Source organism: Delphinapterus leucas, chromosome 12 (assembly GCF_059928025.1).
Source record: "Delphinapterus leucas isolate spDelLeu-1000000601 "Yukka" chromosome 12, BTC_Dleu_Yukka2, whole genome shotgun sequence".
Classification (NCBI taxonomy): domain Eukaryota; kingdom Metazoa; phylum Chordata; class Mammalia; order Artiodactyla; family Monodontidae; genus Delphinapterus; species Delphinapterus leucas.
Genome location: NC_143140.1, coordinates 85,357,132 through 85,429,220, shown reverse-complemented (window position 1 = coordinate 85,429,220; position 72,089 = coordinate 85,357,132).

Sequence of the window (72,089 nt, the reverse complement as noted above, 5' to 3'; positions counted from 1 at the left end):
TTCTCTAGTCAAAGGCAAGTTGTAGCATCTAATGGTTCCTGCATGATGTGCCTAAGTGGAATTATTTGGGGATTAATCTCAAGATATTCGTTTTTTTTCTATTGAAATTATGTTCATAGTAACACTGGTGTGAATGGTAATAGAGTTGAATTATTGCCATGATAGCATTCTATTTCCTTGAATTCCTGCTATTCTGGAGACATTGTCAAAATTATCCTCTTAGGCATTTCATTCTTTCGTAAATATTGCAGTTCCCAAACTCAGTTGTACTTACATAACTATTCTTGCAGGGAGAAGGGTAGAATCAAGAAAGAGAGGGAGCTGGGAATCACTGCTGTTATTCTTTATGTCAGCAAGCATTACAGGCATTTTTAGCAGCCTGTTTTGGTCTATTGCTTGTTAAAGCAATATAAAAAACTATGTAATTATATTCCACGAATAATTGATATAAAGAATGAATCACAATCATACCTTGTATTTTTTTCTCTCTCCTTTCAAGCCTTGCTCTTTTTACAGTAGCTGCATGTTGGTTCTAGGCTGAGTGCCAGTTGTATCAATTAAACAGTAACTAATTCAAGTACATTTGCAATCTGTGTTTGAAATGCCAGCCCATACAGTAGTTACCAGTTAAGCATGAGGCAGATTAATGGATGCATTGTTCTCCTGGGCTAACTCCACCACATTGTCATTAAGCAGTAAGCCCTAGTGAACCAAAGACTTCGATTTAAAGGGAAAGGGAAACACATGCTTGCAAAAAAAAGTTGGGTGTTTATAGCAAGCAGAATTATTTAACAGGAAAGGTGGCGGATAACCTTTTGAAGGGAGAAGAAATTATGGCTGTTTAGTGTTTTTCTCAGTCCCTTTATTTTGCATAGATTTGATCAATGCAGAAATATAAAGTGGCAAAATGGGAGGGGAAATAATGGGAACGGATCAGACAGACAAATGGCACCTGTAAGTTCACAGTTCTTAAAACAGATGTTCTTTTCAGCTGGCTATAGTATATCATTATCTCTAGGAACCCTGAAGAGAAAGTACAAAGATTCACTAGGGATAGTGGAAATGCAGCGTATTTACTGTGCAAAATACTTGGCTCTGTACCCCTCTACCCACCCCACCCCCTATTGCCCATTTTAGGAGACAAATATCTGGGGCATTTTCAATTTACAGGCTTATGATTTTTAGAACCTAGTGTGCAAAATAAAACTGGTTTTGGCAGTCACTAAACATTTAATGATTGTTCATATAGAACAAGTGGAAAGAGGTTGAGAATTTAAAAAGGAGTAATTTATTTCTGTCCTCCAGCATGCCTGAATTCCTGTGGAAAATTCCTTTTCCTTCTTTCTTGTTTCTTTCTTTCTTCTTTTTTATCTTTTTGATCATCTTAGCCAACCACAAAAAATTTGGTGCCTGAAAAGACATTTGGTTCTTTCTTGTTAAGGAAAAAGGGTTCTATTTTTGTTCTGTGTCATTTTTCCAGTGGGCTCGATGAAGTTAAACAAAAGGTTGATCCAACCCTCAAGTTGATCAGTTTCCCAAATCTTTAAAAATGACACAACCGATTGTATTAGTTTGATATGCAATATTTAAATTTTATCTAAAGAGCACAACTGCTTTTTAAATGCATCCACTCAGCAAACTCTCCGCTATTTCAGAGTTTTCCACCTCAGTCCACCCTACTGCAATCCAGAACTGCACCCCGCCCCAGCTGGACATCTCCACCAGGAGTAACAGTTCAAAGATAACATTCAAAAGTGAACTCACCACCTTCCAACCCCATTATTTTGTCTTTCCCCTCTCTTGGCAAATGGCTCTTTGTCTGCTCTCAGGAAGACACTGCCCACCCTTCTATGTGGGCAGTGAGGAGGGATGAAAGCAGAATCGACTAAATCCGTGAGGAAGGTTGTCACTGTGTGATTCATCTTCTTAGATACGTGCAATGTCTCTGATTGCAGAAGGGGGGTGTGTGTGTGTGTGTGTGTGTGTGTGTGTGTGTGTGTGTCTTTCTGTCTATCTCTTTATTGTGGCAATGGAAAGAATCCCTTGTTACAGCTGTCTTCAACTAACTTTAATCATTATAGAGACGTTCCCATTTGGCTGTCATTTCTGCTTCCAGCACATTTAAGATGTATTTAGGTTTCCCAGATAACTGGAGTGTGTGGCTTTCCTACTAATGGAAGTATTGAGGGGCTTTCACTTCCTATTCCCCTCTCGTCCTCCTTCTTCTGGCTCTTCTTCCTTCCCCCTCCTCACACCCTTCTTCCCCCTCCCCCCATTATTGACTCATTGGTAGAGGAACGGAAATGTTGAAATCAATATGAGAATAAATTGCCCCATGGTCTTTATTGAGGAGGCAAGGTTTCTACAGAAAATCCCTGTAATCAGAAAACAGGGAAGATGAGATTAAACTGATTAAACTGAGAAAGTCAAAAAAGGACAACTTGAAAGATTAGCTCTACAAGCCAAAAAGCATAATCCTCCATGCATGCTGAGTAGAGCTGTCCTCTTCGCTATCAGCCCCTTCATCGGGTGACCTTCTGTTGCATTAGCACAGAGCTACTTGATCCAAGGCAAATACTGGAAATTGAAAAGCCAGAATACCAGTGATTACAGCAGCTATCAATATTATTGTAATGATGCTCCGTTATCATTAGGGAACTTAATTACTTAGGGAGAGTGAGAAGGCCAGAAAGGAAAGCACCAAGCCCCCGCTGAAGTCAGCATCTAGATCGGGCTGATACTTGAGAACTGCCTCAAGTTTAGATTCAAAGGTAGTCAGAAAGTGATAGCAAGGAGCCGGGTTTAAGAAGACAGCGATGAGCACAGCAGGCTTGCGTAGTGAATGGTTGGCCACTAAGATGCAAGACAGGGTTATTAGCTCTTGGAATGCCTATCACCATGTCTGCTACATAGTACATACTCCATAAATAAGAATGAAAGAGTACATGAATAAACCAACCAAATAAATCAATGGAACTTACTCTGGTGGCATGTAAAAATGATTCATTCCTAAGAAAAAGATGCCAAAATATCAAATTTTGAGTGTTGGTCTTAAGCAACTCAGCTCCTTTTTAATGCAAAGCTAATCTTAGATCCCAACCTCTTTTTAACTGCCTTTCAAATTCAATCTCTTCCCCTCACTCCTGCCTCTCTTTTTTCCATAGCAGTTTATAGTTCTTAGCTTGGTTGTGGTGATGTTGTGATTCTCAAAGGCAGAGGTCAAGCTGGGCACATGTTTTCTTTTAACTCTGACCCCCAGATAGAAACGTGGAGCATTTCTGAACACTTTAGGGCCCTGGTTGTGCTGAGACAAGCCAGAATTAGCCCCAATTATTGATCTCCAAATAGACCTGACCCTGCCGGACTTGCCTCCGTCAGGGTGCTGCAGAAAATTCACATTTCCAAATTTATTGAATCAAATGTATTTATTATTGAGAAGGCACGAAAGCCAAAGTAAACTTCAAACTGCCTTTGAATGAACTCACATCCAGCCATACCATCAGCAAACTTTGTCCCACTGAAGTCACCACCAAGGCCAGTTATTTCTTTGGCCCATTGGAGGCTTAAAAAGAAAGGAAGGGAAAAAAAATTCTGAAAAGGGAAAAATATGTTTGGATAAAGGAACATGGAAAAGTTAAGGTCAGAGTGGAGTGTTTTGAGGGCAGGTTAATTTAGAAGTCAGTCGTATTGCAGGGCAAGGGTTGTGTTCATTCTTGGCCACTGACTCCTATTTACACTTTGGCAACTCTCTGGCCTTGGGGTAAGGAGGTAAGTGGTGATCTAAAGCAAGCTGAGATTATTTATGATCGTCTCTATGGAAAAGCAGGTGGCTAGTCCTGATTAAAACCATCTTCTTTGGATAAGAGATGGGAAGAACAGAGTGTGAGTACTTTTCACACTACCCAGGATGCTACTCTCAGAATCCACAGCCCAAATCTAACTGCAGGGTTTCTCTACCATGTTGTTCTGCCAGTCCACTCTCCACGTTGGGATGTTCAGGCATCTCCATGCCTGGGAGCTGAGGCTGACTCTCATGGCTCTCAAAGACAAGAGGAAAATCTTGCCTTAAGCCAAGGTTTGCCTCCTTAAATCATCATTTCTTGTTCCGGATGAACTTATTCCAATGTTGATTGAATGTAGCTACACTCCTTCCCCTCAAGGGAAAGACCCACCCTCTAGAGACTCTAGACCCGAGAAGATTTTGATCCCATTGGTTGAAATACACTTAAAAAAATCCTAGCCACCAATATTCCTGAGTTGCCTTTAACTCTGTGCTGCACATTAGAATCACCTGAGAAGCTTTTGATAGATATCCCGCCCCCACCCCTCCTGTTCCGATTAGGTTGACTTGGAATGTTTTTTTGTTTTTGCTTTTATTCTCACCTTATCTTGACCATTTATTCTTATCTTGACCATTATAAATCATAGGGTGATGCGGTCATCTGACTCATGCTTCCTCCACGTTGCTAAACTTTTATTTATTTGTTTGTTTGTTTATTTATTGATAAAACACCAGCTTTTTAATTTTCTGTTTGGTTCCTGTTTTTGATGGCGTAATGTCCAGAGAAGTAGTGTTTCTCCTGGAATTTGTTAGCTCTAAGTGTACAGTCTATCCTCAACTCTGGTTGCACATTAAAACACCCTGGTGAGGTTTTAAAAATATGTGAATGCTGGGCCCACTCCAAGATATTTAATTGGTTTTGAGTGGAGCTTAGGAATCAGGATTTTTTGTTGTTTTTTAAAAATGAAATCCTCAAGGACCATAAACACAAACTGTTAAGTGAATTTGAAAGCCACAGATACCCTGAAGGCTTTGCCAATTCTGTTTGTTTGTTGTTTTTTGTTTTGTTTTAAAAGCAGAAGAAGCATGGGATGCATACTATTTATTTTTCTTGAGACATGTTTGATGGGTAATATTTTCCAGCAATCAGGAAGTCACTTGTTGAGTCTAAAACCTACACTGACATTTGCTGGTTTCAGAATCATACTATTTTTACCATGATCTGCACCAGCAAAAGACTTTCTACAACATCTGAAGCCATGGTTCAGACCTAACACCTCAGTTGTAGCTGCCGTAGAAAAGCCTAATGCCTTCATAACTGTTTATCTGCCGAAATGGCAAAAATATTGATTCCACATTTTAAATCTAATGTGTGCACATCACATCCAGGGTCCTCACTACTACACGGGAGAAAATACAGTTTCTATCATTCTTGCCTTTGTACTTAATTAACAAGAGTTCAGCAAGATTACTAGATATATGATCAACATACAAAGGTCAATTGTAATTCTAACAATAACAATGATAATTAGAAAATGTAATTTTACAAAAGTGATAGCATGTACAATGGCGTAAAGAATAAACAGTAACTGGAAATGAATCCTATAAAATGCATGCATAGCCTTTTTGGAGGAAAGGATAGCAATTTTTAAAAATATAATAAACATGCCAAAATAAATGGAGCAATATGTCATATTCATTAATAGCAAGTGTTAGTATCCTAAATATATCTTTTTATCCCATATTTTTCTATAAATTTGATAGAATTCCATGTAGACTCTCAGAACTATTTTGCAGAGAATTTGACAGAATTATTCTAAAATTTATACGGAAAAATCAAAGGTTTGAGAATACTCCAAAAATGTTGAAGAAGAACCAGGTAGAGGGGCTTTCTCTACCAGATATCAAAATACATTATAAAACTATTATAAGACCATGTGCTATTGCCATAAGGAGAGACAAATACATCAACCAATGGAACAGAGAACATAGATGTAAGTACATATATATAGAAACTTGATCTGTGGCAGAGTTGATGCTCGAGATGAGTGGGGAAAGGATGAGCAATGAAATAGGTGGATCTGGGATTACTGGTTTTTAATGTGATGAAGAAAAGTCACTAAAATGAGTATCACATATCACTCCTGAAAAAGAATCAATTCCAGGTTGCATAAATGCTTAAATGTGAAAAGCAAATTCTGAAAGTTTTGAAAGAAAATATATGACAATATCTTTATTACTCCAGATGTGAGAGCATTTCTTATTTATTTATTTTTATGTTTTTCGCCTGCGTTGGGTCTTTGTTGCTGCACACAGGCTTTCTCTAGTTGTGGCGAACGGGATTTACTCTTCGTTGCTGTTCATGGGCTTCTCACAGAGGTGGCTTCTCTTGTTGCGGAGCACGGGCTCTAGGCACGTGGGCTTCAGTAGTTGCGACACATGGACTCAGTAGTTTTGGCTCGTGGGCTCTAGAGCACAGGCTCAGTAGTTGTGGCGCACGGGCTTAGTTGCTCCGTGGCATGTGGGATCTTCCCGGACCAGGGATTGAACCCGTGTCCTCTGCATTGGCAGGTGGATCCTTAACCACTGTGCCTCCAGGGAAGTCTGTGAGAGCATTTCTTAACAAGATGCCAAAAGCACAAACCATAAAGAAGGAAATTTGGTAAATTTGACAACATCAAATCTAAAAACTTCTTTGTATCCAAAGATCCATAAATAGAGGAGGATTATAAACTGGGATAAGATGTCTGCAGCAAATGTGACAAAAATTTTACTGCTGAGAGTAAATCAAATTCCACAAAGTGATAAGAAATAGAAAAGCAAAGTAAGTTAGAAGAAAATAAGCCAAACAAATAAGTAAGTATTTCACATAAGCAACAGGGATAGGCAAAACATACTTGAAAAATGTTTAAACCCACTATGGTTAGGGAAAGGCACATGAAAACCCTGAGATGCAATTTCAAACTCATCAAATTAACAAAGATTAATATGTCTAAAATTAATAGGCATTGACAAAGATATGGAGAAAGGGTCATTTCTAACACTGATGTGTAGGTATAAATGAAGGCAACCACCTTGGAAAACAAACAGGAGACTTCTTGAAAAGTAGAACATGGTCATACTTCTGGACGTATACACTAGGGAAACTCTCCCACGTGCCTACAAGGAGGCATGGGCAAAAATGCTCCTTGTACGATGGTTTGTAATGTAAAACTTTGAGAACAACTTACATACCCACCAACAGAAAAATAAATGAATTATAGAATGTTCATATACTGTAAAGTTATACAGCAATACTTCCCAACATTTTTCACATCATGGCACACATAGGAAATAACATTTGTATGGCATGTTGGTATACCTAGGGGGGATTTGGGGTCACTTACATGTAATATGACCATGCCTCCTGGTTTGTCCAGGACAGTACTGTTTTTTCCAAGACTCTCCTAGTTCAAACAATTGCAATTGTTAACAGTGCCCGTTGCACTTTCAAAATATTCTAATTTGAACAAAGGTTATATGGTCACCCTTTGTTTATGGGGCTTAGTGAAACAAACTCCATTATATTTTCATTTTATCTTATAAACGTGATAAAGATAAAATACAAATATTATGGAAGTCTTTAAATATTAAATATTGAACTGTTAAAAGATAAACTTAGACATATTTTTTTAAAATTAAGAGTTTATTTGGGGAAAATTCACTTCTAATCAGGCAGCACCAAGTGATTAGGAGCTCTCTACCCACAGGAGCCAAGGGAAGACTTTTATAGAGAAGAAGGGGAGCAAAGCAAAGCAATTGTTTGATTGGCTGTAGCTTAAGCAGTTGCATATTTGGGAAAACCTGGTTGGCCGTTTGTGATTGACTGTCTTTAGGTTTTGACTTCTTGACCTTGAGGCATTTACAGGCTTAGGTTTGGTTGCTTACGTGGGAGGCTAAGGCATTAAAACCACCTCAATCTAATGGCCTCCTTGTTTAATTACTTTAACAGAATACATGTAAAATAATTTTAAAAATATTAATGAGAAACTGGAACATATTCACATTGTTAAAGGATTTTATTTCTATAAAAGGTAAAATTGTGACTCCCATGAAACTATAAAATGAATACGTGTCAAAGATTTTATCCAATTTATTAATTAATGAGGGATTCAGTAAGATGTTAACACAAGTTCAAAAGAGAATCCAAAGAATAGACTCATACATAGGCAATCAGTAATGCTGAAATGAATTTACTAATAGAAGCAAACTGATTCAAAAGCCTAGCACAATAACATGTAATGTTTGGAATCATTTCTTCCACATAGGAAGAAATCAATTACACTCCAAGAAACAAAGCTCATTTGCATCCCTATGAATAGGACCATTTGCATTACCTTTAACCAGAAACATCTTCATCACCATCAGCCCCCTTACAAGGTAAGTTTTATCTCTACAGAGTTATAAAAGGTACAGACTCCCATAGAATCAGACAACCCAAAAGTGTCTGCTAGACAACACCAAGCATTCTTCAAAGGACATCCAGAAACTTGCTACTCAATTTTTTTCATATGGAGCTAGTCTAGATTATATTAATTTTTCAGTTCACCATTTTGATAACGCTAATCTTTACAGGTAGAAACATTCAGTGAAGAAACATTGGCTCTCAAGGTTTCCAAAATATTTTGAAACAAAGCCCTTGTGTTTTCCTGTTTTTCAGCTGTACCATCATACAAAATATACACAGTATTTGTTTAATACCTTGTTTCAAAGAATTCATTTATCATTTTCAATATTTCACATTCAATAGTTTGTTTTGGTATGTCTTTGCGGAACTAATAATGTTCTGTAAAGCGTTTCTCTTGAGGACTTCTAATTAGTACTATTAACTGAGCACACTTAATAACATCTGCAGATTCATCCATCTGCAATAAAGCCATTTTGCTTTTATAATTTTCTGGATCAAAGTTGTCCCAAGTTATATAGTATGTTGACAATGAACCTAGAATGGTAAATTCAATAATGGCACCTTTTCTTTCCTATGCTTCATTGGTTAAAAACGTAGTACGTATTGATCATTTCCATACAGGATGGTAAAAGAAGTGACTAAAACTGTCTGAGGCATTCTGTGATCTTTAGCTATTAACTGAACTACCTTGCACTCGTTCTTCTCAAATAAAGCCTTTTACTGATTTGGAGCATGAAGACACTTGTAAAAGTCTAATCCTTTTGTATGCATGAGAGGAATGTTTTCTAGGTAAATGCTAGTGTCATTTATTGTCATCATTGCTTCATTTCATAATTTTTCCATGTAAATAAGACATTTAGGCTGAGGAAGAAAAGGATTGACAGGATACAGGACTCCAAATTTGAGTGTCTGATATATATATATAAAAGAGGCTTTTCCTATGAATCTGAACCTTTATAACTTTAATGAGAAAGTTACCCATCATAAAGGAAAGAAATCTATTTGAATGTAAATTTCTTAAAGGAAGCCTAGGGTTTTACAAATTCAGGAAATTGAAATTTCAGAATATATATTTAATGTTATTTGCACTCTTGAGACTATTTTAAACATTTCATTAACAAATTTAAAAAATAAAGACGTGGTAAGTAAAAGCTCATTGCAGATGACTGTTTTCTTCTCTATCCTCACGTGGCAAAAAGCAGAGAGGAAGCAAGCTCTCTCCAGACCCTTATAAGGACACTAATCCCATTCATAGGGGCTCTACCTTGTCGAATCCTAATCACTTCCCAAAGGCCCCACCTCCTAATACCATCTCTTTGGAGGGTAGGGCTTCAACATATGCATTTAGGGGAGACATAGACATTGTCCGTAACATATATCAATTCCCCCAATTTACTCCTTTTTCTTTAATATTTTAAGTTTAAATTATTGTATTTTTTTCTGTAAGTTTATTCTTAAATCTGATCTTTTTATAGTCTCTTGTGGTTTACTGACATTTTCAATTTCTTATTTCTTTAAGGATATTGAACATGTCCATATTATGTTCTGTGTCTGATAATTCCATTATTCTTAATATTTTTGTGTTTGACTCTAATTTCTGTTTTTCCTGATTTTCTCTTTTGGTGCCTTGTTTTGTGTCATATGTTTCCTTCAGTTTTTGTTGCTTATTTTTATTTTTTACTCTGTGCCCAAATATCTGGACTTTAATAATATAATTTCTTTGAGGTTTGTGTTGAAATGAGTTCCTCCAAAATGATCTGTATTTTTGTCAGACCACCTGGGAATCCTACTAGCCTGGAATCACTTTATACTATATCCAAGTATTATGAATTCATGTTGCAAACTCCCACAGGGCTAGCTGTTTACAAATTCTCAGGGCAGATATTCTCCCCCTGAATTCTAAATGCGATGTTTGAGGCAATTTTCCTGAAAGTTCTTATGGTGTGGAGGTCAGTTTATTTCTAATGTATATTAACATTAAGGATATTGACTTTTGGAGGCACAGATTTAGGTTGGAAGATTCCTAATAGACGCCTCACTTTAGGCAGGTCCTTGACTTTATCTCTTCTCTCCTGAGCCATAGAAACCATAGAAGCCAAAGGGACCATATAAACATAGTTCCTTCAACAAGTGCCCTAAAACAAAAACAGGATTTAGTGTTCACTCACCTTTCTTGATTCTTGTTATCACTTGGTATGTTTGTCAGGGTTCTCCAGAGAAATAGAACCAACCACATGTGTATGTATAGGGAGTGGGATTTATTTTAAAGAATTGGCTCACATGATTATGGAGGCTTTTCAAGTCCCAAATCTGCAGGGTAAGCCATCAGGCGTGAGACTCAGAAAAGAGTGGCTGTTCCAGTCCAATGGCTTTCTGCTAGCAGCATTACCTCTTCTTTAAGGGAGGTCTATCTTTTTCTATTAAGACCTTCTACTGATTGGATGAGGCCCACCCACATTATAGAGAGTAAGCTGCTTTACTCAAAATCTACTTTTTAAAATGTTAATCTCATCTGAAAAATACCTTCACAGAAACATGTAGAATAATCTTTCACCAAATATTTGGATACCCTGGCCTTATCAATTTGCCATTTAAAATTAACCATCACAATTGCTTTTGAAGTTTGTTTGTTTGTATATTCACCATTTGCTTCCCAGTTTCTCATTACATTAAGAAACTACTTTTTAAAAATAAGTCATCTAGTATTGTTCTGTTGAGGTATATTTTATATACAGTAAAACTGCACAGAAATAAAATGTTCTATTTGATTAGTTTTGACAAATGTGTACCTCCATGCAACCTTCACACAAAATAAGATGTAAATCATTTCCAATAGAGAAAGTTCCCGTTTGCTTTTTTCTAGTCAAATCCAACCCACTATCCAAAGGCAAACATTTCTGATTAATAGCAACATAGATTCATTTTGCCTGGTTTTGGCTTGAAAGTAAATAAATTCACATAGCATCTTTTGTGTCTTCTGTTTTTGATAAGTCATATTGTTTACCAGTATCAGTAGTGTATCAGTAGTTCACTGCTTTCATTGTTTAGAAGGATTCCATTGGATGGATAAACCATAAATTGTTTATCCACTTTCTTATTGATTGATATTTAGATTGTATCCAGTTTGGCTGTTATAGTAAAATCAATAAGTATTTTTGTAGAGCTACTTCTTGTGAAAACTATGGTTTCATTTTTCTTGGATAATATTTAAGGTGGAAGTGCTCTTTTATAGGGTAATATATATTTAACTTTATAAGAAACTGTCAGTTTTTCTCCAAAGGGATTATGTCATTGTACACAACCATGAGCAACGTATCGAAGTTCCAGTTGCTCCATATCCTCCACATCTACAAAAGTTAATTATATTTCTGTATACCATCAAAAAATGGAAAATAAAATAAATACTATTAATAATACCATTTACAATAGCATAAAAATATCAGTTACTTAAGAATAAAATGAGTGAAAGACTTGCAAAACAACTAAAATGAAAATGACAGAGTATTTTTTAGAGAAATCACAGGTCTAAATAAATGAAGAGAGATACCATGTTCATAGAATAAAAGTAATGTTGACCTGGAGAATGTTTAGAATGGCTCATGACAAATAGTTGAACATGAATTCCTGATTGCCCATTTAATGACATCATGTTAGCCGGTTGATATCAACCACGATGGAAATATTTACACTCTATAAATTAGCAAGTACTCTGAATCAGTGGTCTACTCCCTCCCACAGAGTCCATTGTTAAACATTTACCAGCACACCACTGATTGGAAGATTCAATATTTTTAAGGTAACTGTTCCCCACATTGATCTGTAGATCCGTCATAATCCCAATCAAAGCTTATCGGAATTTTTCAAAGAAATTGCAAAGCTAATTCTAACATTTATATGGATCTCAAAGGAACCAAACATTCCAAAACAGCCAAAACATTCTTGAAAAGGAACAATAATATTGAAAATCTCATATTCATTGACCTCAAGACATTATTTTTACAGTATTTTTATAACATTTTTAATTTATGTAAGGTGGGTAGTAATGCTTCCTATTTCTTTTCTGATCCTAGTGATTTGAGTCTTCTCTTTTTTTTCTTGGTCAAGCTAGCTAAAGGTTTGTCAATTTTGTTAATTTTTTCAAAGAACCAGATTTTTGGTTCCATTGATTTTCTCTATTTTTCTAATTTTTATTTTGGTTTTTAGATCCATCAGAGAATTGAGGTCACAGGGAAAACTACTGCCTCAACATGGAGAAACAGGCAAATACAGAGTCACAGCTTACTGGAGCAGAAGCCTAGCCTACAGCTAGAGCCAGTAGTATACATCATATCTAGCTTTCAACAAAAAAATTACAAGGCATTCTAAAAGAATGGAGAGACAGAGCAAATATTGGAGAGACAGAGCAAATATTAGAACCACATTCAGATATGGCATATATTTAGGAATGATCAAAACCAGAATTTAAAATACCCATGATTAATATACTAAAAACTTTAATGGAAAAAATGCAAAGAATGTGCAAGTAGAAATGAGTAATGTATGCAGAGAAATGCAAACTCTAAAAAATAATCAAAGGAAAATGTTAAAAACCAAAAAAAAAAAAAAACTGTAACAGAAATAAGGATTGACTTTGATGGGCTTATGAATAGCCTGGACACAGGGTAATAAAAAAAATAGTGAACTTTGAAGGTATGTCAATAGAAACTTCAAAAACTGAAATGGAAAGAGAAGAAAAGAAAAATATGGAACAAAATACCAAGACAATTAAAAAGGTGTGACATACATGTAATGGGAGTACCAGAAGGAGAAGAAAGAAAGGAACAGAGTAAAAATATTTAAAGTAATAATGACTGATGATTTTGCAAAATTAATGACAGACACAAAATCACATATGCAGGAAGCTCAGATAATACCAAGCAAGTTAAGTACCCCAAATCCTACACTTAGTTATATCATATTCAAACTGAAGATATCAAAAACAGAAAGAAAAGTTTGAAAGAAGACTGAGGGTGAGAAAAGAACACCTTACCTATTGAGAGCAAGGATAAAAGTTATATTGGGCATCTTTTTAGAAATCATGTAAGAAGAAGAAAATGGAGTAAAATATTAAAGTACTGAAAGAAAAAGACCCGCCAACCTAAAATTCTGTATCTAGTGAAATTACCTTTCAAAACTGAAAGAGAAATAAAAGCACTCTTGGATAAACAAAAGTAAAGGAATTCCATTAAATTAACATCTGGCTTCTCAGAATAAACAATGGAGACCAGAATGTAGTGGGTGACATATTCAAATGCTCAGAGAAAAGCCGTCACTGAGAATCTTATACCCAGTAAAGCTCTCTTTCAAAAATGAAGGTGAAACAAGGACTTTCATAAATAAACAAAAACTGAGAGAATTTGTGGATAGCTGACCTGCCTTACAAGAAACACTAAAGGAAGTTCTTCAGAGTGAAAGCAAGTGATCCCAGGTGGTAATTAAAATCCACATAAAAAAACAAAAAGTACCAGTAAAGGTAATTGTGTAATTATAAAAGACAGTAGCAATTAATACCTTTTCTCTTTGCTTCTTCTGACCTATTTGAGAAGCAGTTGCCTAAAGTAATATGTATATGATATAATTTTGAGCCTTGTATTGTATTGAGAAATACAATATATGTGTGATATATCTGCCAATTACAGCACAAGTTTATAGCAAGCAGTAGGGAGGAAATAAAAATTAGAGCAGAAATTCATGAAACAAAGAATATAAAAACACAGGAAATCAATGAAACCCAAACCAGGTTTTATGAAAAGATTAACAAAATTGACAAATCTTTATCTAAATGGGACAAGAAAATATAAGTAAAGACTCAAATTTACTAGCAGCAGAAAAGAAGGAAAGGGCATTACTACTAATCTTACAGAAATAAATAACATTATAAAAAAGTATTGATACTATGAACAATTGTATGCCAACAAAGTGGATAACTTAGATGAAATGGGTGAATTCCTAGATAGGAAGTGAAGTCTAAAATTCACATGGAATTGAAGAGACCTTGAATAGCTAAAAATTTTATGAAAAAACATAAAGTGGAAGGAATCACATTTCCCAATTTCAAAATTTACTACAAAATAATAGTAATGAAGTTATAGTGTGAAAATGTGATAGCACACAAAGATAGACATATAAGTCAATGGAATGTAATTGAGAGCCCGGAAACAGGCCTGTACATCTATGATCAATTGATTTTCAACAAGGGTGAGAAGACCATTCTATGGAAAGAATAATTTATTTTAAGAAATGATAATAGGACATTTGGATAACCACATGAAAAAGAATGAAGTTGAACCCAGATCTTATACCATATGCAAAAATTAACTCAAAATAAATCAAATATCTAAATGTAATAACTAAACTATTAAACTAGGAGAAATATTCAAGACCTTGAATTTGGCAAAAGATTCTTAGATATCGCCAAAACATGAGTAACAAAAACAAAAAATGGATGAATTGCATTTTATCATGGTTAAAAACTTTTGTGCTTCAAAGGACATCATCAAGGAAGTAAAAGACAACCTAAAGAATGGGAAAAATATTTGCAAATAATATACCTCATTAGGGCCTTTATCTAAAATATATAAACAACCCTCACAACTCAGTAATAAAAAGACGAATTACCCAATTTTAAAAATTGGCAAATAAATAGACATTTCTGAATAGACATTTCTCCAAAGAAGACATAAAGATGGCCACATCTTTAGATGGAAAGATAGTAAGATCAGTAGAATTAGGAAAGTGCAAATCAAAATCACAGTGAAATATAATTTCATACCTATTAGGATGGCTAGAATCAAAAAATCAGATAATACCAAGTGTTGATGAAGATGAGAAATTGAAACCTTCATACACTGCTGGTGGGAATGCAGCTACTTTGGAAAATAGTATGGCAATTCTCAGAAGATTAAACATAGAGTTACCATAAAACCCAGAACTTTCACTTATAGGTATATATCTAAGAAATATTAAAACATGTCCACACAAAAACTTATACATGAATCCCCATAGCAGAATTATTCACAATAGCAAAGAGGTAAAAACAACTCAAACGTCCATTAACAGATTAATGGATAAACAAATGTGGTATATCCATACAAAGAAATGTTATTTAGCCATTAAAAGAAATAAAGTACTGATAAACAACGTGGATAAAACTTGAAAACATTAAAGAATGAAAGAAGACAGTTATGAAATACCACATATATAATTCCATGTATATGAAAGTATGGAATAGGGAAATCTGCAGAGACAGAAAATGTATTAGTGGTTGCTTCATCTAGTGAGGGATTGAGTGGGGAATAAGGGAGTGATAGCTAAAGAATATGGGGCCATATATACATACATATATAGTTATATAGCTATATAATATATATAGCTATATAACTATATATATAAGTGAGACACAATTTCACATATACTATACAGTATCATCATTATAGTCACCATGCTGTACATTATATCCCCAGGACTTGTTTATTTTATAACTGGAAGTTTGTATCTTTCAATCAACTTCACCCATTTTGTCCCATCCCCACCCCCATCTCTGGCAACCACCAATCTGTTCTATCTATGGTGGCTTCTTTTTGAGATAATGAAAAAATATTCTGAGATTGACTATGATGATGAGCATACATATCTGTAAATGTTCTAAACCCCATCAAATTGTATATTTTAAATGGGTGAATTGTATGATATGTGCATTTTATCTCAATAAAGCTCTTTCAGAATAAAAGAAAAGAATACGCTGTCCTCATAGAATGTTAGGGAGTGCTCCTCTTTCTGTTTTCTGAGTTTTTCTAATCCTTCCTTGCTCCCTTTTATCCATTCTGATAGCCTGCCTTTTTTTAATAAAAATAAATGTGATTTATTTGTATTTATTTTTACCATCTGTTTACCCTACTTATTTAGTTTTTTTCCTTTTCCTACCCTCTTTTAATTCTCTTTTGAGATTTTGCTTTGTTTTTTTCCTCATTCTATTTTTTTCTCTCCCAAATACAATGATAGACTCTATTTAATTTTAACGTATTTAGTTAACTAAATGCTAAAATAAAAGTGCACAAATCCTCCTTCTCTAGAAATGAACAGTTCTTAGAATGTTTATCACTAGTCCTGTCCTGAAGATATGTATGAAATTGTTTGGTGTTTTAATGCTATATTTTATCCGATTTTTAAACCACACCTATTTAAGTTACTATTTCTTGTTTCATGGCATCAATGTTTACATTTACAGGTATATTTTCATTAATTTCATTCACAGTGCCATCTTGTATCTCTGGTCTGCTCTCTGCTTTCACTTTGCCTCTTCTTGAAGTATGGCCTTTAAAAGTTTCTTTGGTAAAGGTGTTTTGGTGGTGAACTCTCTGTTCTTGCTGATCTGAAAATGTATCTCATCCTTGCTCTTAAAAAGTTTTTCTGAATATAAAATTCTAGATCGATAGTTATTGTCTGTCTGCACTTTGAAGATATTGATTTCCTCTATTAACTTCCAGTGTTACTGTTAAGTCACCTGTTTTTCAGTTTAATAATTTCATTTTTGAGTGTGAATTTTCAAAAAATATAGCTGCTTTCAATATCATCTCTTTATCTTTGGTAGTCTATATTTTCACTTTAGTATACATGGAGAGATCTATTTCTTTTTATTTATCCTATTTGAAATTCATTAAATTTCCTGAAATTGAGGATTTATCTTTGAATAATTTTTGAAAACTATTAGCTATGATACATTTTAACATTATTTCTCCCTCCCATTCTTTCAAATTCTCTTTTTCTTTGAAATGCCCATTAAGTGATTGCTGGACATTTTTTTTTTTTTTTTGCTGGACATTTTTACCTTCCAGGTCTCTTAAACTCTTTTTTCATGCTTTCCATCTCTGTCTCTCTGCTTCATTCTGGATAATTTCTTCATACATGTAATATAATTCACTAATTCTCTTCAGCTCTATGCAATCTGCTATTAAACCTTTCCTCTGGATTTTATTTTTTAATGCTTATACATTTTTTAATTCTAATAGTTTCTTTTCTTAGTGTTGCTATCAGTTTCAAGAGCATCTATTTTATAGTTACTATTACTGTCACTGTGGATACTCACCCAGTCATTTTCCCCCTTGCATCAGCACAACTTTGTAAACAATGGCACACACTGCACTGGAAACTCCCAGTCCCCTTAGCCTACCTCTCATTGTCTCTGGCCTTTGTGCGATTCCTGGTTGAGCTGCTTAGAGAAAGCTGTCTATGGAAACTTCTAAGCTTGGACAAAGAGGCCATACGACCAGGAAAATCTAATTTAGAGACAAGGCTGCTGGACTCAAGAGTCCTCTGGGAAAGTCTGTAAACTTTAGCAAATGCATGAGCAAACACCAGGAAGAAGTGCTTGTTTCAGTCTGATAGACAGATAAATCCTATATTGGGCTGAAAGATCTATCTCTTACCCTTGTGGGAAGCTAGGGAAGTAAAAACATAGCAGGGCAGTATAACAGGATCCCTTAAACCAAAGCTTATGTGCCTGGTGTGTGGAGGCACCTGAGAACTGGAAGCTCAGAAGGTTCCCAGGATAAATCACATCTTTATCCATGTATAGCATACATTCTTTCATTAGATATTACTGATTATTTTTTATGGAGTTTCAGAATACTTGGTCCATCATATTGGTCAAATACCAAACTCTTAAACACCTTTTGTAGGCACGATTCAGACACCAATCCACTGTGTCTTTCAAATCACAGAGGATAAAAATCCAGCCTGCAAAGTGATCTTCTTGAAACTTCTCTCGTTCAGCTTCAAGTGAAAGGAAAGCAAGTCCTATATCTTCCCCATGGAGGTAGGGAGAAAAAATAACACAGCAGCCCCAAAACTTTTCCTCTTCCCTTGTCTTTAACCTTTTAATAACCTTTAATAACCAAGTTGCACACCTACTTGGCAATTCTGCATATGTGAATATGAGAATATTTGCCCTCTCTCTCTCTCTCTCTCTCTCTCTCTCTCTCTCTATATATATATATATATATATTTTTTTTTTTTTTTTTTGGTTTGGGTTTCTTTATTTCTTTTAAAAAAATCTTTTTTTTTCTGCCTCAGCCAAAACTGAGGCAGAAACAGTCTCGTTTTTAAAAATCTATGGCCTCTGAATGTTTATATTTCAATCATATACCTGTAATTTTCAAACAGTGTATTCCCTACATTAAAAACTTTAACTATATTATTTCGTTTGAAACATAATAAATGTACAAAAAATAGAGCTTTAAAAGAATGATACAAAACAAATATGAATAGAAATTCTCATTTTTCTTTCTCTATGCCGATTTATTATTTTGTGCCTCTTACTTTGGAGATCAGAACTCTGAAAAATAATAAGGGTTTGACTCAATTTATACATTACCAAAGCTACAAAAATTTTGAAAAAATTTAAAAACTGCCATGGGCTTTTTCAAATTATAATTGATAACAAGAATTAACTTTCTCCATTGAGATTCCAGAGAGAGTACACAAAATCAAATCCCTGTAGTGACACAGCTGCGGGCTTATTTGGAATCCCACCCAAGATGTACTTTCTAGTTATCCACCACCTCTTCAACAGACTCTCAAAGGAATTGTTAAATATGATTGTTTTTCATGGTTTGAGACTTTTTAAAAATGACACAGCATGGGCTGATAGATGCTTCAGTATTTGTTGCTGGTATATTTCTGAGCTCTGTGATAACAGCTTCATGCTCCAGAAGTTATATCAATGAAAAAAACTGCACTCTTATGATCATATATGGGAACTGCCATCATGGCTGCCTAAAACCATAAAATGGCTTTTCTTAAGAAAGGATTCTGATCCAGAGAGAAATTTGAAAATAAAGATTGTTCACTGGTTCTTGTTTAGCCAAAGCTATGTAGTTACAGATACTGTCAAAGTTGCTAATTTTATAGACCAGGAGAGATTATCAACAATTGATTTGTGTTGAAATGTCCTGTTTCATATAGATACCCGTCTTAGTCCGTTCAAGCTGCTATAACAAAATGCCACAGACTGAGTAGTTTATGAACAACTGAAATTTATTTCTCACAGTTCTGGAGCTGGAAGTCTCAGATCAGGGTGCCAGCAAGGTCAGGTGAGGGCCCTCTTCCGGGTTGCAAACTCGCGACTTCTCTCTGTGTCCTCACATGGCAGAAGGGTCTAGGGAGCTCTCTGGGGACCCTTTTATAAAGGTACTAATTCCATACGTGTGGGCCCTACCCTCATGACCTAAGCACTTCCCAAAGCCCCTACCTCCAAATACCACCACACTGGGCATGTAAATTTCAACATATAAATTTTGGGGGAACAAAAACATTCAGACCACAGCAGTATCCTTTTTGGGAAAAGTAGACTTGAGACTTAAAAGGAAATGTCTGGGGTTAGATCAGTTTCGTAGGCCCTTCCCTTTATTTTTTTGCTTTCTCTTTTTAAAGGATAGCAGAGTAAACTTTATCTAAATGAAACCAGTGAATGGCCCGAGGGCCAAAATACTTCTCTTTCCTACTATTTTTATGTCATTTAAATTTTACACAAAAAAGTTATGGAAATCAATGGTCCCTCCTCTCTGGCTTCTAATTTGATCTGAAGTTTCCACTGTGTGTTAAGTTTTAGTTTAGTCTTAAAGTATTTATTTTTGCCATCTCTAGTGGGGTTAAGAGCTAAAAGTTGTGCACTTGCTCCATGGGCCTTAAATAATATTTGGCTGAATGCCTATAGATTCCAGTAGAATATTTCCAATAGATTTCAGCAACTTAAGGCACACTTTACTGTTAAATAATAATGACTTCTTTGCCATGAAGTGTTTGACTAATACTAGTTAAGACTGGATAAATCATCTATCACCTTTATCTTCATGTTTTAAATAAGAAAACTGAGGTAGAGGATTTAGGGGATTTGCCAAAAGTAGCATTCTAAGTTAAAAATAGAATCTCAACATTTTCCAGTCCACTGCTTTAAATGACTGGTTTCCTTTAGAGTCGTTTTTATAATTCTGTATATTATTTCCTCCCCCCTCCTTTTTCTTAAGGAGAAAGACATATGTTTTTAAAGGAACACACTATATTCTTAAATTTTTCATACCTTGGAATGCATAGGTGATTTAGTCACTGAGGGTTGAAGGTTTTGAAATTAACCTAATCACTCTGGAATAAAAGCCATCAGTTATGATTCAACTCAGATAGAGACAATGGACATTTGATTTTAAAGCCATACTCCTTTGCAGCTACTTTCTCATTTCTCCCTTTAGAGTGATTTGTGCAAAAAGGCAGGGAAAATCATCATTATCATTACATTGTTTATGCCCTAATTCCTTTTGAGAAAACTTCCTTCATCCCCACCTACCTCTCTATGGGTCTTTTGAGGCATGTCCAAATTGGAGGAGTTGCACACAATTTTCCATAGTAGGTAATTCGGCTGAAGGGTGGGCTGAGTCCACCCCATGGGGCTCACTTTCTTTCTGGTTCAGCCAAGTCCCAGCTGAGCACCTGTACCTCTCAGCAGATAGCGCTTTTTTCGTGGATGGGAGCTCAGGAAGACACAGCTCAGGGCTATAGACTCAGCTGATCATAAAAAAGATCAAGAACAAAGAGACTGAATTGGATAAATCCAGGAAAGGAAAGAATTTAAACTGAAATGTAAAAAATAAACCATATTACTACAGGAAAGAAAGTAGTTTACTTCTTCAGCCTTTTATCGCTATTGTGAATATATGCTTTTCACTCTATTTTTGTAACCTAGTACAGAAAGTTTGCTGAAAATGAAAGCCTCCTTTTTTTTTTTTTTAATCAGTTACTGATTTTGAGGAAGGGTGCAAAAATAGAGGAGAAAAGTAATTGATACACTGCGGTGAATGTTTGGACACTTATACACGTTATATATTCCTATATGTAGTTCTGAGTTAGACGTTGTCGGTGATACATAGAATTATAGCAAACGGTTCCTGTTCTGAAAGAGTTGGAGAAAACAAAATATATACATACATAGATTATGTAAGATTTAAACAAAGTCTATGGTCACCCTTTGAATTGCTAGAGTACAAAGTAAAAGCCTTTGGGAAAATTTGGTATTTGAAACTTCATTATAGAAATGTTATTAAAAGTATTGTCTTAATATCCAGGTCTGTTGATAAATCATTTAATTCCTGATCAAACGCTGTTTTGTATACTTTCACTAAGTATATAAGAAACAAGATGCAATGAAATCAGCTGTCTTTTAAGCATTGTGACAATATTTTAAAAAAGCAAAACATTTAAAACAGACATACTATCTAGACATCAGACCCACAAGGCAAACCAGTTCTTTCTGACCTCCTCCTGCTGCCATTTCTGAAGAGGCATAGATTCATCCAGTCTTAACTGACATCAGTCAAGCATTTCATGCCATGAAAAAGGGCTCACTATTATTTAATTTAAAAAGCATGTTCAAAAATTGCTTAATTCCAGTGGAAATATATTACCAATATCTACAGGCATTTGATTAAGTATTATGTAATGAATACATGTGTTTTTGGCATTTAATCCCCTCTACCAATGGCAAAAAGTAATCACCTTAAGAGTAAACTAAAACTGGTTCACGAAATCGGTAGAGCCAGGTTGCCACTCTTCCATTGAGAAATGAATCAACATGGGTAGCAGGAGAACCTGTGTTCCCTGCAGCAGTTTGACCAGAAAGGGAAGAATGGAACAAAGAGACATGAACAAAATTCCACCCTCACAGAACAGACTGTAAAGGATGGAGACCTCTTAGATGGAGTCTTGATAGAGGCAAACCTAGAGGCACAGAGAGAAGTTTGCACAGGGCTGCTCCACAGGACCAGCACACTAGTTTACCCCTCTGCTGTATCCTTTCAACAGAGTATTTTAAATGCTGCAGCAGCATCTGCCTCCTGACTCTCTTTAGCATATTCTCACCTCCTCAGTCTTTTATTGGCTGCTGATGGGTAGATGCCAAGATGGCAGTTAAGCACATACGGTTTGTAGCCGTCAGTCAGGTACAGGATGCTGGAGAAATGCTGCGAAGCGGAGTCGAGCAAGACTCAACAGTTAAAGCACACTCCCAAGACATAGACCCAGGCAGTAACTTTCTTCGCAGCAAGAAGCAGACCGTGAACATAGCGTTAGCACTTTGCTGTAGATCTCAAGGCTTCCCTGTAAGTACCACTGTGGGTTTATCAGATGGTCCTTATGGCTCTACTACAGTCCTTACAACTGTAGTCTTTTCATTAATATTTTTGGTTCATATTTTTAAAAATCATGTTTTCAAGGTAGTTCATTGTTTTAGAATATACCGCAAAGAATCTTTGTGAATGAGTATCTACAATATTTCTAAGTGTGGTCCTACTCTCCAAACCACAAGAAGCTGTTATTAGATCCATTTCTACAAGTCAAATATATTAGAATGTGGCATATCTGACACCTTGCAACAGTCTCTCTATCAGATGGTCAGGCCAAGTTGGCTTTAATATTTGAAGTATATTGACTTAAGTCTTAATTTCTTGTTTTGACCAATATTTTCTCTATTGCTGAGCCATGACTCAATTAGAAGGAAGTCAAATTTTGGGTCAGGTTTACAAAGGATCAAAATGATAAGCAAACTTTCTTCTTTTGTTGCTTCTTCAGGTCAGAAAAGGAACTACATCATGTACAGTTGTCTCCTGTGGGAAAAAAAGAACAAGGTTGGGTGACCTTCTCCCTCAGTCTCCCTCCCTCCTTTCCCCTACAGCTCTCATGGTTCCTGCTCCCCTACCCCACTTTCTGAAGGTGAGTCTACCTCTGTCTTAACTTGGGCTACCATAACAAAGTACCATAGGCTGGTGGCTTCACCAACAGAAATTTGTTTCTCAGAGTTTTGGAGGGTGGGAAGTCCAAGATCAAGGTGCTGGCAAAGTGGGTTTCATTCTAAAGTCTCTCCTCTTGGCTGGCAGGCTGCTGCCACCTCACTGTGTGACCACGTGACTGCTGCTTTGTGCATGTGCACCAGGCATGTGTGGGGGAGCGGGGCAAGCTCTCTGGTTCTCTGGTATTTCTTCTTAAAAGGGCACTAACCCCATCAGAGTAGCACCCCCCGTGACCCCATCTAACCCTAATTTCTTCCCACAGGTCCCATCCCCAAATACCATCACATTAGGAGTTAGGGCTTCAACATACAGATTTGGGGGAGACACAGACATTCATTTCCTATTGGCCCCTTAATAGAAGAACCAGTGAATTTTTTTTCCTCACTGGTTAAAGACAATTATTTCCTATGAGTTTGTGCCATTCAACAGCACATACAAATGAAACCTCAAACACTATTTGTTTATTGCTAGTAAACTAATTAAATGAAGAAAATCTTCTATAACCTCTTAAACTATACTAACCACACGGCCCATCACAAGTAGAATTGGAAATAATGTGCAGGTGACATAAAGATGGATAACAACTCTACCGGGTGAAAAAAAGAACTAAAAGAGTATATATGTTCTAAAATCAGAAAATAAGTACTACTCTTTGTGTATCACCTTCCTTTGAAGTAGGCAATTGGTACCAGGTCTTCTTGTGTCTGCCATACTTCAAAATACTTCGGGGTATGTTAGAGATGTCTCAGTGTGCCATCAGTATTCTTAGAGTAGATCATGAAATTTTCTATGTAAGAAACTTTCAATTTTATTAATTATTGTAATTTGTTACACACATAATATGGGCTATTATAGGATTATTTGAAAATATCAATAAGAACCACAAGCCGACTAGCCAAAGATATCCATCCATTATTACCATTTTACCATTTATGCATATCCTCTCTCTCTCGCCACACAGAGACACACATATGTAGACACATACATATGTGTATATTATGTAATTTGCACACACATATTTAAGAGAAATATACTAATATGCTACATATAGTGCTATAACCTGTTACTCTCACTTATTAATATGTCATAGTCTTTCAGATCAAGAAATAAACATTTTTATTATAACTATGTAACACTGCAGGACATTTAGACTGTTGTGACTTATCTTTAATGTAACAAAGTTGTGATGAACATACTTCTTCATGTATATTTGCACAATTAAACAACTATTCTTAGAATAAATACCTAGAAGCCAACTTGCTGGGCTAGAAGAAATAAACAAAAATTGGTTTGATAAATATTGCAAAATTCCTCTGAAACAAATTTAAGGTTTGTATTCCTATAGCAATGCATGCAAATTTGTATTTTCCCACGTGCATAACAATACATATTATGTAAAATTTACTTTTTTTGTTTGCCAATCAAGAGAAAAAATGTTATGCAATTTATGTTATTTTGATTACTAGTGAGGGTTAATATTTATATGTTTATTGATTAGTTCAGTTTCTCATTCTCTAGAATTATCTTTTCATGCCTTTTATTTCCATTTTTCTCTTGGAATAGTTGTTTTATTGGTTTATGTGATATATTTGTATGTTATTGATTTTATTCTTTTGTCATTAAAAAATGTTTTATTACAGAAGTCTTGAAACAAATACAAAAGTGAAAGGAATACTTGGTTAGTGAGAAATCATAGAGTTTGCAAATATTTCCCCCTATTTTGAGTTTATTTATGAATTTGTTTTAAAATTTAATTTAATTTAATTTTTTGTTTGTTGAGAGCCCTATTTAGTATTTGATGACTTTTATTTTCCTTATGCTACTTTTGGAGTCTATGGTGTACCATCAGCTCTTTGGAGAATATTAACATGTGATATTCAATTTTTAAAAGGAAATCTGTTTATCATTTTACATTAGCGCTAAGTAATGGAGACAGTGCTGACTCACCTGAATTCTCTAAACTCACTACACTATTTGTCAGTGCTACAGAGGTTTCTTTCTTCCATTTGGAAAATGTTTCTTTTTAAATACTGAATTGACCTGTGTTTCGATGTAAGCATCTACTCCCTTCCTCTGAGTCAGATACATAAGAAGTACTTAAAATTATACACCCCTACTTAGGGCATTCTAAAATATACTGAGAGAAGAGATCTTTGTTATCTAAAGATATAAAAACAGTATCTAATCGAAGTGAGGCTCAGCAGGCAATTAAAGAAAATGATTGCTAGAATGAAATGCTTTAAATTGCATGTTTAAAAGACCTGGGAATCCTAATATATGTACTTCCTGCTTCTCTCCCATTATATTGCGGAAAAAGTTTAGAGTTTTTTAAGTCGAGAAATACACGAACAGATGTGTTTACTGAAATGTTTGAGTGGATAGCTCTTACTAGCTCTGGCACTGAGTTTCCTCCTTTATGCTATTAATTGCCTTTTCCTATATATATGGATTACTAGATTTTTAAAATCATGATTTTTTCTTTAAAAATGACATTTCTAATTTATATTGATACTAATGGGAATTTTATTATAAAACCATATTCTTTAAAATTTGACACATAGAAAAGTTGTTGCACAACTTTTCTCACTATTTTGGTAGTCTTTTGAAGCAGAGAATCAGAAATATTATGTAAAAGAGTAAAGGACATTTTTTCAAATAAATGAACATGTTACCCCCAAAAAAACCAAATATAAATTATTTCCAGAATTTGTTTGTTCCCCTCATCCTCCCTTAAAATAAAAAAAGAGGGGAGGGCTTCCCTGGTGGCGCAGTGATTGAGAATCCGCCTGCTGATGCAGGGGACACGGGTTCGTGCCCCGGTCCGGGAAGATCCCACATGCCGCGGAGCGGCTGGGCCTGTGAGCCATGGCCGCTGAGCCTGCGCGTCCGGAGCCTGTGCTCCGCAACGGGAGAGGCCACAACAGTGAGAGGCCCGCGTACTGCAAAAAAAAAAAAAAAAAAAAAAAGGGAGGGGAGATAAAACAAACTTAATGGCTCAAAATTTATCCTTTATACAGCTTTTCCACGTAGCTAAGTGTTGGATAGACAGCTGACAGAAACTGGCTCAACAGTGATGCGTGAAAACTCAGAATTACATCCTGAAATATTAGACCAGTGGGAAGACTTCATATACATCCACTATTTTTTTTAATTGGGGTATAGTTGTTTTACAATGTTGTGTTAGTTTCTACTGTACAGTGAAGTGAATCAGCCGTATGTATACATATATGCCCTCTTTATTGGATTTGCTTCCCATTTAGGTCACCACAGTGCACTAAGTAGAGTTCCCTGTGCTATACAGCAGGTTCTCATTAGTTATCTATTTTATACACATTAGTGTATATAAGTCAATCCCAATCTCCCAATTCATCTCACCCCCCTCCTTTCCTCCCTTGGTGTCCATATGTTTGTTCTCTACATCTGTGTCTCTATTTCTGCCTTGCAAACAGGTTCATCTGTACCATTTTTCTAGATTCCACATATATGCATTAATATACGACATTTGTTTTGCATCCACTATTCTAGAAACCAGCTCTTTCTAATTTCACTTAGTAGAGTATTTCATGTTCTCAGGTTTGAAACTTTCCCTTTCACAGAAATAAGTGAGTCAGCTTTTCAGAGGCTACGAAGCAGTCAAGTTGACCCGCAGAATCTGTTCCATTAGGTCAACCTGAAACGGACAAGGCAGGTGAAATGATTTGGAACCAAGTATCATTTCAGTTCTGGAGCATATTGACATCTGTTACAACATTTTATTCAACATCAAACTCCACATGGCACTTGAAGGAACGCAAGGAAAGAAAAACACTACAAAATACAAACCTTTTGGATGTTGTCACAAGTGGATAATATTTAAAACAAACCAGCTGGTGTCATATTTGTGTACAGAGAAAATAAATATATCAAAATGTGATAGGCAATCTAATCGTTTATTTCGTCAGTTTTCTCCAAAAGTCATTTTCATTCATAATCGTCAGGTATGTATTCCTGTCTTCAGCACATACACTTGGACTGCCTCCTATAGGAAATGACATAATACCAATAGATGTAAAAATACTTGCAGCAAAAAACCATTATATTACTACTCAAAGAAAATTTAGTCGCCGGAGGGCAGAATTTTCTTCCCAGATCCTTTGCTTTTCTTTCCCTTACTTTTACTTGCCTTTTGGCAATTCCACTGCTCAGCAAAGTCATGGAGATAACAAAACAAGGCAAGATTTATTGAAATTTGGCAATGGGTTGTTATTATATTTCACAGTACCTTTCTATTTTCTTTAGACTTGACGTACATGGAATTTTATTTGTAAGGAAACTAAAATCTAACAGAACTGGAGCAGAGATAAAGGCCAGATCTGTGTGACAGCTAACAGGACTCTCTGTCTTCAAGGAGTGCTGGAGACTAGGAAACACTTTTACATTGTTAGTGGGAATGTATATTGGTGCAGTCACTATAGAGAACAGCATGGAAATTCCTTACAAAATAAAAAATAGAGCTATCGTATTATTCAGCAATCCCTATTCTGGGCACATATACCGGAAGGAAACAAAACCAGTATCTGGAAGAGATATCCGTACCTCCATGTACACTGCAGCATTATTTACAATAGTGGAGGTATAGAAACAACCTAAGTGCCCATGAACAGATGAATGGACAAATAAAATGTGTGTGTGTGTGTGTGTGTGTGTGTGTGTGTGTGTGTATGTGGAATATTATTCAACCACAAGAAGAAGGAAATCCTGCCATTTGCAACAACATGAATGGACCTGGAAGGCATTATGTTTCGTGAAATAACTCAGACAAAGAAAGATAGGTACTGTATGATTTCATAAGTGAAATCCAAAAGAAACCAAATCTTAGAAACAGAAAACAAATTGATGGTTGCCAGAGGTGGAAGGTGGTGAGTGGGGGAAATGAGTGAAAGTGGTCAAAAGGTACAAATTTCCAGTTATAAGATAAATAAGCCCTGGGGATGTAATGTCCATCATGGTGATTATAGTTAACAATATTGCATGGTATATTTGAAAGCCGCTAAGAGAGTAGATCTTAAAAGTTCTCAACACAAGAAGAAATTGTTAACTGGGACGGATGTTAACTAAACTTACCGTGGTAATCACTTCACAATAGGTACACATAGCAAATCATTTTGTTGGACACCTGAAACTAATATCGTGTTATATGTCAGCTATATCTCAATAAAACTGGAAAAAAATTAAAATTAAAAGATTTAAAGCTGAGATAAAGATCTGTGGGACAGCTAACAGGGGTACCCACCCACAGGGAGTGCTGTGCTCAGAAATATAGCAAGGTGAGAGAAACTTATGCAGCAGAAGTCCTCCCAGGGACTAGTAGAGAAAGCAAGAGATTACTGAGCCACTGGTGGCTGGATGTGACTTTCCCACGGGCAGGCTCCATGACGGTAGTTGATTGCATTTAAAGAACCAAGGGTCTGGTTAGATTAGTTGCAAAGACCTTCAAAATATTAAATATATTTTTATGCTGAATGGGGTAAGTCTGACCCAAGATCCAAGAAAATGATGGTGAAGCACTCAATTAATTGCTTGCCTATGACTCCCATATGGCTCATACTGGCCTTGGTTAGAGACAGAGGTTTTTTTGTTTTTTTTTTTAGTTCATTGCTATGCAAAGTGTTTTAAAAAAATGTTGTCACTGGAAGATATAGGTGGAATGTCAGCTAGTGAAACACAGAGCATTTTCCTGGTCATGAGATTTGACCAGTATTGTGTGTAGCAGACAGTTGAGAACAAGGCAAAAGTAGGATGGATTCTCCATAGGAACATTCTCTGTGGGGCAGCACTTTTACTGTCTAAAATGGGAGTTGGAAATTAGGCCTGGGTATGAAACGCTCAGTTTGCCTGCACCTTCCAAAAGCATAGATAATTGAAACAGCATTCGTGATTCTGTAATGTAGAAAAATAAACTTATCCACTGTCTTAAATTAGAGAAACTCAGTTTGAGCTGGCAAAAAGTCTGAAGAAGAACATTTAGAAAAAGTCGGCTTTATTAACTACGTGGTAGGACGGGGGAGACGTGTGGTGATACAACTTGAAATGAATACAAATAATTTGTGATTATCATATTTATTATTAAAACAAAAAGGCTGCTGCTTAAATGGTATTTGGAAAAAAAACATGTAATCTTTGCTTATTGATGTGTTTATTCAAACATATAATACATGTAGATATGCGTGTGTGTATATATATACACACACGTACATATATATACAGTCTCATCTAATATGTGTTAGTGTATTTTTTTCTACCAGCTCTATGGTGATATGACTTACATATAATAAAATTTACCATTTTTAAGTATACAGTTCAATGATTTTTAGTAAATTTCTGGAGTTTTGTACCATCACCACAATCCAATTTTATAACATTTTCGTTACCCCCCAAAGATCCCTTATGCCTATTTACAGTTATTTCCATTCCCATGCCCAGCCCCAGGCAACCACTAATCTACTTTCTGTCTCAACAGAGTTGCTTTTTTGTGGGCACGATGCCGGGGCCTATGTCTTCCGTGTGCCACCCTCAAGTAAAATGATTAGAGCAGGGGAAACACCTTTTGCTACTTTGGTGAATACCTTGGCTAGGGCAAGCTTTCTATTGAGAGGAATTACTGCATGGAAAGTTTAGTGCTCACAGAGATCTCTCCAGATCTTCTCTTTAGGAAAGCAGCATGGTTCAGGTTTGAGCTCTGGAATGAGGCACACCAGGGTTTAATTCCTAATCTACTGCTTTCTAGAAGAATGACCACAGAAGAATAATTTAAACTCTCTAAAGTGTCAGTTTTCTCATACATAAAAATAGGGCTGTTGGAATATGGCAGGTATTCCGTAAATAATGTCTGTAAAGTGCCTGGCAATTCATATGTATTCAATAGAAACTTTATTTACAATAGCCAAGATATGGAAGCAACCAAGTGTTTGTCAGCACATGAATAGATAAAGAAGATGTGGTACACACACACACACACACACACACACACACACACACACACACGCAAATACTACTCAGCTATAGAAAAGAATGAAGTCTTCTTGCCATTTGCAACAATGTGGATGGACCAAGAGTGTATTATGGTAAGTGAATAAGCCAGACAGAGAAAGAAAAGTACTGTATATTTTCACTTATATGTGGAATCTAAAAAACAAATGAACAAATATAACAAAACAGAAATAGATTCACAGATGCAGAGAACAAATTAGTGGTTGCCAGAAGGTAGGAGGGGTGAAGGAATGGACAAAATAGGTGAAGAGGATTAAGAGATAGACACTACCAGTTATAAAATAAAAGTCACAGTGATGTAACATACAAGGAATACAGCCAATAATATTAAAATTTTATATGGTGCATAATCCATAAAAATATGTTGTACACCTGAAAATAATATACTATTGTACCTCTGCTATACTTCAATTAAAAACATAAGACTTCAGTATAGAAATCCTGCCTGAGTTTCCAGCTTGCTGGTCGGCTTTCTAAGTTTTGGACTTGCCAGTCCCCACAATAGTCTGAGCCAATTTCTTAAAATAGATTTCTTTAGATATAGATATAGATGTATAAGTAGATAGATATTTAACCTACTGGTTCTGTTTCTCTGGAGAACCTTTACTCACATGAGAGGAGTTTATGATTCAATTTTTATAGACAGAAGAGAAATGATAAATTAGAACGGAAAGAATTTGATAACTCCTCAGAGGTCAGAAAGAGAGGAAAGAGATAAAGTTGAATCCTTGGCATCTTTTATTTTGTCAGCTGAACAATACCACTGATTTCATTAATTCTTCAAATTTCCTCAATGCCCTATCCTTATTTTTATGATGTGATACTATACTGCTAATAACACTAATTTATTACCCCTTGTAATGTGTATATGTAAAAATACCTTATAAGATGCAAATGTAGATGATTTCTATTCATATACTGCTGCTCAATTTCTCACTAACGGTTCTAAAATTTATATTTTCTCAACAGGTGGAAAGAGACGTATCATCTAGGACCAAGATCTAAGCATGTGATCAGCAAGGGCATGACTGTTATTGAAATAACAAAATATGATTATTTGATTTATTCAAAATGCATTAGAGTCTCTCCAAGTAAGTGAGAAAATGTTATCAGAATTTCTTAGGGAGTCCCACCATTATCTCAAGGGGAGTGAGAACTCATCAAATGTATCTGGAATGCGGGATTAGGAGAGGTGACATCTGTACCCTGGTCTGTCCTGATCCATTTAATTCTCTTCATCCTAACCCCATTGCACACCTCTACAAGTCCTCAATTTCTCTCACACTTTCACATGATCCCAATCTATGACTAGGTCAGATATTTTGGTGGAATTATTATCATTTAGTTTTAAGAATGCATTCACAATAGTAGATGAGGTTATAAAATTGAGAAATGTAATTCTTGCCATATCCCTCTGAGATCATTTGTGATATACTTTGAGTGAAAAAATGTAGAGTCAGGTAGTTGACCAGGAAAAAAAAATATGTCAGTAAAGCAATTTTCTTATAGAAATTTTGAAGTCAGAACAGTGGGCAAAGCTCTTCCCTAGGGACTATCAAACAAAATGAAACAAACAACCACAAAAACAATAAAAATCATATAAGCCATCAAGAAGCTAGTGGTCTGGTCTCAAAGAAAATATTAGTGTAAATTAATCCCCTAAGCAGCTTGTTCTGCCTTATTACAAGCCTCCATTTCCTTTGCCATTGCTACAGGGTCATGTCCAAGTTCCTCAACATGACTTGTAGGCCAGTGGTTTTACTTCCTTGTCTCCTCAGCCTGTCCTTTTTGCCTCTGTTCATACTCAGTTGTGGCAATTCCAAATCATTTGTAATTTTTAGACAATGTGATTTTAACTTACCATGTCCAAAGCTGAAACTAAGATATTCCTCCCTAAATCTTCCCCAGCTCAGTTTTACTTTTTTCCAGTTTTACTGAGGTATAATTGACAGAAGTTGTATATATTTAGGTTGTACAATGTGATTTTTAAAGATGCACATGCAGGACTTCCGTGGTGGGGCAGTGGTTAAGAATCCGCCTGCCAACGCAGGGGATACAGGTTCGAGCGCTGGTCTGGGAAGATCCCACATGCCACGGAGCAACTAAGCCCGTGCGCCACAACTACTGAGCCTGTGCTCTAGAGCCCACGAGACACAACTACTGGAGCCCGTGAGACACAACTACTGAAGCCCGCGTGCCTAGAGTCCGTGCTCCGCAACAAGAGAAGCCACCGCAATGAGAAGCCCACGCACCGCAATGAAGAGTAGCCCCCGCTTGCCACAACTAGAGAAAGCCTGCGCACAGCAATGAAGACCCAACACAGCCAAAAATTAAAACTTAATTTAAAAAAAAAGATGCACATGCCCATCATTTAATATGCATATACCTTGTGAAATGATTCCCACCATCAAAATAACACATCTGTCACCTCACATAATTTCCCTTTTTTTTGGGAATACTTAAGAGATTATTTAAGATCTACTCTCCCCATCTCGGTTTATGATAATTTTGTCTTTCCACTTGCTCTGGCCAGAAAGTGTGGAGTCATCCTCAACCACCATTTTTTTTCTTTTTGCGGTACGCAGGCCTCTCACTGTTGTGGCCTCTCCCGTTGCGGAGCACAGGCTCTGGACGCGCAGGCTCAGCGGCCGTGGCTTACGGGCCCAGGCGCTCCGCGGCATGTGGGATCTTCCCGGACTGGGGCACGAACCCGTGTCCCCTGCATCAGCAGGCAGACTCTCAGCCACTGCGCCACCAGGGAAACCCTACTCAACCACTTTTTTTTTTCATCTCATATCTAGTCTGCATGCAAATCCAGTTGAATTTGCTTTCCAAATAAATCCAGGATCCAACCATTTGTCATCACCTTGACCATCCTGGTCTGAGCCACATGTCTGAGAGAAAAATGTATTGTGAGGCTGAAAACAAAGAAACAAATGAACAAACAAGTCTGAAACTTGGTGAAAAGGTTGATGTGGTTGATCCTAGTGATGGCCAGTTAGTCTGTTCAAGCTGCCATAACAGAATACCACAGATTGGGTGGCTTCAACAGCAGAAATTTAATTTCTCACAGTTTTGGAGGCTCAGAGTCCAAGACCAAGAGCTGGTTTCTGGTGAGGACTCTTCCTGGCTTGCAGACGACCATCCTCTCACTGTGTCCTCACATGGTCTTTCGTCTGTGAGCACATGTAGGAGAGATCTCTGGCGTTTCTTCCTTTTCTTGTAAGGACAACAGGATTAGGGCCTCGCTTTTGTGATATCATTTAACCTTAATTACCTCTTTATAGGCCCCACCCCCAAATATAGTCACATTGAGGGTTAGAGCTTCAACATATGAATTTTGGGGGGACACAGTTCAGTCCGTAGCACCTACCATAGTCTCTCATTTGATCTTTGTGGTATTACTTATTCTAGTTTTAATTCCTGAGTAATAGATCATACATATTCCAAACTGCACTCCAAATACTGTTAAATTTAACAGCTACAAACCTAAACCATGCATGAATTTATTGTTCACTAAAACGGATTATTTAGATGCCTTCCACTTGCTGTTCTTTGCATACTTGCTGGCTAGTGTACAAAATTGCATTGTCAGAGCACAGATATAAACACTTCACATAGTGAATAAACGAAGTATTTAATTTTAACGGATATGGTATACCTTTCAAGTAGAGTAGTATTTTGTCTTATTCCTCTGTATTAAAAAAAAAACTACTCTAAATGTCAGTTAGGTTTTAGTGAAAATCATTTATTAAATGTTGTATACTCAGTTTAAATCTAACTGGGTAACTAAACATTAAAGTAAAGGGGAAAAAATCTATATCGGTTTAATTTGAATTATATGTTCTTCTCAACAGGCATAATTGCTATTGACTGCCTAAAGCACCATTGTCTAAGTCATGAATAATCATAAAACATTACAACTGGCACAAGAAGAATGGAAAGAAACCCATAAAAAAAAAAAGCCAAGCACAACATACCAACAATCGCCCCCTCCCTTTTCCTCTGCCTAAAAGAAGGAAGCTATGCAAAACACAATGACTTTATTACCTGCGAAAATGTGCTACATAATAATCATGAGAAGCCTCATTTATTATAGATAGTATTTCACGTTGAGTTTGACATTTTATTCTGGACTGAAGCTCCCTCATTACTAAATGTGTGTCATAAAGAAAAGAGAGACGCTTCGTTCCTCTCCCTCCCCTCTCATTAGCTGAGCGCTCCATTCAGAGCTAGTAATACAAATTTTCCTTTAGCAGAATATTTTCCCCAAAGCTCCAGAAGTTGGCAAAATGTCACAAGTTGAATATTGTGAAGAGCAGTCAAGGTTTGATGTCAATAAGCCTCTTGCCTATGGGGACTCTATAACCACTTTGTAGAGCGCGTGGCTAAATTGTCCTGTACTTAGTCTTTGGCACCTTGAGAGTTTAGGATTCTCGTAGTGTCTCCCACACCAGGTGACATTAGAATAACACAAAATACATGCCTTTCTAATACCTCGGTCATTAGGTGAAAAACCCATAGATTAAGCTGAAAGTCAATTTCCTTTAACTTACAATGTTAGTTTTGTAAATAAATATTTTTAAGTAAAGATGCATATAACCAAAAATGTTAACATTCTGTTTCTAAAGTAGTGTGCAAACCTTAGGAAAGGGTTTCTTAGCCTCAGTGATACCTACATTTGGGGTGGATAATTCCTCGTTATGTGGGGCTGCCCTATGGATGCAGGATGTTTGGTGGCATCTCTGGCCTCTATCCACTAAATGCCACTAGATGCCAGTAGCACTCCCCACGTTGTGATAGTCAAAAATGTCTCTAGATATTGCCAAATGTCCCATGGGGGGCAAAATCTGCATTCATACACATACACACACACACACACACACACACACACACACACACACACTTCTGCCCAAGCCTCCTCCCAATCCCCTCTGGTTGGGAACAATACTCTTTGAAGTTAAGTTCATTGTAAGATGATTAAAAAAAAAAAAAAAGCAAATTCTCAATTGGAAATATAGTGAGATATATTTTGTCCCGCTGTTTCTCAGCAGCTGTTTGAAGTACCTGGAAGAGATGTCCCGACACTAGGGAGCAGCATTTCCATGGCTCCTTTGATGGTTCCCATCCACAACTCTGTGGAGGCCCTAGGAGACAACTTGAACGGTTTTCCATGATCGATATTAATTAGGACTCTGACTGACCAAATTAACAGCAATCAAATAAATGAACAAATGATTTGGGGGCAGTGTTGGTGAAATGGTATTTTAAAGTTATCTGCTTATTCCAAGGATGTCCCTGATCGTAAAAGGACCCTTAACGCCCAGGAAATGTACATTTCCCACCTTCGTGTTTTCTGATCCTCACAACTGCTTAATCATGCTGCACTTTGATTATTTGATAAAGTATGTATCCACCCACTGAGTTGTGCACTCTTGATGAACAGTGAGTGTTTCTTATTTTTATATTCTCTATGCCCAGCACATGGGGGACCATGAAATAAGTGTTGACTAAATAAATATGTATTATACTTGCGGATTTATTTTTTAAAAAAACATTTATTAAGTAGTTTGATATGTCAGACCTTGGTAATAGAAAAGTTAATGTGTTGATACTTCCTTTGAGAATTCATGCAGAGTGGAGATGAGAGCCTAAGAATAGATAGAATAGAACAGGTAAAAAAAAAAAAAAAGTGCTAAGAAGCAGAGTAAGACAAAGTGAAGAGTAACCAGTAGTAAGCTAGATTTGTTCAGAGTAAGGAAAGCTGTGGTTAATTTAGAGTAATATTTTATTCTGCAACTATGTATTCAATTTTTTGTCAGCAGAAGGAAATTCTGTATAAAATTGTGCCTTGAAGATCAATTTCAGTTAGGATAATTAAATATGGAGAAGTGAAAGCTGATTATTCTTTTCTTCCAAATACTAAAAAAATTAGAAGCAGAACTGCTAAGTGGAAAGCACTACTGGAGCGAGAGTTAGAAAGCCTGGGTTAAGCTCCAGGTTGGCACTATTGGGGAAAATAACTTAGGCTCCATATCTTTAATGTATGGGTTTTTACTGTTGTTAATGGGTGGGTTCTCTTGTTGCCATAACAAATTATGAAAAACTAAGTTGTTTGAACCAATGCTAATCTATTGCCTTGCAGTCGTACAGGTCTGAAGTCTGATGTGGGTCTCCCTGGGCTAAAATCAAAACGGCAACAGAGTTGCATTCCTCCTGGAGGCCTCATCCAGCTTCTAGATGTTGCTCACATTGGTTTGGCTTCTGCCCCCCCCCTTCTACCTTCAAAGCCCAAAACGTAGCATTTCTCTAACCCCGCTTCTGTTGTCACGTCTCCTTCTCTGACCACAGCCAGGACAATCTTTCTAAGTTTAAGGATTGCTGTGACTAGATGGGGCCCATCTGAATAACGAAGGAAAATGTCTTTATCTCAAGGCAGTACCCTTAATCACATCTGCAAAGTCTCTTTTGCCGTGTAAGGTAGAATATTCACAGGTTCTGGGGATTAGCACGTGGACATCTTTAGGGTAGCATTATTCTGCCTACCACGTGAGTAAAATGAAATTGGCTCCTGCAATCGTAAAGATGAGTTCAGACCTGACCATCTGTGGCAGAGAACTACTCCTCTGTCCCCTGCTTTTCCCAGGCAAGGGCCCTTTTCTCCAGTCAAGTGGGTGTGTGAAGATCTGTTTGCAAAGAAATTCATTATTTGTAGTTCACTATATTCAATGAGAATGAAAAGTAGAAAATGGCCTCAAAGGAGGCATAGATGACTTGGCTTAGTCATTAATAAGAATTTCCCCAATATTGGAGTGTAGTGGAGCACCACTGAACATCCACAGTGACAGATTCTTATTGGTCTGAGATGTGCAAGATTAAAGATAAAGACAGCATAGATGATATTTTGAGATCTCTAAAGACCTAGAAATATTACTTGATTATTACCTTTGTGGGGAAAAAAAATGGGCACAATCAGAGTTCCAGGCACCATATTATCAGAAGCAATTCTTGTATAATAGATATACCAAGTGTTTTCAAATTTAAAAGAAAGATGCCATGGAGGGGTGGTTTCTTTTTGGCAGTTCTTAGCTTTTTGCATTTAAAATGTTGGTAGCACCAGCTCTTTGGATTGTGGGATATTGAAAATGCTCATCACCTACAAAATACCCTTTGGATTTAGGGTTATTTCTTTATTGTTTTGACAGGGAAAAAGGAGGAGAGAAGTTGAGTGATAAATTGTTCTTTCTATTTATGAAACGGTGTGAACACATAAAAACTTCCTTCCTAGAAAACAAACAAACAAATAAATATAAGTTCTCCACAGTTAGCAGTTTTGTAACCAGGAAATTCTGAAACATTTGTTATGTTTTTTTTATCCTACTCCCTAGTTTGACGACTTTGTGGGAATTACTAAACTTTGAGAAATACTATTTGGACATTTTTACTGCTATGTTTTCTCTTCAGAAAAACCTACTTGGTAGAAAGCAGAGTGAAGAAAAACTACTGAATCAATTAGATAATTCTAAAGTCTAAGAATTTTAGAGTTTAAAGGAATCATACAGGTCATTTAGTTCAACCCTCTACAAAGACAGGTCTGCTCAGTTACATCCTGTATAAATGGCTAAACAAATATGACTGAACCTTCACCTGTTCCTCACCATGCCAGTTTCTAGGGTCTCACTTTCTGATGACCCTCACCTGGACACATTCTAATTCCTTACTGTTCTTCTGAATAGCTCACAGGGTGAAGCCACTGTTCATTGTTGCTGCTGAGATCTGAGTTGTGAACAGTAGACCAAGTCTACCATCTTCTTTATGTTAGACACCATAGAAGTCTATTATCCCACCTGTGTTGCAATCCCTCAACAGTATTAACATCTAGTGAGAGCAAGCAGTCAACCCCAACTACTTGAGCACACGATGCTGTGCCATCGTGTCCCTTCTACATCATACAAGTAGTGCAATGTGCAGTCATACAACGTGCAAGTAGTTGACATTCATCTGTTTGGATTTCATCTGTGAAGATGTGAAGGGTCAACTCTATAATTCAATAGTTACCATTCCTCTCAATGGCAAGACATCCATCAGTTTGGAAATTCATGCCTCCTGTGCCATCATCCCAGGGATCTTGCAGCTGCTACTGATGTCCTCGGCCAGGCTGACTGCAAACTTGCTTATGGGTGAGGTCCTCAGCGAAAATTCATCTAACAGTACCTTAAATAGCTTGCAAGATAGCTTGGCCACGTGCTTGTTGAAATAAAAAACACTTGTAATTTTATCAATATAGTTTATGGATTTGCTTTATATTTATTTTGTTATATGTGGTCAGAATAAAATAGAGTTTAAATGCATATGTATGGACAAAGGAACAAATCCATTAAAATAACAGGGCAAGTTTTATTACAGGAAAGCTGCAGAGTTTGGATTATGATTCCCCCAGGGTCTTCAGCTTAGAAGAAAACCCTGCCTGTGCAGTGATGCTTTGAATTCCTTTAATTTGCAGTTATTGCTTAATTAGAAGTAAGCTGTAGATTAATACATGTGGAAAGTTAGCATATTGACATGATTTCCTACTAAAGAAGAAACAACTCATACCAGATTTGTTCCCGAGCAGATTTGATTCAGAACAGCAAGGTAAGGATAAGAGCGGACTGTTCTCAATTTGGTTCTGTAAATAGTTTGTGACAATTCATTTATCTCCGCAACTGAATTGAGTGATTTGGGACTAAAATTAGAATCAACATGGCACGTGGCTCACAGTTCCTGAGGCAGCTTCTTCTCACGCCTTCCAAAATACTTCTGAAGGATCAGAAAGGGTGAAAATTCTCCAAGAAAATGGAACACCAAGACTGACATTCCACTAGCTGCTAGAATTTTGGAGAAAATTCCACCAACCACAAAACCTATGGAGAGGAATAGAGAATTATAGTCAGAAGCACACGCAGATTTTGCTGCTTGGAGGAACAAATCTGTCCCCATAAGAAGATAAGCTAGAGCTTCATTCCTCTCCCCCTGCCGCCCCTCCACACACACCCACCTGCATCTTGGCTTTTTGTTCTGAATCTGAAGCACCAACCTGAGAATTATCGGTCTCTCTCTCTCTCTCTCTCTCTCTCTGAGGTGGCACTTTTTAAGGTGATCTGAATTCTATCTGTGCCCACCCTCCATTAAAAATTTCCCTTTAAGCCATTTATTAGACTTCAGGAGAAAAAAAAATAGGAGAGGAAGAAGATGGACAGTGATATTTGGATCCAGGGAAGCTTAGTTACAATTAACTAAGCAGAACAGATGGAGAGGAATCTGAAAAGTCATTCCATTTTTCCATGTTCTTTAGTTTAGCAACTATTATCCCAGTGTTTTTCAATATGATTTAGTCTATATCACCTTAAATGTATCCTGACTCAATTTCTGTGTATCTCCTCCTAGGCATGATTTTGTCAAGCTTTACAGAATTTTGTTTTGGGTATAAAACACAACAATCACATGAAATATGCTTTTTTAAAGCAACACATCCCCTCCAAAACACCATATGCATTTGACCCCCATCCTTACTTGCAAATAAGAAACACAAAGTTAGACACTGCAAAGTGGGCTGAATGCCGACCTTGTCAATCTGTTCTCTAGGTTTAAATCTGAGACAAGGAGAATTCTATTAACCTCTTTGGGCTTACACTGTTATCCTCCTATTAATTTTTCCTGGAAAATAAGTAGGAAGAGCAAAAGGATAAATTAGATGCTCTGTCCAGTGCCAAACACAAGGATTGCAGACACATCCTCTCATTTTAGAAAAGGAAAGAGAAAGATTACAGTGTGGGGTAGTTGGTGCATCATCCTGAAAAATATCTCTGGAAAGGACTTCACAAGAATTTTTTAAATGTAGCAAATTGCTCTATATCTTCAATATGATAGAAAAATTAATGAGCTCCATGAATTAGGCACTGCAAGGGAAAGAGGAGAGTGTCGAGACCAGAAGGAACTGGATGAGATAAGAAACGGCAGCAATCATAAAACTGAACTGAGCATTGGGAACAGTAAAGAACAGAACTGATGCTGTGGAAAATGGAAACACTAATATGGACCATTATTTTGAGAAGCTTTCCCAGAATGCAGAAGAAAAAAGATTAATAGAAACAAAACAGTGAGAGGAGATGGTTGATATGGAATACAGAGAAAAAGGAGCTAACCTGGGTGTGACTAACATGCTTGAAGAAGAGGCAAGACAAAACCTAACCAAAGCAATAATAAACTTTTGGCAATGAGAGCTTTCTTGGATTGAAGACTTATGTCCTTAGATCGATCCAATGAACTCAAGTAACAGTGAATAAAAATAGATTTGCCTATAGACATATGGAGACAATATTTAAATGTGAAAACAAACAAAATGTCCTAAACTGCATCTCACATGGGGAAAAGGAAGGTCACCTCTAGAGGAATACATCAGTCAGATAGAGAACAGACTTGTGTTGCCAAGGGGGAGAGGGTTGGGAGAGGGAAGGAGTGGGAGTTTGGGGTTAGCAGATGTAAACTATTACATATAGAATGGATAAGCAACAAGGTCCTACTGTAGAGCACAGGGAACTATATTCAATACTCTATGATAAACCATAATGGAAAAGTATACTAAAAAAAAGAATGTATATATATATATGTATAACTGAATCACTTTGCTCTACAGCAGAATTTGACCCAATATTGTAAACCAACTATACTTCAACTAAAAAAAAAAAAGAAAAAAATGAAATACATCATTCAGGCCTCAGATTTCTCTTCTGAAATTCCAAATGCTGGAGAACAATGAAAGAATTACTATAGAGATTTGGGAGGGGAGAAAAAAATACCCCAAGAGTTATATACTTAAGCACATAGTCTTTCATACATGATCACAATAAAAGGAACTTCTTACATACCGAATTATAGATTAGGGGTAATAATACGTCACAGAACCGTTGTGAGAATTATAGGAAGTCATAAATGGGAGAATACTTGATTGCTACCAGGTACTGCATAAATGTAGGTTCCTGTTGCCCGAGTGACAATCCTAGTCTTTTACTAAGTCTGCATTGGAGCAGGCATATGAGGGATCTCACACATTGTTAGCTGTCCTTAATCTTTGTTGAATCTGAGACAGGGACAGATTAAACCAGAATCTTTTCACTCTGAGCATGCGACATTGTTTGGGCGCTATATTTTAATATTCCTTTGTTTTCGATGCTAGGTTTGACTTTAGAGATAAAGCTTACTTCAGGCAGACATACTGAATAGGCGAGTGGTGGGTTTCAAATAAATAGCATTTTGATTTTGTATTTTGTAAGTCTGGTCAAAAAGATCAGGGAATGAGCCTACTTGAAAATGCAAACAATTAAACAAATAGGTTCTGGGTGTATATAAAATGCTTTGGGAGTTATATTTAGGACCAGATAAAGGTTCTAAATCCTCCAACCCACAATACCATAATGTTCGGGTGGGTGAGAAGTGATAGAGCTGTAATAGGGTTAAAAAGGAGCACAGTTAAGGTTTGTTAATGGAATCTCTATGTAGACTGTGTAGGAACTTAAAACGCATTAATAATAAAAGCCCCACATTAAAAACTGACCTTGCAGTTGAAAGATATGCACTTGTATCATTACCAATTAATATGTTAGGTAACATAGCTTGTACTTGGAAAGCAGCAAGGAGGAGTTTCTAAATGATATTCACACATCTTAATTAGTGTCATTAATAGTTCTTTTGCCATCTTTCAGGAAACCAATGGTATTACATTGCAAGCATCTTGTTATAAGCCAAGCCAGGAAGTGAGGTTTGAAGCCAAGTCCTTAAAGATGGTTTTAAGTTATGGTGACTATATGACCCGAATGTTTCTCTAGGGTCTCTTCTTTAGCTGCAGGACTTTTGAAAGCAATCAGCCATAGCGCCAGACCTGAAGACATGGTGACTCCTGGGCAGTATTACAGGGGCTCTGATGAAATCAGGATACAAAAAATATAAGTAGAATTACACAAACCAAATTTTTTCTTACAGGGCCCTCCCCCATCGTGGACCAGTGATCTTAATGTTGTTGGTGATGAAGTATAAATGTTCACCTGTAAGTTCAGTATCTGCTACTGAACAGCTGAAGGAATTGTGAGAACTAGGTTCTGAAATTTACTGAAAAAGAAAGCCCAGTAAAAAGCCTTATTATTGAAAAATGTCAGGGCGGTAGCTTCTTGTGCGGCACATACAAACTGGTATAATTTAGGGCCTGTCCTATAATGGGTGTACTTTAATTCTTTTGCCTTCTCTGGAAACTATAATGTACACTTAAATTTTTTGTTGGGTTTTCTTTTTATTCTAAAAGCACTATATCCTTTAAGTGATATAAGAGGGGGGACTGGCAAGCTACAAAATAAAATGAAGAAGGAAAAAAAAAGAAAAAAAATTGATAAGCTACCATTCAGCTTTTTTTCTATACATAATACTTTTTTTCTATATAAGTATAATTATTAATATATATTCATAAATACAGTATTTAGCATAAGTGCATAGTTTTCTTTTGTCTCTTTCTATGTCATTAAAATTTTTGAAAAGCACAATAAATATAAAACAACTTACTTTATAGATGTACCATGACTTATTTAACCTGTTACTTATTGTTGAACATTTGAGTTATTTCCAGTTTTTCACTATTGAAAATGATCTTGCATGAAGTATATTTTTTCATTAATTTTATTTACATATCTACTTATTTTATTAAAATAGATTCCTGGGAGCAACATTTTTTAAGCCAAAGGGTACATCCATCCTTAAGACTCTATACATATTGCCAAATGGTTCTAAACCAATTTATACGCCTACCAATTTTATATAAAGGGATCCAATTTGCAAACTATTCATTATTGTTTTTAATATTGCTCTTCATTAATAGTGAAGATGAATTTTTTCAGATTTACTGGTTCTTTGTGTTTTCTCTTCTAATAATGATCTGTTTATATCCTTTTGGACACTAGGATGTTACTAATTATCTCTTAGAGTCAATTTGGTGCATGTGCATTAATAAGCATTTAAATTTAGTGTTTTATAAATGATAATAGAAAGATCAAGATCTCATCCTACACTGTAGAATAAAAACTGTATGCATAAATATGTTTTTCTAAACAATTAACCACAAATAATAGAATATGGCAGGATCCACATAAAATCTGAACAAAGATGCCTAGTGTTTTGTTGTTTAACCATTTGAGGCTTATTTTTTTTGTTTGTTTGTTTTTTGTTTTGTTTTTTTTGCGGTACGCGGGTCTCTCGCTGTTGCAGCCTCTCCCGTTGCAAAGCACAGGCTCCGGACGCGCAGCTCAGCGGCCATGGCTCCCGGGCCTAGCCGCTCCGCGGCATGTGGGATCTTCCCGGACCGGGGCACGAACCCGTGTCCCCTGCATCGGCAGGCGGACTCTCAACCACTGCGCTACCAGGGGAGCCCTAGGCTTATTTATTTGTGGGCTACATAGCACAGTTATTTAAGGTCAAATGACTATGTCTCTAGAATTAACACATTTTTTCAAGATCATATTAAGAACAAAAATGGAGTGATTAACCAAAGTTCTCTGACAATACCAACTGTGGTAGCACTATTTTTTAAAGACCATTTTCATGACATTAATATTCATTTCTCCACCCCTTCTGCAGATCTAATTGGTTTTTTGTCATTTTGCTTTTTTTTCTCAAGCAGTACAATTTTTTAGGCAACTTTACTCCAGTTTAAGCATTCTAGATACTTAACATTTTTATAGAAGCAGTTTTTGAGTGTTAACAAAAATACAAAGCCAAAATTATGGGGCTTTTGATCCTTTCTGTAGCAGAGGAATGGTTTCATTGGTGAAACAAAATACAGTATTGTAAAGCTGCATTAATATTTTCATTTCTACACAAGGCCGATTAACCTGATTTACAGTTGAGGCAAAAATAATTTTAACTAATGACATTCACACATCTTTCTTACTTTTTGCATGTAAATGCAAAGTTAAATTCTAGGGTAGTTACTATAGCAATGGTGTGTTCTATTGCATCATGTGAAAATTTTTAGAAAATATGGCAATAATTTTTTCTTGGAAACACCTCCCTCCAACAAAATAGAGACCCATTGTAGAAAGAAACTTCTGAGGGCAGCCTAACTTTGTGTATGTAGTTGGAGAAGTGTGGAAATGAATTTTTTTTTCTAAAAACTTCTGAAGTTAACTGAAAATATGCTTGGAAGGCCTAATTTTTATTTGGCTTTAACTGGTCTGATATTTCATATTTACTTGGCTCCTTTAAAAAATGCCTTTTTTATGAAAGTCTTCTCTTCCAAAGCACATACCCATTTCCTGTTTGGGTTCTGGTCCTAGGGTCTATACAACTCAGAAGCAGGAGTGCTTTCTGTCTCTCCCCCTATCACGTACAATTGTTTTGAAAGTCTGGCCTACCATATATTACTTAGGCATCTTATTTTTTTTTTAATTGTACTTTCTTTATGTGGCAGAAATGAGTCGATTCAGCATAATATCCTATTTAATCATTGACCAGAATAAATTTAAACATTCCCATTTTATTCCAGTTCAAATAACTGATCTTCAAAAAAAATTCTAATTTGGCTATGTCTCTCAGAGCTGTTAAGCAGAGCAGAAGACTTTTGGGAGAAATGCCATACATGTGACCATGAATAGAAAGTAGTCTATATCCCACACAAAAATATTCCAGACAACTTAAACATATATATATACACACACATATTTAAAATGTGGATTGAATAGTCAAATGCCTTCCTACATTGTTTAATTTATAGTAAATCATATGTACATAATTAATTCACGTTAGGTATATGTGTCTGTGAGTGTGTGTGTGTGTGTGTGTGTGTGTGTGTGTGCTGTTCTTTGCACTTCCACATTACCTGAAAACAATTTACCCAGCTTTCACCTGCCTGGTTGACATCAGTGATCACCGTCTTCATCTGCTTAGTGCTGATTTTTGAGTCACCTAACGAAGTGTTCTGAGGTCTTCCTATTCAGAGTGGGGTCCTGAGACCCCATCCCAGGCCCTGAATCAGGATCTCCATTTTTAACAAGATCCCCAGACGATGAACATGAAGATTAAAGTTTGAGAAGCATTGCCGTAGGGCACGTCATTTTTACTTCTAAGTGAAAGTTTTAAAATAGAGTATTCCCTTCATCTGGGTATGTGCTGACAGAAGTTTTATCTCAGGTTACAAACACCTTCACTTGAACATTAGGAAAAATTTTGCACTTTGTGCTAATGAGAACATTTCATGATCCATACAACATAACCACTGGGTGTATCAGCTTAATCGACCTATTAAACAACATCTACCCCTAGAAATCAGGAGATTCTGCCTCCAAGAATAATGGCTAAATCTCTACTAAACTTAACTTCTTAAAAAATGTTTTATACCTATTTAATCAGATGATCTTCATAAGCATCTAAAACCAGCATTGTCTGAGGAGGTTTTAGAGGGGATATGTTTTCTCCAAAGACCACTCAGTTGTTAAAAAAAAAATCAGCTCACCGAGGAGTATAACCCAGTGGTATCAAAGGCTTTGTAAAAATTTGAATACAGGAAGGATTCATTTGGAGGTGAGTAAAAGCCTTGCTTCATGTTTGGGAATATATGTTTCTTGCTGAATGCATTTAAATGTAAATTTTTTTTAACATCTTTATTGGGGTATAATTGCTTTACAATGGTGTGTTAGTTTCTGCTTTATAACAAAGTGAATCAGTTATACATATACCTATGTTCCCATATCTCTTCCCTCTTGCGTCTCCCTCCCTCCCTCCCTCCCTATCCCACCCCTCCAGGTGGTCACAAAGCACCGAGGAGCACTTCATCTCTTGCTCTATTTTGGGATGTTCAAATATGGTATATCCTTGGAGGTCCTGATGGGCATGAAAAAATATTTCTTTCTTTCTCAATAGAGTTGCTGGAGACACATACACCACACGTGCATATACATACCTATACACTGTAGATGTCTAGTCAACCACCACACACACACACACACACACACACACACACACTCAAACATGTGTGACAGAGGAACTAACGCTTCCAGATGCCTCAAGAACCTGGCTTAATGATAATTTCAACTGGACGGTGAAGGTTTTGGGTGAATCCAGTTCCCCCTGAATGTAGATGGATCCCCCTCTCTGTAATTCATGGGAACCCATCAAACTGCACAGTGTGGCTCCAGGATGCCTCTTCACTTCTGTTGTTTTCCTCACTCTTGCTGGCTAAATAACGTAGCACATCTAATAAATTCAAATAAAGCTTCTGATTGGTTTGTCAGCAGTTTAACAATCTAGAATAATTTACTGATCTCAGAGACTTCATGTGAGCCCATAATGTTTCGATGAGAAATAATAAAATGCACTCAATTGATTAAGCTGTTTGTAGATCTCTAAGAATTAGCATATTGTGTAATTGCAAATATTTTATAATTACCAAGTGGGGCTGATAAAAGGGTTCAGTGCTATTGACTACTGGTCTAGTAACCTTGATGAGAGGAGAATTTCAGTGAAAGAGGGATTCTCTGTGGGCTGAATGCAGAGAAAGCCTGGGCCCCTCCTTGCCCAGCTTCTTCAGTTGCTTGTTACTCTGCCTGCAGCCAAGATTCCCCACAGCCCCGGGCTTTGGGACCTCACTGCTGCATGGATCAGTCCTGGGCAAATGCTCTAATGAACCCCTTGGCCACCTGAGACTGTATTTTTTTCCCCTGGAGTTCCTACTGAGGGACTGAAATCTTTAGAACTCATAAAAGCAAAGTGTGGAAAACCAACTGAGAACCTCGTCAGCTGTAGTTTTTTAATGAGGTCTGTTTTTGCTTTTGCTTGTTTTAAAATAATTCCTTATGGTTTTCTAGTTTGTTTTTTTTTAGTTTGTTTGGGGTTTTTTTGGGGAAGACTTCAATTTAGGATTGTTGCTAATACTTTTAGTTTCCTAAAAGTAGCACATGTTCATGAACCTTCAATTTTCTATTATTACCTCAACTCAGTAAATGAAAAGTGTGATTACTTACCCCTTACTAAAGTCACAGTTTTCAGAGGCAACCATTTTAAAGTTTTGTTTATATTCTTTTAACTTTATAATTTCAAAATAATATGTTTTAACGTATATTTCTTGTTTTATTAGCTTTAGGTGGCAAATAAATATCCTTCCCAATCCCCTTCTTAAATTTTGTAAATTAAAAAAAATCAGCTTCAGTTCTTCTTTTGCTTACTTTTGAATTTTTAAATAATATAATTATTCTCCTTCTGCCTCATCTCTAAACTTAATACAGAGGCTCTTGATTTTCTACTATATAGGACAAAGAGGAAAGTAATGCCTAAATTGTCAAATTTTATACATTCACATTTAGTCTGTACTGTAAGTAAGTCTTCTGTGCCTTGTCTATGGATTTATTCTAGAAACTGGAAACCAATATAATTTACAAAGCTTTAATAACATAATTTAAAAATATATAATTTATTGTAGATCCATGTTAGGTTACCTTTAGGAAAATACTAAAATCCTAGGTTACTAGGCTTAGCCTTTTGGATAAAAATATTCCAAGTTTCAAGGTTAAATGGATTAGCCTTGCTTGTATTGATATTTGTTCATTACTTAAAATTATGACATACCTTAGTTTTCTACATATTTGATCATTATCTTTTATCTACAGCTATTTGTTTCCATAGGGTTTTTACCTGTCTTTCTTTTCTTTTCCCAGTTTACAAAAGAAAGATATGCTTTTTTGCCAAACCACAAAGATATTTCAGATTTGATTCTGTTGGAAACAATTCTTCCCATTCTTCCTCCTGTATAAGTTATTGCTTTTTGTTCTCACTTGACTTGATTATTTCTAAACCTCTGTACTGCTGATAGTCTGTAACTTCATTTCGGAGCACGCCTCCGTTTTACTGTTTCTTTATTTAAAAATAATTTTACCGAGATATAATTCATATACCATAATATTTATCCATTTAAAGTGTACAATTCAGTAGTTTTTCGTGTATTCTCCGATATATCCCATCACTGTACCATCACCAAAATCCAATGTTAGAATACTTTCATCACCCCCCAAATAAGCTCTTTTTCCATTAGCAGACACTCCCATATCCTGCCCTCTCTAGACTTAGGCAATCTCTAGTCTATTTTCTGTCTCTATAGGTTAGCCAGTTCTGGACATTTCATATAAATGGAATCATATAATACATGACTTTTTGTGACTGGTGTCTTTCACTTAGCAGATGTTTTCAAGGTTCCCCTGTGTTGTAGTAGTACTTCACTTCTTTTTATTGTTGAATTATACACCATTGTATGGATATTAGCACCATTCATCAGTTGATAGACATTTGTTTTTTTCTACTTTTTGGCTATTATGAATAATGCTGTTTTAAATATTCATATACAAGTTTTTGTGTGGACATATCTTTTCACTTTTTTGGGGTATGTACCTGGGATTGGAATTGCTGAGTCAAATGGTAACTCTCTGTTTAACATTTTGAGGAACTGCCACACTGTTTCCTAAAGTGCCTGTACCATTTAACTTCCCATCCTCAATATATGGTTCCAATTTCTCCACATCCTCACTAACAATTGTTATTGTCTGTCTTTTTTATTTTACCCATCCCAGTAGGTGTGAAGCAGTATCTCTTGTGGTTTTGATTTGTATTTTCCTAATGACTAATCATGTTAATCACCTTTCCATGTGCTTACTGATCAACTGTATATTTTCTTTGCAAAAGAGTCTATTCATATTTTTTGCCCATATTTTATAATTTCCTCCCAACTCTTTGGACTGTCTTTTTACTTTCTCCATAGTGACATTTAAAGCACAAAGATTTTAAATTTTAATGAAGTCCAATATATCTATTTTTTTCTCTTATCTGTTGTGCTTTCTGTGTTACAGCTAAGAAGCTATTGTCTCACCCAAGATCACGAAGATTGATTTGTTTACTTTCTTCTAAGAGTTTTATAGTTTTAGCTTTTACATTTAGGTATATAATCCATTTTGAAGTAGTTTTTGTGTATGGTGTGAGGTAGAGGTACAACTACATTTTTTTGCATGTGGATATCCAGTTTTATCAATGTAATTTGTTGGAAAGATTATTTTTCCTCTATTGAATTATCTTTGCACATTTGTTGAAAATTAACCATAAAGTAAATGTTTCTTTCCGGACTCCAGATTCTATTTCACAGATTTATACGTCTATCCTTATGCCAGTGCTACAGTGTCTTGATTATTGCAGCTTTCTAGTAAGTTTTGAGAGTGGAAAATATGGTTTCTCCAACTTTGTTCTTCTTTTCAAGATTGTTTTGGATAGCTTGGCTCCCTTGCCTTTCCATATGCATTTTAGGATTAGCTTGTCAATTTCTGCAAGATAAAAGCCAGCTGGTATTTTGATTTAAATTGTGTTAAAACTGTAGATTAATTTGATATTGTCTTTCAACCCATAAATATGAGACATCTTTTATTTAGATCTTCTTCAATTTCTTTTAACAATGTTTTGTAGTTTTCAAAACTATAAGCATTGCAGTTTTTGTTAAATTTATTCTTAAATATTTTATTCTTTTTGGTGCTATTATAAATAAATTATTTTCTTAATTTTATTTTTAGATCATGCATTGCCAATATACAGAAGTACAATTAATTTTTGTACTTATTGAATTTTGCAACCCTGCTGAACTTATTACTTCTAATATTGGTTTGGCTAAAACGTTCATTCAGTTTTAAGTAAAAATAAGACACATTTTTCATTTTTCACCAAGAACTTTATTGAACAATGTATTCACTAACTGAATGAACTTTTTGGCCAGCCCAATAAGTTTTTAGTGTATTCCTTAGGATATTCTATATATGATTATGTCATTTGTACACAGAGATATTTTAATATCCTCCTTTTCAGTCTAGATACCTTAAATTTATTTTTCTTGCCTAATTGCCCTGGCTAGAACTCCTAGTATAATGTTGAATAGAAATAGTGAGAGCAGATGTCCTTGCCTTGTTCTTGATCTTATGGGGAAATCATTCAGTCTTTTGTCATTAAGTGTAATATTAACTATCAGGGTTTTTTGTAGATGGCTTTTATCAGATTCAGTAAACGCCCTTCAATTCCTAGTTTCTTGAATGGTTTTATCATGAAAGAATGTTGAATTTTGTCACATAACTTTCCTATGTCTATCAATATGATAATGCAGATATTGTCCTTTATTTTTTTAATATGATACGTTACATAGTTGCTTTTCAGATGGTAATCCAACTTTGCAACTTATTCTGGATAAATCTCATTTGGTCGTGGTGCATTATCCTTTTTGTATGTCTGGACTTGGTTTGGTAGTACTGTGATGAGGATTTTTGTGTCAGTATTCATAAAGGATATTTGTCTGTAATTTTCTTTTCCAGTGATGTCTTTGTCTGGTTTAGCATCAGGGTAATACATGCATCATAGAATGAGTTGAAAAGTATTCCTCCTCGTTTCTGAATTTTGGAAGAGCTTGTGAAGAATTGGTATTCATTCTTCTTTAAATGTTTGATAGAATTCACCAGAGCAGCCATCTGGGAACTGGGTTTTATGGGAAGTTTTAAAATGTTGCATTGATCAAATTTCTACTGCACTCACTAAGCACTTCTTAAGCAGTGGGAGGTATTCAACCCCATGGGTCACTACTATATACATACAATCATGAGGCCACCTGAAGAACAATGCCTTGTAGTGGGTTCTGATGTCATGCTTATTTGAATAGCCAATTCCCTCAATTTCCAGCCAGCCGTACATTAGAACCACACACACCTGGGTCAGCTACTTCTTCCTGTAATTTCTCAGCCATTTGCTTGTCATTTAAAATGCTGTTGTAAGAAGAATATGACTTTATGGTAGACAAATAAGAATCTAAAGTTGCATGATGAATTTCCTATTCTGACTGAAGACTTTTGATGAATGTGGATAAGAAAAAAACCTAAGCTTAAATACTCATTAAGACATAACTAGCTGTATATTCAAAAGATTAGGAATAGTCGATTGTGGATTCTAGTCCAGATTAAAATACAACTCTCCTGATGGAAACTTTCAGCAGAAAGACAGATGATGATCATGAGGCAAACGCTGAGGACATTGGCAGAAGGGGAAGTCTCATGAGTTTTCAGAGTCTGACTATTTAGACAGATATTGCATACTAAATCTTCACTTTCAGAAGTATCAGAGCCATGCCAAACATTTTGTAGCAAAATATGCAAGCTAGAATTGGGGATTATGAGACCTGCATTTATTTCTGGATACATGTTTGATTCACAGAGCAGGCAGAACACATGTGTTCATCCATTCTGAACTATTAACAAAGCAGAGACATTAGTAAAATACGTCTTTTGCTGGTTTCTGGAATGGAAGAGGGAACAATTAAGCTGTAAGACACTCCAGGGTGGGTATTATGACCTAATAATGACATGCCCTGGTAATTTTGACTGAGTGCCATTAACTGCAAAGGCATATTGTTGCTTGTCTATAATACGCACTCCGGAGTGGTATTATAAGATAAGTGGTATCTTATCAGGAGGATATAAATGTTAATTCCTAAGGAAACTCTTTCAGCAAAAGAAGATGCCATTGCTCTAAGATGGGAGATGTGTCAAAACCTCCATGTTGGGTTCAGTTTTTTGAGGCAAACTGTTTTTGCATTTATCCACCAGGAAGCAGTGCAGTATCACCCAAGAGAGCCAGTGTGTCAGGGATGTGAATTTGTCTTCCAGCTCTGCCAGTTTCCACTGATGTGTCCTTGCCCTGCTGCTCCAACACCCCTATTTTGTTTCTTCTCTCTTCAGGTAAGACTGATGATGCTACCAGTTTATTTTATAGTGTATTTGGGAAATCAAATGAGGTAAAAATACTTTAAAAGTATTTATAATAAACTATGAGCTGCTGAACAAATACATAATAGGCCACAATAAACACCACACCACTTAAGAGAATTTAAAAACACAATGTCAAGTGGATGAATATTTTATTTCTAAGGAAAAATTTGATGTGTATAAAGATTTGGTACCTAGTTCTTTGTTCAAAGTTGGCCTTTGCAATTGGCACTCCCTCCCTGGGGTATTACTAGCCTTCCTATTGACATTGCCTTCTCTGCAAAACACAATAAACCTTCCTTCTCGGCAAAACACGGTAAACCTTCCTTCTCAGCAAAACACAATAAACACTTCAAGACCACACAGCCGTTTCAGGAGTAGGAGGACAGTACAGAATTCTGTTTCCCTTGAAACCTGTCACTTGAGACCAAGGGTGAATATTTTAGTCAAAATAAATCTCTATTTCAACTCAGAAGCTCAGTTTTTGTTTTTTTTATTTATCTGAATATTTGTTTCACTATGAAGGCATTATCTCTTGTTGATAACTCTGCGAGTGTAATCCTGTCATTTTTAAAGGATTTTAATGAACAATTTGTCTGACGTGGGTAGAGGTTACAGAACAATATGCCTACATTTTGGAGGGTCCCTCCACTTCCTTGCCTGTGTGGACCATGTGCCGAGCATGAAGAGAAAAATTGCAGTGCTTGTCTTGACCTAGGTAGCCTTGGTAATATCATTGATAGTAACCATATCAGCACTCCTAATGTTTATGAAGGATAGATAATACTAATACTTTTGTGTGCATGATGTGACCACAACAAATCAAAGATTATTATATGTCTAATTCCCTGATAACTACATGCACAGAAATAAAACTGAATGGGTTCCATTGTTTGCAACTGAGGCTTCTCTGAAATACAAAAAATAGATGTTATGATAATGGATGAGAATTTTTCTTGGTAGAGAGGGTAGTTTGCCAACTTATAATGAAGCAACATTATTTATCTTTTGTTTTCCCATGGGTCAGTTGACCTTCCCTATCCTATAAGCAAACCATGTAACCCGAGTTCCACCTAGCCATTTTTCAAATTCACTAACTATAGTTGCAGTATGAAGCAGTGTGAATAGATCAATGCAAATTTATCACCACCACTAAAAACAAAGCAAAACAAAACAAAAAATTCAAAACACCCCCAAATAACCAAAAACCTAGCTCATCAGCGCTACATTTGTAAAGTTTTTTTTTCTTGCATCTACCTGCCCTTACTCTGTTTAGAGAGCAAAGGGATAAAGGGAGGACTCGGCTGATACATAAAGCCTAACAGTTTGAGTAGAAAAGGAGATGTCAAACTGGGAAGCAGCTGTAAGTTAGGTGGGAGAATGCCTCACGGAGATGTAATACGTAAGATACCTGGGAAGCACCGTATGATTTACAGAAACAAAAAGGAATCTTTTGCTGTTGTTGTTTTGGTGTTTCTTTCCCTATTGGAGAAGCAATATAAACTAAGACTCAGTAGTACTTAATATCCAGGTTTGACTGAAGCAGAGGGATTTTGAGGTACAAGGAGAAATATAAGAGAAGGATGGTGAGACAAAATTAATCTATTATTTTTAAAAACTTTTTTTCTTTTTTTGAATTGAAGTATAGTTGATTTACAATGGTTTTTTAGTTTCTGATGTACAGCAGAGTGATTCAGTGATATATATATATATATATATATATATATATGTATTCCTTTTCATATTCTTTTACATTATGGTTTATTACAGGATATTAACTATTGTTCCCTGTGTAATACAATAGGAATATATACATATATCCATTATATATATAATAGTTTGCATCTGCTAGTCCCAAACTCCCAATCCATCCCTCCCTCGCCCCCTTCTCATTTGGCAACCACATGTCTGCTTTCTATATCTGTGAGTCTGTTTCTGTTTCGTAGATATGTTCATTTGTGTCATATTTTAGATTCCACATATAAATGATATCATATGGTATTTGTCTTTCTCTTTCTGACTTACTTCACTTAGTATGATCATCTCTAGTCCATCCATGTAGTTTCAAATGGCATTATTTCATTACTTTTTATGGTTGAGTAATATTCCACTGTATATATATATACCATATCTTCTTTATCCACTCACCTGTCAATGGACATTTAGGTTCTTTCCATGTCTTGACTATTGTAAATAGAGCTGCTATGAACGTAGGGATGCATGTATCTTTTTGAATTATAGTTTTATCCAGATATGTGCCCAGGAGTGGGATTGCCAGATCATATGGCAACTGTATTTCAAGATATATTTTTCTGCGTGAAAGCATATGTAAGTCAATGGGATTTAGGAAAATATAAATATGAAATAGCATGGCTCTTGCTTTCTAGGACTTTGCAATTTATTGGAAATGAGCTAAGCCATAATAAAAATAACTTTAATATAACATTAGTTGGGTCATTGCCATGAAGGTTAAGAAGAATGGGAATTAAACAATGATTTGGGTCTCCCTGGAGGGCAAGATAGGGGTGAAATCATGTAATGGAGCAGTTACAAGGAAAGCTTCAAGGAAGAGGCAGCCAGATTTCAGGATGGGATTGGCTAAAACATAGCGATCCTGGAGGATCAGAAAAAATGAGACGTGACAGTGGACTTACACAGGGAAGAAGTATCAGGGAGGTTCCAGCAGAGAGGCTGAAGTGTCAGGTGGAAATATCCAAGACACAGTGATTGAGTACTGTATTGGTCAGATCCCTGGGACAGACACTCAGGATATTCTAGGCCCAAGTGGGTTATGATACTGAAAAGACTTCAAAGATGGAAACACAAATCAGAAATTTAATTACTAAGATTAGGATAGACAATGACAAAGCTGGATGTTTGATCTAATAACTATTTTGATTTTGATGTTATGCCCAGGGAGGAAGAACAGAAGGAATCAGGGAGGTGACAGATAGGTATAGCGGGGCTTAGAGATGGGCCGAGAATAGCTGGTGCACTCTTTCTTGGTAATTGAAATGTACCTAAAATTTGTTTTTCTAGGCCATATCAAAATATCCTATCAAAGTGTCCCTCTATCAACATAATCATATTAAAATGTCAGGCACCGTAATATGGGAACAAAGAAAAACCTCTGTTATTATAGTTGGAATAAAGGTTTATGGCTAAAATAACAGCAATGTTGGCTTAATCCAGAATCTCAAAGTGTTAGCTGGATTAATTTAAATCCCTCCTGCCTAGGTAAAAAGGGTCTACACCCAGGAGAAAAGCTGAGGCTCCCAGTGGGCTCCAAACCAAAGGCTTCTGTGATAAGCCTTTGGTGCCTATGGTTGTGAGTAAACAACCACTTCCTAAAACCCAAGAGGAACCTTGGAAAGGGTGCATTCAGGATAAAACTTGAAGAATAGTGAGAGTTTATCCCCAAAAGGAAACTTTAACAAAAAATAGAAAAATAAACAAAGATTTCAACTTACATGTTCTCATCTCTATAGATACAACTTTTAGCTTTGAAGGCAATAAAAGGATGCACAAAGAAAATAGCAATTGTTTCCACCACAATTTTGTGTCTTTAAAAACAATATGAAACTAAAATAAAAGGAAAAGTGTTTAGTTTGTGACAAAAGGCTAATACCATAGTATATAAAAAGGTCTTATGAATTGGTAAAAACATATAAGACCTCAAAAAATAAATGTGTTTATTTATAGCACAAAGATATTCTTAGAGTTATTTATGCATCAGGAACAGTGCTGAGATCTACTATAGGGTGGAAAATAAGGCTGACATAGCCCATGACCTTTTGAAATTTATAAATTTAGCCAGAAAATAACACAAACAGACATAAGAAGAAAATGCAATAAACAAAATTTACATTTACTAGTATTAAACATATGAAAATTAATATATTAATAAGGTAGAGTTGCTTTTCTTTTGAGCCAGCAAGTTTGTAGTAAAAATAGTATACTCAGCTATATTATTGGTGGCTGTATGAATTGGTATAACCTTTTTGGAAAACAATTTGTCAATGTACAAAAAAATGATAAAAAATTTTATATCTTTGGCCTAATTCACTCCTGGAAAGTTATCCAAAGGTAATAAACCCATGTGAGAATGTTATACATGGAGCTATTAATTGCACCATTATTTATAATAGCTAAAATCACACCATTATTTATAATAGCTAAAATTTAGAAAAAACCAAAATGTCTAACTATAAATAGAAGAATGGTTAACTGAATTATAGCACATCTGCTGGTTGGAAAATTATACAACTATTAAAATGAAAATTATGACGATTATGTGGCCAAATGGAAAGGGATTGTAACTGGAATGCAAAAATATATGTAAAATCAACTATAGTGATGAAAATACATATGCATGTATAAAAATAAAAGAGAAAGGACTATATAAAAATTGAAATAATTGTTTTAGAAAAATAGCAATATGTAGTTTTATTTCTTTTTTTTTTTTTTAATAAATGAAAAGGGGTAGAGATTCAATAGCACATGGGAAAGAGTAAAAGAAGCATCAGCTCACATACATGATATAGGAACCATCCTAGTTTGGCTCAGTCATGGGCTACGAACAGACAAATAGAATAAGATAATTTGTAATGCTATTGAGAGCCTTCCAACTCTGGCTAAGGAGTTTTGACATCATTACCTAGAAGTAATTAATCAAAAGTATGACTGTGAAAGCAAATAACAGGATGAGAATTGTGAACCTGAAAGTTTAATTTGAATTGAAGAAGAAAGAAACTGGAGGCTAGGAGACTAGAGAAGAGGCTGTTGCAATAATTTAGATGACTGTCATCAGGACTTGGATATGGGAGGTGAAGGACTGAGATAAAGGTGAGGTCATGGCTGGACATGGGCTCTTGAAACTGGGTGACAGGGAGAATGGCAGTGGCATGAACAGATGTAGACATTGGGAGCAAATACAGATTCACCAGGTACTAATACATAGTGTTAGAATACATAATTATAATATGTTTTCAAATATGGTTTAGCCAGCGAACTATGAAATTTAAAATTGACTGAGGGGTGCCTTCAAGATGGCGGAGTAGTAAGAAGTGGAGATTGAGCACCTCTACATGTGGAACAACTCCTACAGAACACCTACTGAATGCTGGCAGAAGACCTCAGACTTCCCAAAAGGCAAGAAACTCCCCACATACCTGGGTAGGGAAAAAGAAAAAAGAAAACAACAGAGACAAAAGAATAGGGATGGGACCTGCACCTGTGGGAGGGAGCTGTGAAAGAGGAAAAGTTTCCACACACTAGGAAGCCCCTTCACTGGCAGAGATGGGTGGTGGGCAGGGGGGAAGCTTCGGAGCCACAGAGGAGAGTGCAGAAACAGGGGTGCAGAGGGCAAAGTGGAGAGATTCCCACACAGAGGATCAGTGCCGACCAGCACTCACCAGCCTGAGAGGCTTGTCTGCTCACCCCCGCGGGATGGGTGGGGGCTGGGAGCTGAGGCTTCGGCTTCGGAGGTCGGATCCCAGGGAGAGGACTGGGGTTGGCCGCGTGAACACAGACTGAAGGGGGCTAGTGCACCACAGCTAGCCGGGAGGGAGTAGGGGAAAAAGTTTGGACCTACCTAAGAGGCAAGAGACCATTGTTTTGGGGTGTGCAGGGAGAAGGAATTCAGAGCACCACCTAAACGAGCTCCAGAGATGGGTGCGAGCTGTGGTTATCAGCGTGGACCCCGGAGACAGGCATGAGATGCTAAGGCTGCTGCAGCCACCAAGAAGCCTGTGTGCAAGCACAGGTCAATATCCACACCTCCCCCCGGGAGCCTATGCAGCCTGCCACTGCCAGGGTCCCGTTATCTAGGGACAACTTCCCCGGGAGAACACAGGGTGTGCATCAGGCTGGTACAACATTGTCAGCCTCTGCAGCCACAGGCTGGCCCTGCATTCCATACCCCTCCCTCCCCCCAGCCTGAGTGAGCCAGAGCCCCTAATCAGCGGCTCCTTTAACCCCGTCCTGTCTGAGCGAAGAACAGACGCCCTCCGGCGACCTACACGCAGAGGTGGGGCCAAATCCAAAGCTGAACCCCAGGAGCTGTGCAAACAAAAAAGAGAAAGTGAAATCTCTCCCAGCAGCCTCAGGAGCAGCGGATTAAAGCTCCACAATCAACTTGATGTACCCTGCGTCTGTGGAATACCTGAAGAGACAATGAATCATCCTAAAATTGAGGCAGTGGACTTTGGGAGCAACTGTAGACTTAGGGTTTGCTTTCTGCATCTAATTTGTTTCTGGTTTTATGTTTATCTTAGTTTAGTATTTAGAGTTTATTATCATTGGTAGATTTGTTTACTGATTTGGTTTCTCTCTTCCTTTTTTATATCTATATATTTTTTTTCCTTTTTCTCTTTTTGTGAGTGTGTATGTGGATGCTTCTTTGTGTGATTTTGTCTCTATAGTTTTGCTTTCGCCATTTGTCCTAGGGTTCTGACTGTCCATTTTTTTTTTTAGTATAGTTTTTAGCGCTTGTTACCACTGGTGGATTTGTTTTTTGGATTGGCTGCTCTCTGCTTTCCTTCTCTCTTTCTTTCTTTTATTACGATTATATTTTTAATATTTTTTGCATTTTAATAACTTTATTTTATTTATTTATTTTTCTTTCTTTCTTTCTTTTTCTCCCTTTTCTTCTGAGTCATGTGGCTGACAGGATCTTGGTGCTCTGTCTGGGTGTCAGGCCTGAGCTTCAGAGGTGGGAGAGCTAAGTTCAGGACATTGGTCCACCAGAGATCTCCCAGTATCATGTAATATCAAATGGCGAAAGCTCTCCCAGAGATTTCAGAGATCTCCTTCTCAACGCTAAGACCCAGCTCCACTCAACAACTAGCAAGCTACAGTGCTGGACACCCTATGCCAAACAACTAGCAACACAGGAACACAACCCCACCCATTAGCAGAGAGGCTGCCTAAAATCATAATAAGTTCACAGACTCCCCAAAACACACCACCAGCCATGGTCCTGCCCACCAGAAAGACAATTTCCAGCCTCATCCACCAGAACACAGGCGCCAGTCCCCTCCACCAGGAAGCCTTCACAACCCACTGAACCAATCTTACGCACTGGGGGCAGACACCAAAAACAATGGGAAAAACGAACATGCAGCCTGCAAAAAGGAGACCCCAAACACAGTAAGTTAAGAAAAATGAGAAGACAGAGAAACACACAGCAGATGAAGGAGCAAGGTAAAAACCCAACAGAACAAATGAAGAGGAAATAGGCAGTCTACCTGAAAAAGAATTCAGAGTAATGATAGTAAAAATGATCCAAAATCTTGGAAATAGAATGGAGAAAATAAAAGAAATGTTTAACAAGGACCTAGAAGAATTAAAGAGCAAACAAACAATGATGAACAACACAATAAATGAAATTAAAAATTCTCTAGAAGGAATCAATAGCATAATAACTGAGGCAGAAGAATGGATAAGTGACCTGTAAGAGAAAATAGTGGAAATAACGACTGCAGAGCAGAATAAAGAAAAAAGAATGAGAAGAATTGAGAACAATCTCAGAGTCTTCTGGGACAACATTAAATGCACCAACATCCGAATTATAGGGGTCCCAGAAGAAGAAGAGAAAGATAAAGGGACTGAGAAAATATTTGAAGAGATTAGAGTTGAAAGCTGCCTTAATAAGGGTAAGGAATTAGTCAATCAAGTCCAGGAAATGCAGAGTCCCATACAGGATAAATCCAAAGAGAAACATGCCAAGACACATATTAATCAAACTATCAAAAATTAAATACAAAGAAAAAATATTAAAAGAAGCAAGGGAAAAACAACAATTAATATACAAGGGAATCCCTCTAAGGTTAACAGCTGGTCTTTCAGCAGAAACTCTGCAAGCCAGAATGGAGTCGCAGGACATATTTAAAGCAATGAAAGGGAAAAACCTACAACCAAGATTACTCTAGCCAGCAATGATCTCATTCAGATTCGACAGTGAAATTAAAAACCTTTACAGACAAGCAAAAGCTAAGAGAATTCAGCACCACCAAACCTGCTCTACAACAAATGCTAAAGGAACTTCTCTAGGCAGGAAACACAAGACAAGGAAAAGACTTACAATAACAAACCCAAAACAATTAATAAAACGGTAGTAGAAACATACAGATCAATAACTACCTTAAATGTAAATGGATTAGATGCTCCATCCAAAAGACATAGACTGGCTGAAGAGATACAAAAACAAGACCCATATATATGCTGTCTACAAGAGACCCACTTCAGACCTAGGGACACATACAGACTGAAACTGAGGGAATGGAAAAAGGTAGTCCATGCAAACGGAAATCAAAAGAAAGTTGGAGTAGCAATTACATATCAGACAAAATAGATGTTAAAACAAAGACTATTACAAGAGACAAGGAAGGACACTACATAATGATCAAGGGATCAATCCAAGAAGAAGATATAACATGGTGAATATTTATGCACCCAACATAGGAGCACATCAATACCTAAGGCAAATGCTAACAGCCATAAAAGGGGAAATCGACAGTAACACAATCATAGTAGGGGACATTAACACCCCACTTTCACCAATGGGCAGATCATTCAAAATGAAAATAAATAAGGAAACACAAGCTTTAAATGATACATTAAACAAGATGGACTTAATTGATATTTATAAGACATTCTATCCAAAAACAGCAGATTACACTTTCTTCTCAAGTGCTCATGGAACATTCTCCAGGATAGATCATACCTTGGGTCACAAATTAAGCCTTGGTAAATTTAAGAAAAGTGAAATCTTATCGAGTATCTTTTCTGACCACAATGGTATGAGACTAGATATCAATTACAGGAAAAAAAATCTGTAAAAAATACAAACACATGGAGGCTAAACAATGCACTACTAAATAACTGATAGATTACTGAATAAATCAAAGAGGAAATTAAAAAATACCTAGAAACAAATGACAATGAAAACACAACAACCCAAAACCTATGGGATGCAGCAAAAGAAGTTCTAAGAGGGAAGTTTATAGCAATACAGTCCTACCTCAAGAAACAAGGAACAACTCAAATAAACAACCTAACCTTACACCTAAAGCAGTTAGAGAAAGAAGAGCAAAAAACCCACAAAGTTAGCAGAAGGAAAGAAATCATAAAGATCAGATCAGAAATAAATGGAAAAGAAATGAAGGAAACGATAGCAAAGATGAATAAAACTGAAAGCTGGTTCTTTGAGAAGATAAACAAAATTGGTACACCATTAGCCAGACTCATCAAGCAAAAAGGGGAGAAAACTCAAATCAATAGAATTAGAAATGAAAAAGGAGAAGTAGCAAGTGGTACTGCAGAAATACAAAGGATCACGGGAGACTACTAGAATCAACTATGTGCCAATAAAATGGACAACCTGGAAGAAATGGACAAATTCTTAGAAAAGCACAACCTTCTGAAACTGAACCAGGAAGAAATAGAAAATATAAACAGACCAATCACAAGCACTGAAATTGAAATAGTGAATAAAAATCTTCCAACAAACAAAATCCCAGGACCAGATGGCTTCACAGGCAAATTCTATCAAACATTTAGGGAAAAGCTAGCACCTAACCTTCTCAAACTCTTCCAAAATATAGCAGAGGGAGGAACACTTCCAAATGCATTCTCCGAGGCCACAATCACCCTGATGCCAAAACCAAACAAAGATGCCACCAAAAAAAGAAAAGTACAGTTCAATATCACTGATGAACATAGATGCAAAAATCCTCAACAAAATAGTAGCAAACAGAATCCAGCAGCACATTAAAAGGATCATACACCATGATCAAGTGGGGTTTGTCCCAGGAATGCAAGGATTCTTCAATATATGCAAGTCAATCAATGTGATACACCACATTAACTAATTGAAGGAGAAAAACCATATTATCATCTCAATAGATGCAGAAAAAGCTTTCAACAAAATTCAACAACTATTTATCATAAAAACTCCCTAGAAAGTAGACATAGAGGGAACTTACCTCAACATAATAAAGGCCATATATGACAAACCCACAGCCAACATCATTCTCAATGGTGAAAAACTGAAACCATTTCCACTAAGGTCAGGAACAAGACAAGGTTGCCCACTCTCATTGCTATTATTCAACATAGATTTGGAAATTTTAGCCACAGCAATCAGAGACAAAAAAGAAATAAAAGGAATCCAAATTAGAAAAGAAGTATAACTGTCACAGTTTGCCGATGACATGATAGTATACATAGGGAATCCTAAAGATGCTACCAGAAAGCTACTAGAGCTAATCAATGAATCTGGTAAAGTTGCAGGATACAAAATTAATGCACAGAAATCTCTTGCATTCCTATACACTAATGATGAAAAATCTGAAAGAGAAATTAAAGAAACACTCCCATTTACCATTGCAACAAAAAGAATAAAATACCTAGGAATAAACCTACCTAAGGAGACAAAAGACCTGTATGCCAAAAACTATGACAATGATGAAAGAAATTAAAGATGATACAAATAGTTGGCAAGATATACCACGTTCTTGGTTTAGAAGAATCAACATTGTGATAATGATTATACTACCCAAAGCAATCTATAGATTCAGTGCAATCCCTTTCAAACTACCAGTGGAATTTTTCACAGAAGTAGAACAAAAAATTTCACAATTTGTATGGAAACACAAAAGACCCCGAGTAACCAAAGCAATCTTGAGAAAGAAAAATGGCGCTGGAGGAATCAGGCTCTCAGACTTCAGCCTATACCACAAAGCTACAGTCACCAAGACGGTATGGTACTGGCACAAAAACAGAAATATAGATCAATGGAACAGGATAGAAAGCCCAGAGATAAACCCACGCACATGTGGTCACCTTATCTTTGATAAAGGAGGCAAGAATATACAATGGAGAAAAGACAGCCTCTTCAATAAGTGGTGCTGGGAAAACTGGACAGCTACATGTAAAAGAATGAAATTAGAACACTCTCTAACACCATACACAAAAATAAACTCAAAATGGATTAGAGACCTGAATGAAAGGCCAGGTACTATAAAACTCTTAGAGGAAAACATAGGCAGAACACTCCATGACATAAATCACAGCAAGATCCTTTTTGACCCACCTGCTAGAGAAATGGAAATAATAAAAAGAAACAAGTGGGACCTAATGAAACTTAAAAACTTTTGCACAGCAAAGGAAACCATAAACAAGATGAAAAGACATCCCTCAGAATGGGAGAAAATATTTGCAAACAAATCAATGGACAAAGGATTAATCTCCAAAATATGCAAACAGCTCATGCAACTCAATATCAAAAAAAACAAACAACCCAATCAAATTTTTTGATTGACCCAATCAAAAAATGGGCAGAAGACCTAAATAGACCTAAACAGACATTTCTCCACAGAAATAGACATTTCTCCGTATACAGATGGTCAACAAACACATGAAAGGATGCTCAACATCACTAATCATTAGAGAAATGCAAATCAAAACTACAATGAGGTATCACCTCACACCGGTCAGAATGGCCATCATCAAAAAATCTACAAATAATAAATGCTGGAGAGGGTGTGGAGAAAAGGGAACCCTCTTGCACTGTTGGTGGGAATGTAAAGTGAAACAGCCACTATGGAGAACAGTATGAAGCTTCCTCAAAAAACGAAAATTAGAACTACCATGTGACCCAGCAACCCCACTACTAGGCATATACCCTGAGAAAACCATAATTCAAAAAGAGTCATGTACCACAGTGTTCATTGAAGCTCTATATACAATAGCCAGGACATGGAAGCTACCTAAGTGTCCATAAACAGATGAATGGGTAAAGAAGATGTGGCACATATATACAATGGAATATTACTCAGCCATAAAAAGAAACAAAATTGAGTTATTTGTAGTGAGGTGGATGGACCTAGAGACTGTCATACAGAGTGAAGTAAGTCAGAAAGAGAAAAACAAATACTGTATGCTAACACATATATATGGAATAAAAAAAAAATGTCTAGTGGCAGGACAGGAGTAAAGATGCAGACATAGAGAATGGACTTGAGGACACGGGAGGGAGAAGGGTAAGCTGGGACGAAGTGAGAGAGTGGCATGGACATATATACACTACCAAATAGATAGCTAGGGGGAAGAAGCCACATGGCACAGGGAAATCATCTCGATGCTTTGTGTCCACCTAGAGGGGTGGGATAGGGAGGGTGGGAGGGAGAGTCAAGAGGGAGGAGATGTGGGGGGATATATGTATATGTATAACTAATTCATTTTGTTATACAGCAGAAACTAACACACCATTGTAAAGCAATTACACTTCAATAAAGATGTTAAAAAATAAATTAATTGAAAAATAAAACGGAGCAGAGATGCTCTGGTTGAAAAGGAAAATCAGAGCCCCAGTTGCCTGTGGGGACCCTTGAATCATGGCAGAGACCTTCAAACTATGGTAAGTATATCTCTCTTTCAGAAATGTGCAATAAAAACATCTGTATTTTTGGTGGCTCAGGCTCAGTGGTGCTCCCCACTGCCTCTCTGAATACGATGTCTGTTTGCACCATGTCCAGCAGCCCTCCCTGCTTTCCTTCCCTATACTCAGCACTGCTAGCTCTTTGGTGTTTTGACCCCTTCATTACTTTTACCTGAGCCAAACGCTGCCCCTGTGAGATCTAATCCCAGGACGCTTAGAGGGGCTCTCCCAACCTACAGAAACTTTGAGGAAGAGGCTTCGCATGTGACCAGACACCTGGAGCCTTCTTTCTCATTTTACAGAAGAGGAAACCCAGGCCAAGGGGACAGTGGCCAAACTCAGGTTTCCTGACCCCTGGATCAGCACTCTTTCCACTCTGCCACCAAACGCCATGACTGTCTCTGTCATTGGAGATCGAAGTGAACACTGTGCTCTGGGCATTGTTTCCTTTTCTTTTTTCCTTCAATAATAACAAACATGATTGCTCAGTGACTCATAAAATGTTCATTACTCTCCCCACCCAACAACATCCTGATTTTTAGTTTAAACTGTGAGCTTGAAGCATTAGGCCTTTCAACAATAAAATGCCATTTTCTTTTCAATATACCTTCAATTTTTTATTTCTTATAAATATTCAATTGAATATTTCCATTTGTGGTGGAAGTTTGCTAATTAACTGGAAGTTGATTCTATTCCCCGGAAATGTCACTTGGGTGGCCCTGCTGAGCTAAAATGCAAAGTCTAAGCACTGATTTTTGAACCCAGAATTCTGCATAAGATCCAACAGCTGTTTGCTTTCTCTAAGGCATTTGAGAATAACTGTAGTTTCAAGAGTACTCAGAAAAGACTCCTCTTTGAAAATTGAAGCTTTCCCTAAAGTAGGATTCATATTTTTAAATATAAAGAACTTAACTCTGAAGAGATGATTACCTATAATTCATATTTTATTGGTAACCCAGCATGGAACAGTCTTTCATCAAATAAAGCTATAGCATGTTGATAGATTAAAAACCTAACATAGACATCATATTTCCCTAGCTGATTACATAAGAACTCGACCAAGGGAGAGTTTGGGAGACATTTTGTTAAAGATATGCTTGCACATATTCATTCAGCTCATCTCTGTGAACACTCAAATAGGAATTAGAAAAATACACGTGTTGCTAATGATGAAGAAAACAGACTCTCTTCTTCATAGGCAAATGGCCAATCAGTCGACAGCAATTTTTAGTACAGGAAAGACATCACACACTCTTCCACAGAAAAGTTGAAGAGCCTGACAAAAATTTAGGAAATAGGATCTCAGGAGGTCTGCAGAGGGTATGAAAGACCAGGCTTTATCTCTTCTTACAGATAAACCTACCATAAGAATGACTTAGAATTCTCTTAAACTCCACTCAATGGCAAGAGCAAAGTTCAATTTGTGAATCATCCCGTTGCCTCAGAATCCATCTAAGAATTTAATAAAATATTTTTTGGTGCAAATGACAAATTTATATTAAACAGTGTTTCCTTAGCTTAGACCCAGCATTTCTGAAATTTCAGGGACCAACAGCCCTCTGGACGTCCAGTCAAGAATCCAAGGGTTGCAAGTATGGTAGGGCTAGCCACCCCAGGGTCCCAGTGAGATGAGAAGTGTGTTGAGTCTGAGAACAAATGGCACGGGGCACAGGCTGTCTGCTAGGGTGGCAGCAACCACCTGGTTTCTCTCATCTTACACGAGGACTGCAGAATCCTAGAGAAGATCTACACAAGACCCCAGTCAGGGGCCAGGAGCACAGGTGGAGCTAGAGCTAGTGGAATGGCTGGGGTTTGGAATCATATACATGTGTTCAGCATATACATGCTGGAATCATATACATGCTGGGTCTGCCAGAAACTTTTGATTTGGCCTTTTGGGGAAGAGGACAATACTACAAATTTGCATTTTGAAAAATCTATGTGGGTGGTTCTAATATGACAACTCCAACCCTCTCCCTCACTTCTAGACACTCCTTTATAAACCCAAAAAAGACTTTTGGAGGTGAAATTTGTCTTTTAAAGTTCTCTGTCTCTCTTGATTAGGGAGTGTATAATCTGTTTTTCCTTGTTACTTAGAACATTAATATATTAAAACAGGAACATTTCTTTTTATAACCCACTGAGAAAAGTATATATTTCCTCATGAATCAGTTCATTGACACTAATTAATGGTTTATCATAAGAAGAATTAAGACCATGGTTCTCAACCTTCAAGACACCCTGGAATCACATGGGTCAGAAACTTTGGGGGCGAACCTCAGATATAGAGCGTTTTTCAGAAGCACACTGGGTTAGTTCTAATTGCAACCAGGGTTGAGATCCTCCACAAAACAGCATCGACTTGCTGCATTTTCACTTAGTATTGAGTGATTTCTTTATCACAGTATAGCATTTAGTATTCAGATTTTCACTCCAATTGATAAAATTCAGGCAAGTAGGAAGTAAGGGGTGGGTGGTAAGGAAGGTATGTACTTACTCTGCTTAGATGATTCATGGCTGTTGTTTACTCCCTGTGTAACCTATGGTCACAATCAGACATTTTTGCCTTCACAGTATATCCTACACCCTGTTCTTTCTCACAGTTGCTGTAGTAACAGTAAATTGCCACCTTATTTTAAGGAATACAACTGTGACATAAAATATAAGGTTCAGCTGTAGGTGTGCAGATAGCTGGCATCTGGATGAATGAATAAGTTCCCATTCTCTTTCTGTCTTTCTCAAATGGTCTCTTTGCTACATGCTCCAGTTCGTTCTCCCAACAATTCTCTTTTCATTAGGGAAATAAAACTGCTTTCTGTGAGATAAACACATACTGGATAAAACCAGAGATATCCACCTTCCAGAGCACAGTGAATGACTTAGCTATAGCTTAATTCAAATACGAAGGAGAGGGTGCCCTTGTTTCCACTGCTGGGCATGTCCCTGTTGCAGAAACAGATGCCCAAGGTTTTTGGATCCAATTATAAATTCAATCATTGTTAATAATTATCATTCCTTTCAGTAATCTATAATTCAATGCCTTCCTGAAAGCTCCTCTTGCAGCATAATTTTGTCAGCCTCAGCTCTAGGAGCTAAGTGCAAGGGTGCTTAGCCATAGAGAGGAGGCAACAAGAGCTAAATGCAAATATCAAATAAAGCTTAGAGGGGAGCTGTGACAGAGGGGCCAGATGCATGCTGACGGTCAGGGAAGCGTTCCCTGTGGAAACGATCTGCATGCAGCCGGACTGTTGGAGCCAAGTTAAGCTTTTGGGGTAATGGTGACGGTGATCATTCCTGCCTATGTAGCATTGCTACACCACCACGCCTGCTGTTAACGAGACCCCTGCAAGTCGTGACAGCGCTGACTCTAGCTGGACAGTGCCAAGTAGTTTACCTATCCAACCTCTTTTTTCCCTAAAACAAATCTGTACAAGTAGGTGGTGTTTGCCATATTTAACAGATGGGGACACTGAAGCTCAGAGTGGAAAGTCAGCTCAGAGCTGCACCCCTGCTAAACTGCCCAGGCAGGATTTAAGCCCAGATCTGTCTGAGTGGGGAGCCCAACACTCTTAATCACTGCTCTGTGTGCTCTAGAGCAGTGCTCTGTGCTCTGTATTTCTGTTGCACACACTCTGGGATTTTATTGCAGATTTCTTTGGAGGATAAGCATGTGACAAATTACAACATTTGAGATCTGCTGTAACATTCGTTACACTGTTTTAACTGAAGCTTTCAGGAGGCGATTTCCATCTTCTTTTGGAACAGACTCCCAAACACCAAATTAAAAATGGTTGTCTTCCTTATGAAGGACACTCCATCACGTGCCAGGCAGTCAGGGTTTCTTGCAGCCAGGTCCAAAAGATAAGTTCTAATGAATTCTTTTATGAGCGTGTTGGAAATTTGTCCTTTTGAGCTCTGCATATGTCAAAGAATTCAGCATACTTAATTGGAATTAGAAGACTGGATATAGTACAAAAATGGCATTTACAGTTACTGGGTTATATATCTGCTGTTTCATTGAGGTGGAATTCGAAAGCTATCATGGTAGAGAGCTTTTTGGTCTTTCTCGTTCTTCCTGCCAAGTTTCTCAGAGATGGCCTTTGAAAGCATTTACATTTTGTCTCATTCTGCCCTGAGCCTCAGTTAGCACTACCACTTACTGTTTTTCTGTATTATAATCTTCCACATGTCTTTCTCTCTGCTCTGCCTCTCTCCATGTTACTTTCTGAATCCCAAGCCTTTCACATCATAGTTTTTGTTTATTTTTGTTTTGTTTCATTCTACTCTTACTATCTTTCTATACCTCGAAAATTCTTTCCTATTATTTTTGGACTTTTGGACTATTTCATGTTTTATATCTTTTTTTTCCTTCCCTCATACGTGAAACTACACCTTCCCCCGATGGCTTTTAAAATGAATTTCATGTTCAGAAGAGTCTAATGTTATTTGGAGATGTCTAGGCTATAGGCCCCCATGAGGGCAGGGACCACGTGGTGCTCAGCATTGAGTGCCGCATGTGTGTACAGTGCGTGACCATAAAGTACACCTCAAAAATAGTGATTGGATGAATAAGTACTCATGAAGTAATACACGAGATCTGAACATAAAATAATATTGTTTTCATGGTAACTCATCACAACAGAGTGCTTTAAGAAATTACAAAAGATGGATTCTAAAATTGTTTTTGAACAATTGGAGTATCATCGAAAGAAGTGTTCAATCTTTAGCCAAACTACTTTAAAAAGGATGTCTTTTGCTTTTGACGTGTAAGTTTTGGCTAAGTAGTTTTTGAGCAGCAAGCTGTTTAAAGAAACCTGTTTAAAAACATTTATCTAATTTGTGTAATTTGGATATGAAAAGCCTTCCTTTTAAATGTTACTTTTAACTCTGAATTGATTCAAATGCACAGCAAGATACAGAAAATAATAAATAAGACATCCGTGGATCTAACAAACCAGATTTAATAAATAGTACCATGTTTCCTTCAAATTGATATTGTTTAAAGAAATAAAGTGTTTTATGTAGCTAAATCTCTGTTGAATTACTCTGCTTATATTCTGAAGTTGGAAAATGCATTCTCTCTCATAGTCTGTACTTTACCTTTTGTGTAGCTTACATAGGATATAGTACTATTCTGTCTGAAAATTTTACAAAAATAGTGTCATATGCTAGCTTTTCTTTACAACTTACTTTTTCACTCAGTATTCTGGGTATTTAGCTATGTTTATATATGCAGATATACTTTATTTATTTTAATCATGTATAGTATTTCATTTCATGAATAAATGAAAGTTTATTTATCCACTTAATTTTCAGTGTTTTCTTTACTACCATCTTGTAATGAAAATCTTTTATAGCTTGGGTATGTATGTATGCATGTATGTATGTATGCTATCATCTGTTTTCTAGAGAAAAAGAAAACATTAAAAACAAAAAAAGAAAAAGAAAACCATTGGTTTGGTCCGAAAATATGAAAAGCTTTAACTTATAGGACTCATCTTGTTTTATTTGTATTCTTTTCCCCTTTCGTTTCTAAGTTACCATCTGTTTCATTTACTGTAGGAGTTATGCTGAAAGTTTTAATCTGTTAAATTGAATTAACAAAGTTTAATTTAAGCAATATATCTACTATCCTTCTGAAAGGTTTAATTGCAAATATTCTTTCTCCCTTTTAAAATGTTATTATCTGGTATTTTAGTTCTATCCTGCTTTTCAACTCCCAAAGGTAAGCATTATCATGATTACCGTTTTAGTCACTCAATATTTGTTTATATTTAACCACATGCATACCAATTTTCTAAGTTCAATATGTTTTTTCTGGAATACTACTCTTTAGTCATTGTTTCTTTACTTTTGGTGAAGAACTTCAGGCAGTAAAATCTCTCACTTTTTGTCTGAAAAAAATAACATTTGAATAATAGTTTTGCTAGTATAGAATCCAATTTCCCTCAAAACTTTAAGTATATGATTCCACTTTTTTTAACCTACATTGTTCTGTTGACAAGTCTACAGTTATTCTATTTTCTATTCCACTGGAAGTGAATTCCGTTATCTCTAGTTATTTTTAATAATTTTTCTTTCACCTGTTTTGAGATTTATTTTTATTTATCCTGTTCAGGAGTTATTGTGATGTTTTAATCTAATGAGTCTTATCTTTCATTGATTCTGGAAAATTTTCTGCACTATATCTTTGAATATTATCCCTCCCAAATTTTCATTATTGTCTCCTTATAAACTCTTATTAGATAGATTATAAACTTTTAATTCTATCTTCCATATCCTTTAACCCCCCTTCAATATTTTCTATAGTTTTCCTTGTGTTCTGTATTCTGGGTAATTGCCATCTTATGTTTGCCAATTCTTTCTTCAGTTGTATCTAATCTGTTGTTTAATTTATCTACTGAATTGCCAGTTGTTTACATTTTTCTAGTGAGACTTTAAGTTGATATGATTTCTCTGCCAGGCAACATGGCAATATATATTGAAAAACTTAAATGTTTTCATTTTTTAGGAATTATTCTGAGGAACTCTTTGAATAATTTACTCACTGTAATATTATGACAACAGTATTTATTTTAGTATTTCTAATTGCACAAAATCAGCAAGGGAATGGTTAATAAGTTATTCACTATCCATGAGATAAAATACCATTCAGAAATAATGTTACTGAACAAAATATTATGGAAAAATATTTAAAATATTTTAAGTAGGGTAAAGCATGTTAAAAGAAACATGCAGAATATGGACACATTATTGTGAAATAAAAACATTATATTAGCAAAGAAAAGTGCTATTAGAATATAAATCAACATGCTAACATTAATCATTTCTGTTTGATGGGATAAAGAATGATTTTTATTGTTTTCCTTTTACAGAATTATTTATTTAAAAATTTCTACAATACCTAAAATTCTTTTGTAATAATAAAAGAAAACAAATTTGTTTTTATAGTGTTCATCTTTTGATAGAACACAGAATACTTTTAAGCAAAGAGAAAATCAAGCCCATTGAAAATTTAAGAAGCTAATGTAGCAATTAAGACATTATGTGATACAATTTCAGTGCACATGTACTAAATTTGAAATGATGAAAATAAGAAATATTGTGAAGGAAGATCTAGTATCTGATTGATTATGTAAGGGAGGAAGAAAAACAAAAAGATTCCAAAGTTTTCTGACTGGGAGAACAAGGACACTAAAAACTGCAAACTATAGAATTATATTTCTGGACATATAGAGCTATGAACCAAACTCATGCTATACCTTACCCCTGAAGGGGCTACTCTCCTATGAAAATCTGCTTCAAAGAGCCAGCAGGCTTCTCTCTCTGTTATCATTCTTTGATGGCTAAAAAAGGAAAAACAAAAAAAACATTCATCCATTAATTTAGCAGAAAATGCATTGAGTATCAACTATATGACACATGCTGTTAGGTGCTAGGGCTATATCTATGAACAAATATTCTAAGATTATTAATAAAATTGTAATTTACCCATGGAATGTTTGACTCTTCTCTCTTGTCCAATCTTCCTTCAGTTGTATCAAACTGCGTTCAAATCTGACTCTCTGGGGGAAACTTCCCTAATCCCTGATCACCAATAACTCCACATTAGGTTCTAATGTGGCATTTCTTTCTTTTTTTTTTTTTTAAGTTTTGAATTTTATTTTATTTATTTTTT